Here is a 72,089-nt window from a genome sequence, read left to right on the forward strand (position 1 = left end):
TAATATCCTCACTGTTTCCACATTTGCCAGTCCTTAAGACTTCTGCTTTTTCCTTATTTAGTATGAGAAAGTTACTACTCATCCAATTTGAAAATTGCAAAGACATTGGATCAGAGAGCCAAGAGAGTCAGGGTCATCAGGCGCTATCGATAAATAAAGCCGCGTGTCATCTGCATAGCTGTGGTAACTCACCTTGTGCTTTGAGATAATCTGATCTAACGGAAGAATGGAGATTGAAAAGAGCAGTGGAACCAGAATAGATCCTTGTGGTACACCATAAACAATATCATTTACCTCTGAAATACAATCACCGCAACTAACAAAGAATTTTCTACCTGTTAAGTACAACTGAAACCATTTTAAGACTTTGCCGGAGAGGCCCTCCCATTGTCTAAGGTGATTTATAAGAATGCTGTGGTCTGTGGTGTCAAATTCTGCACTTAAGTCTAAGAGAACAAGAACAGACATACGGCCTTATATTAATAATCCACAACTCATTTACTGGTTTAACCAGAGCAGTCTCTGGACTGTGGTTTGTTCTAAAACCTGAGTGAAACTTGTCAAGAATAGAATGTCTAATCAAAGAATGATTTAGCTGCTGTAGCAGATAAGGCTTTGCTCCACCTCTTGGACCCTCAGGTACCACTCCAAACACCGGATAAAAGTGTAATTATTATTTATTAAATAATAACTAGCCATGTGCGCCCAACTACGTTGCGCGTGTTAAAGTTGTCTGTTAAGGGCTCCCTGTTTAAACGCAGCTGCCAGTCGTGAACTGGGCCCTTCGTCGCACAGCATTACGATTTTTTATAAGGGAAACAAAATTACAAAACAAAACCTTTGGACATTGATTCAATAAGAACGGCCTACTCTGAATCACTGTCCGAATAGTAATTATGTGGTGGTGGAGGAGCATTTCTGCTTCTCTCTGTTCACAGTCCGTCTCGTTTTCACGACGCTGTCGTTTCCTCTCACGATCTCTTCTCAACTTTTCTCCAATCTCGCAGGTTGCTTTGTGGCAATCCAAAGGGTAAGGAAGAAGCAATGCTTCTTTCTTGAACTCCAAACGCCGACTGATGGAAAATCACAGAAGTGTGTCCGACTTATGTACTCTGACTGCCGACTCCAAGAAGTGGGTGAACATTCGATTTGGACGAAGTGCTGCCAACGATGGTCGATAAAAACACAAAAAACCACAGTCTCGACAACGAAGCAGGTGTCGACGCCAGATCTAAACACAAAGAGTGGTATCGACAGTGTTTGTAAACAAAAGTAACAACCAAGGCAGTGTCAGGGGAACATGAATTCGCGGACAAACAAAGATCAAGATCCAAATGAAGATTATATAAAAAGATTAGTTAATTTAAAGCACAACAATTTGTTTAGTTTGAATGTCTGTGTTTTGAGGTGTGACTGGAGTACTACAGTCTTCAGTAGTATAAGCCTGGAGGAGATTCTTAATGCAATGCCTATGTTTTAGCTGTCTCTCTACTGCCATCTAGTGCTTCTTCTTCTAATTCATTCGCGGACAAACAAAGATCAAGATCCAAATGAATATTATATATAGAGATACTGTGCACCAAGCACTCTACACACCACACTACTCATATAATAATTCTCAACAATACAAAACTCTCTCCTCCTCGCCCAGACACTTCGCCACCCTACCTCCCAGCTCAGCTCTGTGTCTGAGCTTTCCCCGGAGTCCTTTATACCCCCTGACCCGGAAGTGGTTCCTGTTCAAACCCCACAAGTCCTTATTCCTTCCGGGTCAGGGTAATCAGTCCTTTTCTTCACCCCGGGAGCACGTCGTTTCTTCCCGTCATGTGACCATGACGTACTCCCGGGTTATAGGGCACATACGAGCCTCCGAGTCCCCTTATAGCGACTCCTGGTGGCCACCAAGGTATCCAGCAGGGCTGCGTATAAAAACTACATAGTCCATGAGGCCCTACTGGAACTCGGGGCACGTCCACGCTGTTGGGAGAGCTCCTCCTGGCAGTCGGGGGGTGAGGGCCGGAGTAAGAAGCCGGCAATCCACCACACTGCTTAAAAACTCCCTTTTTTTGAAATTTAAACTTAAGAAAGGCAAGTTAGAAATTGGTCTAAATTTGTCAAAGACAGAAGTTGAGATTATTTCTCTTTGGCAGGAGGCAACACAACTACAGCCTTTAGACAGTCAGAAAAGACCGCTGTATCTAATGAAGAGTTCACAATGTCAAGGACACTATCAATTAGGGGATTTCTTTGGAAAAACCTGTTGGACTGCTCAAGGACGCAGGTGGAGGGTTTCAGCTGAGAAATTTTATTCTGTGTAGTTAGAGTGGATCTCTTCCACAGAAAGAATTTAACTCATGGGTAAGAACCTCTCATATTGACAAGGTAATGTTCTGGACATTGTAAAAATCACAATTTTGTTTCAGAAGAACTTTGAACTTAAAGGAGTGGGATTGTTCAATTGTTGTAGATGGCTTGTTAGGAATGCACTTATTCTTGAATATTCTTCACTGGGAGGCATCATCCATGATGTAACCCAAGGTCAATGGGTGTTTCAGGTTGTGAGTGCCATGGAGGACAACCGGGCATCCCGACTGGACAACAACATGACCTCCTACCAAGATGGAAGGTAACAGGGGATAGACAAGCAGTGGTCGGGGGCCAGGAGCAGTTCCAACCCCCATATGTTAGATGACAGTGGAATTCTGGAGGGGTCCCAGCTTGGGCACCTGCAAGGTTTCATGGAAAGTGGTGTCCGGAAGTGCAGCCCAGTTGGGGTCCCTGGGTGCTGCAAGGATGCACTGTCAGGGGGAGACTGTCCTACTTGCCCACCAATAAGTGCTCCCCACAAGTCATGCCAGGTCACTGCAAACCTTTCTAGCTCCACCATAAACAGATCCCACTGCCTTACCTCGAGGAATCAGAGTCAGGCGGCACTCAACTGGAGGAAGAGGGAGAAGAATGAGGTTAATTGTTTCTTAGGATTATTGGCTGTGCTTTATTGTGTAAGATGCTTGGTGGATTAAAAATCCTTTATTTGAACAGATAACTGTGTCGGGTCTGGGGTTTGGGGCTCAGTGGTGCCCCCTACTGGTTACAGGGTCTTTCAAACATTATATACCTTCTTGCAGGCAACCTAACCAGGAAGTGATCAATTTCTGGCCCTACCACTAAATCCATGGATCTGGGAACTTATTTATAAAGCTTGCATACGCACAAAAGAAGGCTCCAATTGTGCCTCACAAATGTTGGAATTTATAAAAGAAAACTTAATCGGGGAACATGTGTCTATTTACAGAAACTCTGACCCATGCGTACAGAACATTCAGAGAAACTGGTCAATAACAACACCCTCGATCAAGGAGGACCAAGCCTTGGTGACAGCGTCTGTACTTCCAGGGATAATATAAAAGGAACTGCCTACCATAACTCGAGGAGCCTGTGTCAGGAGGAAGGAAGACAACGCTTGCATGGAGGAGTGGAGGCAGTGACTGAGACAGAGAGAGATAAGACAAAGCAAGGCTGTGTGCTACTGTATTGTGCTTAACTGTCCTTGTGGGAAATGCTTACAGAGAAGAGTTTCCCACAGTAAAATCTCTTTGTGCTTTGTGAGATTTGCCCGGACACTACCAGTCGGAATATAAATTTCCACCTCTTTATAAATTGCACACATTTATTAATCATAAATAAATCCAGTCCCAACACTACACACAATGCACACAGCAATAATCACCCCAATATCTCTCTGTCTCAGTCCTTGGCCTCCTCTATTCTCTTCCTGGGAGCTTCGTCCTGCTCCCACTCCCGACTCTGGCTCTCAGACTGTAGGAAGGCGGCGCCTTTTGTCCCTGCCCGGATGTGCTCCAGGTGTCTGATGACGTCCATCCAGCAGCACTTCCTGGTGTGGCGGAAGTGCTGCCCTTTGCCCCGGAAGCACTCCGGGTGTCCCTGGCAGGTTCCTCCGTCATCTTGCCGAGTGTGGCGGAAGTAACTCTTTTCGAGTCCTACGAGGCTTGAGGCGCCCCCTGGCGGTGGCCACAGGTCCCAACAGGCCAGAAGCTTTTTGTTCTTCTCCCGTGGTCCTCTCTTGCTCCAGGGCGGTTGCCCCCTCGTGGCCCGGAAGCTATTCCTGCCACCTTCCGGTCCTTTTAGGCACCCCGGCCAAGTAATGACCCCGGCAATCTGCCACAGCTTTTATACTTGTGTCTGAACCTTTGTGTCTTGCGGAGCTGGAGCGCCCAGAGTGGCCAAAATGTATTTGTTTGTTTCTTCACCACAGATGTTGTATGTGCATGGAATCAAGTGGTAGTTGCAAAAAAACGGTATCAGGACTCCTTATGGTTTGTTTGAATTTATTTGGAAGCCATTTGGTCTTCACAAGTCACCAGTCACATCTCAGCATCTAATTTTGGAAACGTGTAAAGAAAGGTTGCAAAAGTTAATTATTGATCAAGAGAAAATGTAAAATGCAGCATTTTTGGAGATGTTCTACCAGAACAGCAAATTAATACCAGACATCGGCAGAAATGCTAGTCGTGTCTTTATTTCCTTATGGTGCTGCCAATAAGGATGAGACAACACGGACACAAGTTGTTTTGGTTTTGGGGTTGGGTTTTGACTCATGCAGCATAAGAGTCATTTGTCTTAAGGTGTTATTACTGTATTTGTAATTCTTCTGTACTATGAGTTGATTTAAAGAGATTATGTACAATTAATTTGGAGTAATAGGGCAACTGTTAGCATGGTATCATTTCATTAAATAAAATAAAATAACACTGTAGAGGGTGTGGAACTGTTTTATTTTTTTATTTTTTTGGTGGAGCAGGATGTGGAGCAGAAGTTTTATGATCGTTTAGAAATTTCAAGTAAATTGTATCACGTACTGTCACATTCATCTGTCAGGTTAAATGACTTAATTAAATGTTTTTTAGTTCAACCTCCAGTAATCAAGATGCTAATAATGCTATAAATACATTATTTGTGACTTGACGTGTCAGAATCTTCTGGCTTCCTTGTAGTGGTGATTAATTGCGAGCTCAACGCTATAGGCAGAAAACATTTAATACTGTCAGCCAGAAGATGAGACACACATTCCATCATGTAATCGAGCAGATTCAGACCCTATGCAGGAACTTGTGTCCACTGACTGCTTGTGTTGGGTGTTTGCAGAGCTGGAGCAGCCCTGGTGTCCTCATCAAACCTTTCTGAAAACATGTTTTTGCTTTGTCATTGTGGGATATTAAGTGTAGACTGATGAGCAAAACTGGCAAGTTGACCCACTTAAAATTCAATGTGCAATGCAATAGCGTGGGCAGAAAGTGAAGGGGTCTGAAGATTTTCTGAAGCCACTGTGTATGCATTTGAAATCTTATCAAAGGCCTTTTGAAGATCTAAATGAATCCAATTATACCTTCCCGTACATGTTGTCGCTATTTATACTATAATCTGTCAAGCACAGTTTGTTTATTGGAGACCATACATGTTAAATCTTGTGAGATAATACCTCGTAAGACTGGTTTGAGTCTATCAGCCTTATTTTGTAATCCTGGTAGAACTGGCTTGTGGGCCCCACTTCTTCAAATCAAAGTGGAATTTTGTAGGCAGGATGGTAATTATACCCATTTTCAGTGACGCTGTCATTTCTCCTTTGCCTTCTGATTGGCTGGTCACATAGCTGCTTGCATTGTTTTCCCAGAATTCTATGAAGTTCATCACTTCTTGGAGCTTTAACAGTATCACATGTTTTAGCTGCATCTGCAAACTCTTGTGTTTCGATCTTTTGCTCAATTTTGTTTCTATTATTACTTTTTTATTGCTTCTCTCCTCTTATATTGTTCCTTGTTAAAGGCTTTGCATATCAATTATGCTTATTTTGTCCAATCTCACTTATGTTACACAATCTTACTGAGATTGCACAGGTGGTGAAATAAGGGTAGGGAAGGTTGCAAGGATCTGTGGTATCCGGGGTGAACTTCTCCAGGCTGGTGGTCAAGCTGTTCTCCTGGCATTGCAAGCAATCTTTGTTTCCATTTGGGAAAGGGGGATCATCCCAACTGACTGAAAAACGAGACTTGTCATCCCCATCTGGAAAGGGAAGGGTGATCGTGTGGATTGTGGGGATAACAATATTCTCGGTGCTGTGTAAGATCCTTGCTAGGGTAGGATTCATGATAACTTGCTTACCTACCACCACCTGGAGCAGTTTGGTTTCACGCCTAAGAAATCTACCATTGACCGCATTCCGACACTGAGGGTTCTCATGGAGCGCAAACATGAATATTGGTAGAGTTTCTTTGCAGCCTTTGTTGATTTTTGTAAAGCGTTTGACTTAGTTGATCGAGCTGCCCTGTGGGACATCCTGAGGGTTCGCGGGTTTCCCCTCGAGGTTGCTGAATATCATGGCCGGCCTGTACACTGGTACTGTGAGTGCTGTGCAGAGTGGAAGCAAAACCTCTGTGTTTTTCCCAGTTGATTCTGGGGTTTGTCAGGGGTGTGTTCTTGCTCCTACTCTGTTCAATGCTTGCATGGACTGGGTGTTGGGTGAGGTTGTGGGGTCCAGTGGCTGTGGAGCATCTGTTGGTGAAGAAAGAGTCACGGATCTTGACATTGGTGACGATGCTGTGATCTTCAAGGAGTCAACAGAGGCTCTGATTGGAGAGAGACTGAGTGAGGAGTCTGAGTGGGCTTGCAAGTGTCATGATAAAAACCAGATCTTTAATGACCTCTTGGGCACAGCCATCTGCAGTGTGTCTGTCTGTGGAGAAAGTGCCGACCTTGTTGAGAGGTTTACTTACCTTGGCAGTGACATTCATGTCTCTGGTGACTCTTCCTATGAAGTCAGTAGACAGATTGGGAGAGCACGGGGGGGTCATGAGGTCGCTGGAAATGAGTGTGTGGCGCTCCCGATATCTATGCAAAAGGACAAAGGTCCAAGTCTTTAGAGTCCTGGTGTTTCCTCTTTTGCCATATGGTTGTGAGACATGGATGCCTATCCAGTGACCTGGGATAAAGACTGGACTCCTTTGGTACTGTGTCTCTCCGGAAAATCCTTGGGTACCGTTGGTTTGAGTTTGTGTTGCTCATGGAGTCCTGAATGAGGCACATGACCTGCATTGTGAGGGAGCGCCAGTTACAGCACTACGGCCATGTGGCGAGATTACCCGAGGGTCATGCGGCTCACAGGATCCTAATTGTTGAGGACCTGAGCGGCTGGACCAGGCCAAGGGGACGCACACGTAACACCTGGCTGTGGCACGTAGATGGTCATTTCTGGAGGGTGGGACTGAACTGTGTGTCTGCCTGCCGGGTTGCCATCCAGGATCCCAAGCTGTTTTCGTTGTGTGGTGGGTGCGTCAACGTGCTGTACCCAGTGCATGCCCCCCAACCTGAGCTTACCTGACAGACTTTCAACAGACAATGATTCGAACATTGACAGAGTTTGTTCCCAATGAACAGAAGGCATTACATAAAAGAGCTGAGGCCCCTACAGGAAAGAGTCAGGAGAAAAAATAAAATCTCGGGGAAGTGACGTACCCAAACCTGGATTTGGTACTCTGACAATGTCCTGCACATGCCACGTTGTCAGTCAGTTGTCGCACTCGCCGTATTCGCCAAATCTTGTCTCCCTGTGGCTTCTTTTTGTTCCCAGAATTTAAATCGAGACTGAAGGGAAGAAGATCTGCAACCATAGAAGAAATACATAGTAGGTTCTAGCAGTGGCGGACCGTGCATTTCACACCTAGGCCTTCAGTATTGCTCTGTCTGAATCAGCCCGCCCCTCAAAAACTAATTTATGGTTATAAAAACCATCTTAATATGCAGAAATACAGTATAAAGAGCCGTTGCATTGCAGATAAATAACTCCTGTAGCCACAATAAATGCCTTTATTGAATAGACAAACCAGTCAAACAAGTTCCTTTCTACTGCAGCTACAGCCCGCGACACACATAAAAACATCAATAATAACTCATAAACTTGCAATATTATTTAGGAAAATCGTAACATTTTACTCACCAAAAATTTGGATTATTTGTAAACAAAATCCATCCTCCTCTCTTTACACAAAAACAGTTCAGTTACTCTGTTGTACAGATTATTCGTGCGCTTCAGTTCCATCACGAAGTCCCTTTCTATCGCCATCGAAGCTAATGCTGAAAGTCGAACCTGCCCTGTCGTATTTCTGGCATAAGTTTTAATTCACTTTAGGGCTGAAAATGTCCGCTCGACAGAAGCAGTGGACACGGGAATACTCACCGCCAAACATACCAATGTGTACAGCTGCCCCATGATGCTCTCATTCAGATTTTTCTATTACACCATCCTATCCAATCAACGGGTCTGAATACGGTGACGTTGCCGTACGCCTGCTAGAGGGCCCTAGTGAAACCAACTCAAAATCTGATTGGTTGAAGCAACAGTTTAATTGACATTTATTTTGTGTTAGAGGGCTTGCAGAACGGATTGTGAAGGCCTCCTGGCAGACTTCTTTGACTTTGACCCTGCCTGGCAACAAATGATGGCTGAAATGTGATTGGTTAAATGCTTTAATACGAAAATACGTGTCTGGAAGCAGCACAGCCATCGGAAAAGCTATGAAAGGAAGCAGACAGACTATTTGGAATTATTTAATAAGTATTCATGGACAAAATATAATTAACATCAGTTTGTGATTCAGATATTTTTTTAGGCCAGCAGAGAAGGCCTTTCAGGCCCTGATGGTCCGCCACTGGGTTCTAGACACACTAACCAACGATGAGTACAGATGATGTCCCCAGCAAAGTCCTCAAGGAGAGGTGACTAAAAGGGAATTGCTGTAAGGTTTATAAGAAAGACAACAACTCTTGGGAATTTTTGGCTTTTTACCCAAACCTGCAACCTCTTCCCCAAATGTATGAATGTGCTCTGTAAAAGTCGAGTGTCCCATCCAGGGTTGCTCCTCACCTTATGCAGTGGGTTGCTGGGATTGTCTGTGGTTTCCTTAACCCTGAACTGGAGTTAAGCAGAAGCGAAAATGACAAAAGGATATAAGAACGTTTCTCTGTTTTTTTTTGTTTTTTTAAATGTGAACAAAGCCGCTGCATCATTTGCAGTTCTGAGAGTTTTAATTACTTTGCTGAAAGGGTGGGGATGTTCATTTGATCTTGTTGTTTCAGGATTCGCCTCAGGGCTGTAGGGACTATTAGAGAAGTGTCTGTCTAGTAAACCTACAGAAACTTAGCTTCGCTGCTCAGACCAGAGGGACAGGATTGACCTTATTATGGCCAGCGTGGGAGAGAGAGAGTGAGGCGACTAATGTGGGAGAATTGCCTGCATTTTACAACTGGACAAGCAACTTGCTGAAGAACAATGACCTTCCATTTTTATTATTTATTTATTTTTTTTAGCATGTCCAGATATTCCACTTGACTTTGTAATCTGCAGGATTTTTCCAAGGGCTGTGCTGCACCCATCCTTGTCTTTACAAACGGGGCTTTTGTGTTGCATTCTGGTGGAGAAGGAGCCTAAACGTCTTGGCAATGGCAACTCAAAAACAATACGTGGTTGAAATTGGAAAAAAAAAAACATATCTCCAGAGAAGGGAGTGAATGTTTTATGTTTGAGAACTCTTTTGTTTGACTTAAAGTGTTTTTACAGTGATCCTCGGCCTTTCACTCTATTTGTGTTTCTCAAAAAAGGTTTAACCTGACTCTGTCAGTAAATGCCTGGAAACCACGGAGAATGAAAAATTTGCGATAAGAGAAGTCAACTCACCCTGCAAGGCACTCCTGGTTGCACAGAGCGTGAAAATACATCAGTAAAGAAGTTTGATTCAACTGAGATTGACAATTACGAAAAGGAGAAGGTGCCAGCGTTGACCCAAATGGCATGTCTTATAGACCTGACTTGTTCCAGGTCACTGAGATTGTGAACAATCTCATATTCTATATTCACAAGGGGGGCTCCGCCCCCTGCTCGTTTTGCTCGCCTACCCCCGGCGGTGGGTATCCTGAAATACATTAGTTGAGCTCGTTCGTCTTGGAGCCGTGCCCGCTCTGCTTGCGGCATTTCAGACGCGCGTTGTAGGTGCCTGCATTCATTGATTTTATCCAGCCGGGCTCGTGTTTGTATATCCGTCAGTCGAGCTCGTTTGTTTTGAACCCGTGCCTGCTTTGCTTTCCCAGTTTCAGATGCGCGTTGTAGGCGCCTGCGTTCATTGATCTTATCTAGGTGGGCTCGTGTTTGTATCGTTGAGCTGTATTGTGTTTGAATTCGGTGTAAAGCGTTCAGCGGTTTGTACAATCCCAAGCAGCACATTACTCCTAATTTCACCCTGCAGTAGTGCCACTCACAATATGGCGTTGATGCCTGCGCCCTTCGTACTATCTTTGTGGACCTGCCGTAGCCTCTTCCGTTTGAATCCGGGCTGCAGCGCAGAATCCTCTTTTTGGCGTGGCTGTGTCGGTAGTCGTTAGCTATGGGCGCCTTGTTGCTTCATTTCTCATTCACGTCAGGTGAGCTGTTTCGTTTTTGGGCCGTGAGTCCTTCGTTCGCGGTGGATACGACTTCGATTGCGGTTTATGAGACGTGCGCTGTATGCGCCTGCGCAGTACGTCTCATGGTCCTATCGCCGTGTACCTGCGTCCATGCCATCCGGTTTAGTTAGTAAACCTGCGTCCATGCCATCCGGTTTACCATTCTCGGTTAGTAATATGGATATTAATGTTAATGTTCTATCAGACGGTTGTGGCGAGCGCCCTCTTCTACGCAGTGGTGTGCTGGGGAGGCAGCATTAAGAAGAAAGACGCCTCACGCCTGGACAAACTGGTGAGGAAGGCAGGCTCTATTGTTGGCATGGAGCTGGACAGTTTAACATCTGTGGCAGAGCGACAGGTGCTCAGCAGACTCCTTTCAATCATGGAGAATCCACTGCATCCACTGAACAGTATCATCTCCAGACAGAGGAGCAGCTTCAGCGACAGACTGCTGTCACCATCCTGCTCCACTGACAGATTGAGGAGATCGTTCCTCCCCCAAACTATGCGACTCTTCAGTTCCACCCGGGGGGGTAAATGTTAACATTTAACATTATACAAAGTTATTGTTTGTTATTTACCTGCATTATTATCAATCTTTAATTTAATATTGTTTATTGTATCAGTATGCTGCTGCTGGAGAATGTGAATTCCCCCTTGGGATTAATAAAGTATCTATCTATCTATCTATCTATCTATCTATCTATCTATCTATCTATCTATCTATCTATCTATCTATCTATCTATCTATATTCATATTCAAATTCATAGCCATATTCTACTTCATATGTGGTGATGACCTACATGGGTGCAACTGGGCCTACTCTGCCAAATTCAGATTCAAGTTATGCTGTCAGCTTCAGGACAGAGTTTATTTTAATCCTTTGTTAATTATTTATTCAGCTATTTTTACTCCATTCTCTTAGTCAAATTAACATTATTAGTTTTCATTACATTATCATTTTTTCACGTAAGGATTCCATTTCTGTAGTTTATTTCTTTTAATTCGACTGTTTTTCTTTCCACTCATGCCTTCTGTTCTTTAAATACAGGATTCTGTTTGATGGTGTCATGTGAATGTTATTGTCACACAGGTGTCATCACTGAAATGAAGAAATTTCAACATGACAATCCTTAGGGGGGTACACAACTTTCTCCGATGTTTAATGATCGCACTTTGTTTCTGATTCAAGTACGCCGTAGTGCTAGTGTCATGAATGGAGCGTCCTCCTCGGTGAATGGGTGAGGCCTCCAAATCAAGCTATGAAGCAGGCCAGAGTGGTACCGAGTGGACAGATGGTGGGACAATTAAAAAAAAAATCTCACAGCATCTACCAAAGGCCCCACAAGAGGAAGGATAACCATAAACCTTTGGCTTGCAAGAATCTTTATAAAGTAAGGATTTATTTACACAAAACTTATAAGGCTCACAAGGCTTCAAAGGGCAAACAGTGGTACAAAAGAGTATCCAAACAGGCAATTCTAAGCAAACAAAGCCTCAAAATGCATAGTAGTAACCAGAATCCTTGAAATGACAGGAACAATTACAGTCATATGAAAAAGTATGGGAACCCCTCTTAATTCTTTGGATTTTTGTTTATCATTGGCTGAGGTTTCAAAGTAGCAACTTCCTTTTAATATACTGTATGACACGCCTTATGGAAACAGTAATATTTCAGCAGTGACATTAAGTTTATTGGATTAACAGAAAATATGCATCATAACAAAATTAGACAGGTGCATACATTTGGGCACCCAACAGAGATATGACATCAATACTTAGTTGAGCCTCCTTTTGCAAATATAACAGCCTCTAGACGCTGTCCTCCTATAGCCTTTGATAAGTGTCTGGATTCTGGATGAAGGTATTTCTGACCATACTTCCATACAAAATCACTCCAGTTCAGTTCACTTTGATGGACAGCCTGCTTCAAATCATCCCATAGATTTTCGATGATATTCAAGTCAGGGGACTGTGACGGCCATTCCAGAACTTTGTACTTCTCCCTCTGCATGAATGCCTTTGTAGATTTCCAACTGTGTTTTGGGTCATTGTCTTGTTGGAATATCCAACCCCTGCATAACTTCAACTTTGTGACTGATGCTTGAACATTATCCTGAAGAATTTGTTGATATTGAGTTGAATTCATCCGACCCTCAACTTTAACAAGGGCCCCAGTCCCTGAACTAGCCACACAGCCCCACAGCATGATGGAACCTCCACCAAATTTGACAGTAGGTAGCAGGTGTTTTTCTTGGAATGCAGTGTTCTTCTTCTGCCACGCAAAGTGCTTTTTGTTGTGACCAAATAACTCCATTTTTGTCTCATCAGTCCAAAGCACTTTGTTCCAAAATGACTCTGGCTTGTCTAAATGAGCATTGGCATACAACAAGCGACTCTGTTTGTGGCATGAGTGCAGAAAGGGCTTCTTTCTCATCACCCTGCCATACAGATGTTCTTTGTGTAAATTGCGCTGAATTGTAGAACGATGTACAGATACACCATCTGCAGCAAGATGTTCTTGCAGGTCTTTGGAGGTGATCTGTGGGTTGTCTGTCACCATTCTCACAATCCTGCTCATATGCCGCTCTTGTATTTTTCTTGGCCTGCCAGACCTGGGTTTAACAGGAACTGTGCCTGTGGCCTTCCATTTCCTGATTCCATTCCTTACAGTTGAAACTGACAGTTTAAACCTCTGAGATACCTTTTTGTAGCCTTCCCCTAAACCAGGAGACTCAACAATCTTTGTTTTCAGATCTTTGGAGAGTTGCTTTGAGGATCCCATGCTGTCACTCTTCAGAGGAGAGTCAAAGGGAAGGAAGCACAACTTGTAATTGACCACCTTAAATACCTTTATATCTCATGATTGGACACCCCTGTCTAAGAAGGCTTAACCAGCTAATCCAACCAATTTGGTGTTGCAAGTAATCAGCATTGAGCAGTGACAGGCATTCAAATCAGCACAATGACAAGGAGACCCACATTTTTGCACAGCCAGTTTTTCACATTTGATTTAATTTCATACAACTAAATTCTGCTTCACTAAAAATCAGATGTTCTTAGGAAATGAAAGGCATACCACTGTTATCTTTTTTGTTGAAATAAAAGTAAATTATTATGCAGGCTAAGAGGGGTTCCCAAACATTTTCATATGACTTTACGTATAATAATTAAAATAAACGAGAAAATCTAACAATCATAATTACTGGCACAACAAATGACTCCCACTTGTGAGCTTTCTTGGCCAAGTTTAAATAGCCTGAGGAAGGACTCAGGAGTGGTAACATCAGGGTGGTCCCACCTCCTTGGGCTTCACCCACAGGGAACACAGAACATAAGTAAACATAAAGACACAAAAATAATAATACAATAATAACACAAAGACAACAAAAACAACAATAAAACATCTAAACATTCTGTCACGCATGCGCGTCAGAGGGTCACCTTCCAGGCTCATCCAAGGTAAGCAATACCACCCCTGGACTTGAGGGGGCACTGTTGCTAATGGTGTCATCGCTTTCTCTACCCACAGCTCCAAGAAGACACCTGGTGAGGGCAAATGACTCCGCCCCTTTGGTCAGAACACTAAAATCCGAGGTGAAGTTGACATCTCATTTGGACGGAGCTTTACGCTAGAGAAGAAGGCACTGCTGCCTGCTAGTTATGGCTTGTTTGCACCATTGAGTGCTCCTTCTTTTGTTATTAATATAACCCGGCAGTCACCCCAACATTCATTCTTTTGACTTGTGTCACATCTCACTTGGCCACAATATGTTAATACATGGCAGCCAGGCTTTTGGATTTTTGGTTTCGACTTCGTTTTGCTCCTGCCTTCTGACTTATGTCACTGCTTTTTGAATTTTTCCTCCCACGGTTTTTTGAGCCATCTCATGGCTACTTTATATAATCACAGCAATGCTCGGTCACATCACGAGTCTCAACACACTGTATTACATGAGCAGGGCCGGAGTAAGACCTTTAGAGGCCCTGGGCACTTAAAAGATTTTGGTGCCCCTGAACCTCTATTATTACTACCCCTGAACCTCTATTATTACTATTTTATTATTTTTTTATTATTGTATATATATATATACAGTATATGAAATTTTTTCATCTAATGTGGAAGCCCCTTTTTTATGGATCCTGGCTCAACTCCACCATTGGCAGTTTTGCACCATATGGTCCACGGTGAATCCGGCGACAGAACATTTCTGTGGTGCCCCCCTTCCCTTGATGCCCTAAGCACTTCCTTATTTTGCTTAACGGTTAATCCATCCCTGTAAACGGAACATTTTGCTCTTTTAATTGCATTTTGCTTTCTTGCGATTGTTATGAACATGTTCATTTTTGGGTGGGCTTTTTTGTATCATTTATACAGATTTCTGGTCCCTAATTAGGATTTTCACTTGTTGAAATGTTCCATTTTTTGGTGTTACTTTTCCATGAATTCAAGTATTCGGAGCTTTACTATTTTTTTTGTTTCCAGCGTCATTTTGTTTTGCTATTGGGTGCCACCATTTTGTGTACTCACTTTTAGAACATGGCTCCAAGCATAGTTGGGGGAAAAAAGGGTAATGATTACCCAGGGCTCATTTCCCCCAAGCCTGGATGTGTGACAGACATGAATTGAGAAGAAGGGGCCCACAGAGACAGCTTATGTAATGGGCCCAGATTTCTGTGCTACACCCCTGCTCCCAGTTTATGGGGATCGGAGGGTCCTCAGTGGTTGTGACCTCCAATCCCATTATTGACACTCTGTGATCATCACCAAGTCACTTCACCTGCCTGTGCTGCAACTGGGGAAACAAAAGAAATGGAACCAATTGTATCTCAAATTATTGGAAAGGGGACGGCACGGTGACACAGTGGTAACTCTGCTGCCTCGCAGTTAGGAGATCCGGGTTCGCTTCCAGGGTCCTCCCTGCGTGGAGTTTGCATGTTCTCCCCGTGTCTGCATGGGTTTTCTCCCACAGTCCAAAGACATGCAGGTTAGGTGCATTGGTGATCCTAGTGTGTGTTTGTGCCCTGCGGTGGGCTGGCGCCCTGCCCGAGGTTTGTTCCTGCCTTGCGCCCTGTGTTGGCTGGGATTGGCTCCAGCAGACCCCCGTGACCCTTTGTTAGGATATAATGGGTTTGATGATGACTGACTGACTGACCTGGGATAAGAGCACCACCCAAATAATCCATTTTATATATAATTTGCCAGTCTCCTCACTCACTCACTCACTCACTCACGTCCGTCCGAAGCAGAATGCGCTGTCGCCTTCTGCGCATGTCGCCTTCTGCGTATGTCCGAATGCACAATCGCTTTCTGCGCAGCTGGCCGAAAAACCTTACGAGACCGACATCGCGGCAGGCAGCGGATTTACGGCTGCGAAAATTCAAAGAGAAAGGCGACTTTCGACCAACATCGCAGCAGGGTCCGTCTGAAGCCGAATGCGCAGTCGCCTTCTGCGCATGTCCGAAGCCGAATGCGCAGTCGCCTTCTGAGCAGCTGCCCGAAAAACCTTACGAGACCGACATCGCGGCAGGCGGCAGATTTACGGCCGCAAAAATTCAAAGAGAAAGGCGACTTCGATTAAAGCTGTAGAGGCCTGAAAGGCGATTTCGACTACAGCTCCAGGCCTAATTACGCATTCATTCAGTACACCTATATCAGGTTTGTGGCGCTTATACTTATTACTTACTATTCCACTCATGCCCGTTTCATCTTACGTTGTCGAAATTGGCTCTTTGTCTAGTAAGTAATAATAACAGAATGGTGGGCTACAGAGAGCCCTGCCAACACTACAAAAACAACATCATCATCATGATAGAAATAACTAGGGGGCTTCGCTCGCCAACCCCCATGTTTGGTTAATTGGATATACAATTTCACATGTTTTTTTTGTAATTGTTTCAATTTCATTATTTTCACTTTTACTTTAAAGCTTCATTAAAAACAATATTGTTTGGAGACACATTGTGACAACGCAACGTATAAGTGCCCGTGAGTGAATATATTCTCATAGCGTATGGTCCATTATTGTGTAAATCCACGTTTTGTCCATTGAATGATGCGAATGCGAAAAGACTTTGTTGTCTACTCTTTTTTTCAGACCTCAATTTGTCCCGGTATTTTTTTCAATTACACCTGGTTCTGATGATTAATAACCTTTTATTTGCGGAAATGCAATCGTTTCTATCTTTTCTTTGATACTGTAGTGACTGACATGATAAAGTGTCACAAAAGGTTTACCTGAAAAATCGCTGACTTCCTAACCCCAAACACAACTTTCTAGCACCCTCTCCAACGCCCCCCCTATTACCGCATGAAATCAACACCCCGCTATCAGTCCTCTGTGCTGTACTCCGCCTTCCCTCAATCGGACCTAACAGTCACTTAAAACCAAAAAGCCCTCAACCTGGCTGGGACGCTACAATACTGTCGAATTTTACTGCTGTCATATTCTGTACCTTTGTCTGCATGTGTATCGTGCCATTGTTTGTTTGAGCCTTTCAAATTCCACTGCTTTCATAATCTCTTAATTGCCTTTTTTTCTCTCCAATGCCTTTGGGTATCTATTCTCCGTATTGTCCTTATACGCTTTCTAAGCGCTGAGAGCACATGATTTGTGTGTACTATGTGCTTTTACACGATTGATTTTTACGTGTATTTTTTGGAATTGTTTCAGTTTCATTATTTTCACTTTTACTATAAAGCGTCATTAAAAACAATATTTTTTGGAGACACATTGTGACAACGCAACGTATAACTGCTCGTGAGTGAATATTGTTTGTTTCTGTAATAAATAATCCGAGTTTTTCTGTTTGTCCCTGTGATTTATTGATTGTCATAGCAAAAGCTATTCTCACGGTAAACTGTAAACATTTTACTACGAATGGCATATCACGATCTCCTTTGGTGTGTAATGGTACTCGCGGAATATATACCTCACGTTTCTTTTTGCTTGTTACAATTTGCATCGCTTCTCCGAGATCATCAATATACACCCGACCGAATTGTGTACTCTTTGAAATTTAACTTGTCGTTCCTTTTACTGTTGTGGGACCACATATTCTCATAGCATATGGTCCATTATTGTGTAAATCCACGTTTTGTCCATTGAATGATGCGAATGCGAAAAGACTTTGTTGTCTACTCTTTTTTTCAGACCTCAATTTGTCCTGGTATTTTTTCAATTACACCTGGTTCTGATGATTAATCACCTTTTGTTTGCGGTAATGCAATCGTTTCTATCTTTTCTTTGATACTGTAGTGACTGACATAATAAAGTGTCACAAAAGGTTTACCTGAAAAATCGCCGATTTCCTAATCCCAAACACAACTTCCTAGCACCCTCTCCAACGCCCCCCCCTTACCGCATGAAATCAATACCCCGCTATCAGTCCTCTGTGCTGTACTCCGCCTTCCCTCAATCGGACCTAACAGTCACTTAAAACCAAAAAGCCCTCAACCTGGTTGGGACGCTACAATGCTGTCGAATTTTACTGCTGTCATATTCTGTACCTTTGTCTGCATGTGTATCGCGCCATCGTTTGTTTGAGCCTTTCGAATTCCACTGCTTTCATAATCTCTTATATGCCTTTTTTCTCTCCAATGCCTTTGGGTGTCTATTCTCCGTATTGTCCTTATACACTTTCTATGCGCTGAGAGTACATGATTTGTGTGTACTATGTGCTTTTAAACGATTGATTTTTTTTGATCTGTGTGCTCTTATATATTCCGTACTATCTTTGTGGACCTTTGCGGACCCCGTAGTGTCTTACGTTTGACTCTGGGGTGCAGTGCAGAATCCTCTTTTCTGTGTGGCTGTGTCGTTAATCGTTAGCCATGGGCGCGTTGTTTATCCAGGCGGGCTCGTGTTTGTATATCCGTCAGTCGAGCTCGTTCGTTTTGAACCCGTGCCTGCTTTCCTTCCGCTGTTTCAGACGCGTGTCGTAGGCGCCTGCGTTCATTGATCTTATCCAGGTGGGCTCGTGTGTGTATCGTTGAGCTGTATTGTGTTTGAATTTGGTGTAAAGCGTTCAGCGGTTTGTATAATCCCAAGCAGGACATTATTCCTAACTTCACTCCGCAGTAGTGCCACTCACAATATGGGGTTTTTTTATTTGCTATTTCCGTTAGTTGAGCTGTACGCGCCTGCGCAGTACGTCTCATGGTCCCATCGCCATGTCCCTGCGTCCATGCCATCCAGTTTACCATTCTCGGTTAGTAATATGGATAATAGTTGACCTGTTTTATAAGTCATTGTGGATAAAAGCATCTAAAAAGCAAATCTATGTAAATGTAATGGTAAAAATAATAGCAATAATAATAATAATTATGTGCCACCATTTTGCCAATAAGGGGACTGCATTTTTGTTTTCATTCTGGGTGCTCCCTGTCCAGAGTTTGCATGTTCTCCCCGTGTCCACATGGGTTTCCTCCCAAAGTCCAAAGACATGAACATTAGGTGGAATGGTGATGTTCAGGTGGCCCCTGAAAGATGTGTATATTCACCGTGCAATGGACCACCGTAATATCCAGGGACCATTCCTGCCTTGTGCCCAATGCTCACCTGGATAGGCTGTAGCTGCCCTCCTCTGGATAAGCACGCTTAGAAAGTGGATGGATAATAATATGGAAGTCATGGTGGCACAGTGGCTAGTGCAGTTCCAGAACTCCCAGTTTAGATTGAGCCCTGGGCATTGTCTGGGTGCATTGATTAGAAACTTTAAAGTAGCATATTAGGAGTGGATGAGTGTGTCCAGTCATGGAGGGGCATCTCCATCCACAGCTTGTCTGTAACTTGGAAAAGTTTGTTTAGCACTGAATGAATGCAATGTGGTGTAGTAGTTAAGGGTTGGAACTTCAAACGCTGAGGTTGTGGGTTCAGATCCTGCTACTGACACCGTGTCACCCTGAAGCAAGTCACCTCACCTGCCTGGGCTCCAATTAGGTGGAAATGTTGTTGGAAGTTGCCTTGAATAAAGGCATCCACCAAGTAATAATGTGATTGATTTGTGTCACTTCTTTCAAGAAATGAGTGTGCATGTTTGTCTGAGTTTGTATATTTGTGTATATATATAAATATTGTGAGGTGCAAAAGATGGAGAGGCGAAGCAAAGAAAAGTTTGGATGCCAGCCCTGGTCATCTTGTTTACTGAAAGTGTCCAAAACAAAGAACAAAAATGGCCCAGCAGAAATCAGGCGTAACAGATGGCTATTAAGCCTCTGTGGTTTCTCAAAACTATCGTCTCTGTTGAGCAAGTCTTGGTCTGTGAGAACTCCGCCATACGGTACTGTGCTCCTCCGATTAAGGCACCACCTTCTAGGGGAGCCTGACAGGAAGAGGCGGGGTTTGGTTGAGCAAGGGGCGTGGCTGGGCAGAGGAGGAAACACATGGACTTGCTAACACTGGCACCGCACTCTTGTCTGAGCCTGGGTGGTGATCCTCAGGTGCTCATGTGTGACTTTATGAATAAATTTTAATTAAATATATTAATGAAATAATGATGGATCTGATCCCAACTGGCAGTCAACTTATCAGTGAATTGTCCAAATACTTTTGAGCCACTGGGAAAGGGGGGGAGTTCCATGCAAACAAATGGCTGTCATTTCTTAATAGATAGATAGATAGATAGATAGATAGATAGATAGATAGATAGCAGTGTTGTTAATTATGGCACTCAATTTTGCCTTCATTCTCTCCACCACCTCCAGCAGGTCCAGAGGGCATCCCATAACTGAGTCTGACCTTATAATTAGTTTGTTGATTTGGTGGGCCTTTCTTGAAGTAACGTTACTGACTCAGCACACCATACTGGCCATCACAGACCCCCCACCATGTATTTTGAACATATAGACATTGCCTCAGGCATTGCCTGAGACGAAGCCTGGACCTCTTTGGCACTGTTTCTCTTCAGAGAATCCTTGGGGACCACTGGTTTGACTTTGTGTCGAATGAGCGGTTGCTCATGGAGTCTTGAATGAGACACTTAACCTGCATTGTGAGAAAGCGTCAGTTACGGCACTATGGCCATGGTGCGATTCCCCAAGGGTGATCTGGCTCACAAGATCCTCACTTTTGAGGACCCGAGTGGCTGGACCAGGCCAAGGGGACACCCACATAACACCTGGCTGCAGCAAAGACAGTCGTTTCTGAAGGATGGGACTGGACCACATGTCTGCCCCAAAAGGTTTTCAGCTCTTCTAATCTTCTAGTTAGACATATTGTCTTCAGTAAAAAAATTCTCACTTTCTCATTACAAGATAGATAGATAGATAGATAGATTTTAATTTTAGCATAGTAGGTAGGATAAAATAGATAGATAGATTTTAATTTTAGCATAGTAGGTGGGATAAAATAGATAGATAGATAGATAGATAGATAGATAGATAGATAGATAGATAGATAGATTTTAATTTTAGCATAGTAGGTAGGATAAGATAGATAGATAGATAGATAGATAGATAGATAGATAGATAGATAGATAGATTTTAATTTTAGCATAGTAGGTAGGATAAAATAGATAGATAGATTTTAATTTTAGCATAGTAGGTAGGATAAAATAGATAGATAGATAGATAGATAGATAGATAGATAGATAGATAGATAGATTTTAATTTTAGCATAGTAGGTAGGATAAGATAGATAGATAGATAGATAGATAGATAGATAGATAGATAGATAGATAGATAGATAGATAGATAGATAGATAGATAGATTTTAATTTTATCATAGTAGGTAGGATAAAATAGATAGATAGATAGATAGATAGATAGATAGATAGATAGATAGATTTTAATTTTAGCATAGTAGGTAGGATAAAATAGATAGATAGATAGATTTTAATTTTAGCATAGTAGGTGGGATAAAATAGATAGATAGATAGATAGATAGATAGATTTTAATTTTAGCATAGTAGGTAGGATAAAATAGATAGATAGATAGATAGATTTTAATTTTAGCATAGTAGGTAGGATAAAATAGATAGATAGGTAGATTTTAATTTTAGCACAGTAGGTAGGATAAAATAGATAGATAGATAGATAGATAGATAGATAGATAGATAGATAGATAGATAGATAGATAGATAGATAGATAGATAGATAGATAGATAGATAATTTATTAATCCCCAAGGGGAAATTCACATACTCCAGCAGCAGCCTACACTGAAAAAAGTATAACCTCCATTCAACTTAAAATAATTAAGGTAATGATTCACACTCAATATTTTCAATCTGAACCAATATAATTCTTTTTATCTTATTGAACCCACAATTTTTAAGATGAGGCAAATGATTTAGAGTGATTGGGTAAAATTCACTTTTTTTATACTGAAGTAAATCTATTTTTTAAGTTGTTACAATTTAAAATGGTTTATTGGTCATAACCTGTTTTTATGCTATTAGAAATATTATGAACATAACACATTCCAATGCTGTACTTTTTATATTTATTTAAAAATCTAGTGCAAATACACAAGCATTTTGCAGTGTAAATCTTAAATATTCAAAAAATAATTATTAAACGTTTCTACAGCTATCTTGAAAGTATGTTTTATTACGAGTTCTTATACTTAAAATGAACAGTTGAGAAACAGGGTTACTTACCAGAAATCCTCCGTTATAAAAGTCTGCTGCTGAAAATGACCAGACCTGCATAGCCATGTCCACTCCACTCGGGAAAGTGTTCTTCTTTTTTGGCAGTTGGAAAGCCAGTGCGCTGGAAAGTTCGACCAGAAGAATATACAAACGGCCGCTCCCACAAAGCACGCGAACAACCTAAAATATTAGATTAACTGAAATAGGATTTTTATGTTTATTCCCTCCACCATAACTTACTTTGGTACCAACATTTTTTTTTTACTCTGATTGAGATCTGAAACCAAATAGGATCTGAAACCAAATATTTCAAGCTACATCACTAAATATCTAATCTTAAGTTGCTTGAAAGAGAAAATTTACGTTGAATGAACAACATCAGTGTTATACTTTATTTCAGTGTACAGTACTGATAAAAACAATATTAATTAAAGAGTGATAAAAACGCAGTGCAAGTTAAAAAGTGCAAGGTGAAGAGTGCGATGCAGGAATAACAGACAATAACTTTATATAATGTTAACGTTTACCCCCCCGGGTGGAATTGAAGAGTACGCATAGTGTGGGGGAGGAACGATCTCCTCAGTCTGTCAGTGGAGCAGGACAGTGACAGCAGTCTGTCGCTGAAGCTGCTCCTCTGTCTGGAGATGATCCTGTTCAGTGGATGCAGTGGGTTCTCCATGATTGACAGGAGTCTGCTCAGTGCCCGTCGCTCTGCCATGGATGTCAAACTGTCCAGCTAAGTGCCTACAATAGAGCCTGCCTTCTTCACCAGTTTGTCCAGGTGTGAGGTGTCCCTCTTCTTTATGCTGCCTCCCCAGCACACCACGCATAGAAGAGGGCGCTCGCCACAACCGTCTGATACCCTGAAAAAAGTATAACATTGATGTTGTTCATTCAACGTACATTTTCTCTTTCAAGTAACTTAAGATTAGTCATTTAGTGTTGTAGGTTGAAATATTTGGTTTCAGATCTCAATCAGAGTAAAAAAATTTGTTTATACCAAAGTAAGTTATGGTGGAGGGAATGAAAGTGAAAGAAAGAAAGAAATCCTATTTCAGTTAACTTAATATTTTAGTTTGTTCGTGTGCTGTGTTTGAGGGGCCGTTTGTTTATTCTTCCAGTCAAACTTTCTAGTGTGCTGGCTTTCCAACTGCCAAAAAAGAAGAACAACTTAAAAAATAGATTTAGTATAAAACAAGTGAATTGCACCCAATCACTGTAAAGGATTTGCCTCAACTTAAAAATTGTGGCATCAATAAGCTAAAAAGAATTATATTGGTTCAGATTGAAAATATTAAGTGTGAATCATCACCTTTTTTTTTCAGTGTAGAACATCTGCAGCGCCTTATTATTAATGGCTCATACGATATTTTTGGTAAACCCCTTAAAGTAAAGCTGAAAGTCTACTATTCAATCACCTAACGACTGCTTCATTTCAGATCTAATGTGGGGGTGTACAGAGCCAAAAAATCATGTCACCCTTTATAAATCCAGAAAAGAGCAGCAACTGGACATGAAAAGAATATTCAGCATGGACGTGTAAAAGCCAGGGTGTATTTGGAATATTAAGTTCTACAGAATGACTGCAAATGTGAATTCTTTTGATGAAAAATGCTATGTGCATGAGGCAATGTGGAAACCGACAATGAATTGATTTTTCTTGTTTGAAATGCGAATCAGGTATTGTTTTCTTTGGGGGAGTTGGGGTTTTCTTTGTTTGCTTCACTTTCGATATTGTAAATGGTTTGTTGAGTATTGATGAATGAAGTTCGATTCAAAACTTTCTTTCTTTCTTTCTTTCTTTCTTTCTTTCTTTCTTTCTTTCTTTCTTTCTTTCTTTCACGCACTAAGCTGAGCCGCCTTCTTCTTGTCAATTCGCGTTAATTTCCAGGCACTATGGAGTCTAACTCGGCTCTGCTCTATTTCGCTCTCTGAGAATGCTAGGCACGTTGTCTCCCATAACTTGCCTGCTCGTCGTTTCCACGTCGCCTCACACACTCCACGAGATGAAGGAGTTAACCTGCGCCTCCTAACCTGTTCTGCCTGCCCGATGCACCTGACGCAGGTGTAGAGTGGCTACGGCCTCCCACCCACTGTATAAAACAAAGGGTTGCGTGAAAATCAAAAGGCAGTTCCGTCAGCGCAGCAAATCACCCAAATGGTCACACCTGTAGGATTTCCAGTATGAAGCTTAAAAGCAAATTCTTTCTTGTGTCAGTCGCAGTCACAGTGGCATGTTGTATGGGCTATTTCTACTGGACGGGCACGATTCGAATATGCCAACAGAATTTAAGGTGAGTTGCAGAAAATAAAAAAAGAAATACCTGACCCTTTACCACTCAGCTGATCACGGCTCTTTGCATGACTTTAATCCGACCGTTGACTTTAAAGCTGCATAGTGTTAAAAAAGAGGAAGCGAAAGAAAGATAACACACACACCCACACACACACACACACACACACACACACACACACACACACAGTTTCGCCTCTAAAGAAGAAAACGTCTAACGGGAAGTTAGAACGCCGGTATGACGGGTGTTTATGAGTTCAGTCACCGCACAGCTCAACAATTCACAGTAGACTTATTATTAGAACATATTAAAATCAAACTAGTTTTAGTTTCGAGAACAATCACCGTATCCTTTTAACTATACATTATAAAATTGTGTTTTATGTTTCCAGGACTTCGTTCTACCTTTATTGTGCGTTTACAGCCCACTTATGTGGTCAGCAGCCCCCGTTCCTTTAACGTCTTGATGTCTCTGAAGCTCTGGTGTTGCATTGCTGCGGCTGTCCCAATGCTTTTAGTGTCGCCATGTGTCACAGGTCCGACTTAACGCATGGGCCTGCTGGGCAGTTGCTCGGGGACCCCAGGAGCATATATGGGCCCCCATGCTAATCTATGTATGTTGTGACTTGCTAAGTGGGTGTGTAGGCCCCAGTGCCTTGCTTTTCCCGGGGGTCTATAATGCTGTTAAGACGACCCTGCCGGTGCGGTGTCATCTTCGGTATCGGCGCGTGTGTAAACGGATCGCGACATTCTTACTTTTTCTGGTTTTTTAATGGCACTTGAAGGAGTTGTGCGGATCTATTGCTTGATAAAGAAACATTCCATTAAGGGAAGCGTTCTTTGCACGTAAAATTTAAAAAACAATCATTAAATAGAAATCTTTAATTTATATAGCCGGATACTGACAAATCAAGAAACCCCCAACTCGACCTGTGAGTCCCTCCAAATGCAGAAACGCGCTGAGGTGTTTCACAAATCTGTTATCATCTGTTCGCAGTTGTTTATGGAGTCTGGTTCAAATCTAAACCTTCTGAAACCTTATTTAAGATGACTCCTGGTTTGCCTGTGACTTCTTTCAGTAGAACCACATTGGCACTTCGAGAGTGTAGAAGAAGAAGCCCGATGTCGCCTAACCTGTTCTCAAGACAAGCGGGAGCGGCTGATGAGTTCGCCGCAGGCGCCGAAATAAATAAAGGTCTTAATTCCACGCGTAATGCTGTATTATTTATCATTTTTAAAAAATTAATGACGATATATTTTGGATATTACCTTAATCAAAACTCGAGGGAAAGCGCTGCCTAACTGGAGCCGGCGGCGCTGTGCTGTAGTGGAGGTGTAAACCCGCCGGCGCCCGGAGTTTTCAAACCGCCCGATCGATTTGAAAAATGACACCGCCTCGAAGATGAAGACGTTGTTTTCATTGCGAATTGTTATTTTTATTTGCATTCATGAATACAATAAAAACAAAACTACAAAGTTTCCATCATGTCATATTAAATTGTAAAACTGAAAAGAAATTTAATTTAAATTGAACAAATTGCACAATTTATTCGACTTCACAATACTGTTCTAAATCCATCCATCCATCCATTTTCCAACCCGCTGAATCCGAACACAGGGTCACGGGGGTCTGCTGGAGCCAATCCCAGCCAACACAGGGCACAAGGTAGGAACCAATCCCGGGCAGGGTGCCAACCCACCGCAGCTGTTCTAAATCAATTTACCAAATATGTATTCTGGGATGCCACTTCTCTATAGTTTTTTTTTACGTTTAGTGACTACTATATGTCATTGTCCACTTTTTTCTGGTCCGGCACGATTCATCCATGTCATCCATGACACCTTCTCTCCGTGTTCTCCTGATGGAATCTTCCATCCAGCGCATCATTCACCTCTGCAAGATTTTCAAAGGGGAAAAAAATCCAAACGCGATTTCAAGAAAAAAAAAGAGATTTTGAGATTGAGAATAAAAAGTACATCAGTTTTTTTAATCAAAAATTATTTAAATGTGTTTGTTAAACTTAATCAAGCTATGCTGAAACAACATAATACATTTATGTAAAATGAATGAAAATGTTCCACGTTCTGTTCAATTAATTATATTGCGTTAAAGCAACAGGACTCATGTCAGTAAAGCAACATCTGAACAACAACATTTATTTATATAGCACATTTTCATACAAATAATGTAGCTCAAAGTGCTTTACATGATGAAAAGACAAAGTAAGAATTAAAATAAGAGAACACTAATTAACATAGAGTAAAAGTAAGGTCCGATGGCCAGGGAGGACAGACAAAACAAAAAAACTCCAAATGGCTGGAGAAAAAATAAAATCTGCAGGGGTTCTTAGACCACGAGACCACCCGGCCCCCTCTTGGCATTCTACCTAACATAAATGACCTCAATCAGTCCTCCTGGTATTCAGGGTTCTTATGGAAGGACTTGATGATGACGGTCACATGGACTTCTGGCCTTTAATCTATCTATGTAGGGACATCATGGTGCTTTGATCAGGTGGTGGTGGTAGCGCAGATCACCACCACAGAGAACTGGAAAAAGAACAGAAGAAAGAGTAGGGGTTAGTATGGATTTTGGAGCCACCATGAATAGTAATGATAATTAATTGAATATGCAGAGCATCAGGATTAAACTAAAATGAAGTTATGAGAAAGCCATGTTAAAGTAATGTGTTTTTAGCAGTTTTTTGAAGTGTTCCACTGTATTAGCCTGGCAAATTTCTATTGGCAGGCTATTCCAGATTTTAGGTGTATAACAGCAGAAGGCCACCTACCTCACCACTTCTTTTTAGTTTAGCTCTTGGAATTCTAAGCGGACACTCATTTGAAGATCGAAAGTTACAATTTGGAATATAAGGTGTCAGAAATTCCAATATATAAGATGGGGCGAGATTATTTAAGGCTTTGTAGACCATGAGCAGTATTTTAAAGTCAATTCTGAATGACACAAGTAACCAGTGTAGTGACATCACAACTGGAGAGATGTGCTCGGATTTTCTTTTCCGAGTTAAGATTCTAGCACCTGCATTCTGCACTACAGGGTAGTTGCAATTGATTGATGTCTTTTTTGGGTAGTCTTGAGAGGAGTGCATTACAGTAATCTAGTGGACTGAAAACAAAAGCGTGAACTAATTTCTCAGCATCTTTCAATGTTATAAGAGCTCTAACTTTTGATATATTTCTTAAGTGAAAAAATGCTGTCCTAGTGAATGATTGTTTAGATAAACTTTTCTTTTTTAAATTCACTCCACCCAGTTATTTAGCTACACCGTGTTTAGTCGGTGTGTTCTACTAAAGTTTTTCTAAACTTTTTCTATGATTCACGTGGAAATGGTTTGCTTACGTAGGCACATACAACTGGAGTTCAAACAATAGCTAATTAAGAAAAACCCTTAGGTGACTTTAACAAGAACGTTGAGTTCCCAAACTTGGTCCTCACTGTGGCTGTAGGTTTTTGTTCCATCAAGCTTCCGTTTCTCATTGGACTCTTAGCCTAATTAAGTGAGTCGTTACTTCCCAGTTTCTGTGTTTTGGAGTCAATGTAGAAAGTACAAATTAAGTTTGCTAGATTTTTATTAAAATGTAATATAAGGGGAATATGTAGTTTAAGTCGTTAACAGTATTTTCAACCTAATTTTCAATGTGCTTTTCTAGGTGTTCTGGTTATTTAATTGATTATTTATTAATTAGCGGGACTGACACTGAAGTCGCTGCTGCATTCATCTATCTATCTATCTATCTATCTATCTATCTATCTATCTATCTATCTATCTATCTATCTATCTATCTATCTATTGTGATATGGACGCTATATAGCACCCCAACCAGACACAGACTCACACTGAGGCACGTGTAAAACACTAAGAACTTTTATTTGTCTTCACCTGTGGGACACATCTTCCCCGTGAACCCCACAGGCAACACACAGTCCCAAAAGCACTTTAAGGCAACACAAAACACTTTTCTGGGACCACCACTCCTCCTTCTCCTTCTCCTTCTCCTATCTAGTTTCATCCTCCACCTACCGACTCTGGCCCTTGAGTAGTGGCTGCAGGCTCTTTTTGTAGCACTCCCGGAAGTGCTCCAGGTGGTAATTGGCCTAATTAGGCTGCACTTCCTGGTGTGGCTGCATTCCAGTCCACAGAGGTTCGTTAAGCCATGTAGCTCCTCCGGGTGGTGGCCACGGAGCCCAACAGGTCTGAGTCCTGAAGTCCCACACCTGTGGCCCCGATGTTATCTATCTATCTATCTATCTATCTATCTATCTATCTATCTATCTATCTATCTATCTATCTATCTATCTATCTATCTATCTATCTATCTATCTATCTTGCCTACTACGCTAAAATTAAAATCTATCTATCTATCTATCTTGCCTACTACGCTAAAATTAAAATCAATCTATCCATCTATCTTGCCTACTACGCTAAAATTAAAATCTATCTATCTATCTATCTATCTATCTATCTATCTATCTATCTATCTATCTATCTATCTATCTATCTATCTATCTATCTATCTATCTATCTATCTATCTATCTATCATGTAGTGTCTCTCTCTGTGGCAGTTGCGTGTTCTCCACTGTCTGGGTGGGTTTCCTCACACAGTCCACAGACATGCAGGTCAGGTGGCTTGGTGAGGCTGAATTGACCCCTAATGTGTGTTCGCCTGGCGCCCTGTCCAGTGACACCCTTATGCCCAGTTCTTGCTGGGATGAGCTGTAGCTTCCTTCTAACCTTCCCCTTGGTAAGCGGGTTTACAACATGGATGGACTGATAATAATGATAATTGGTAACCGCAATGCATTTCATTTTCCAGATGCCACCTACAGCTCTATTGGACTCTTTAAGCCATTGAATGTCAATAGACGATATGTGGTCGTTGATTTAAATAAGTGTAGTACATGTGCGTGTATTAATGGAATGAGTGTTTGTACTTTTCTGTCGTGGTTTACATGAATATATTTGTACGAGAGCTCTGAGTCACTGTTCAATGAAGAGCGCTATGTATGAGTAAACTTCTTGACTTTAATTAAGATGGGAGGGAGAGCCTCGGGTGAATTTCTAAACAGACCCTATGAGAAACGCAAACAGAAGTTGACTTAAAGTTTATCTGAAGGTGTTGCTTTTATATGTTTGTTCTTCAAATGTTCAACAGTAAGGTGTTGTGCTATGGATGTATTGTCATGCATATCTTTTGAACAAATCATTCAGAAAATGAATATCTGATTTTGCATTTTTTGGAAAACATCCAAGCTGGATTATGAAGAGCAATTTCCCAGTTAGTTCATTTTTAGATGAACCGCCTGAGCCTCTTTATCCACATTGAGGTCCCCCATGTGACGGTTCTGAAAGTGGTTGTCCTGAAGCAGCAGCAGGTGGTTGGGCTTCACTTGTCCTCCCCAGCGTCTTCACGTGTGCTTCTCTAAATAAGAAAAACATTGAGACCACCTTATTTATGGAGACCTTTATTCCATGCAGTATGTCTTTCAAGTATGACTTTGTATGTACAGGATGAGTGAGCGAGTCAAATCAGGAAGGTTCAAAAAGTTTATCTGTTGCTTGCTCCATGCAGTTTGCAATGACGACTAGGAATATTTTTTAGTCTCATGCTTTTATGAAGAAAAAAGATAAGAAAGTTTCTGATAGAATGGCTGTCTGTGGTGAGCGACACCAGGCCACAGCAAACAATATGAAAATGTCCATGAAAAAAATCTCACATTACTCTCATCACCTAATCCTGTCGTGTGCTCACAATGAGGAAAACGCACACACTTTTTTGCTAAAATATTGTTAAAGAAATGCTTCCAGAAAATCAGAGCAGCGCATGAAGGGAAACCATGTTCACCTGGACAGTGAAGGTGTGCCATAAGCATCTTCATGCCCATCATTTAAATGTGAAAACTCAATTTATTTTCCTGTGGAACATTCAACTATTAAATCATTTTGATAGCAATTTATAGCACAGCATTTTTTATGAAACTCGTGAAGTAAAGCTGAGCACTCAATAAGCAGGGCATTAGATCTGAAAATACTGGCAGGGCAACTCAGACCTGGGAGAGCGAGAGAAAGAGAGAGGAGGGAAAGAGAGAGGGGAGGGAGAGAGAAAGGAGGAGAGGGAGAAGGAGAGAGAGAGAAAGAGAGATAGAAGGAGGGAAATGGAGAGAGAGAGATGAGAGAGAAAGGGGAGAGAGAAAGGGGGAGATGGAGAGAGAGAGAGAAAGGGGGAGAGAAAAAGGGGGAGGGAGAGAGAGAGGAGAAGAGAGAATGAGAGAGAGAGAGAGAGAGAAAGGGGGAGGAAGAGAGAGGAGTAGAGAGAATGAGAGAGAGAGAGAAAGGGGAAGAGAAAAAGGGGGAGAGAAAAAAGGGGAGGGAGAGAGAGAAAGGAGGAGAGGGAGAGAAAAAGAGGGGAAATGGAGAGAGAGAGAAAGAGAGATAGAAGGAGGGAGATGGGGAGAGAGAGAGAGAGAGAGAGAAAGAAAGGGGAGAGAGAGAGAAATGGGGAGATGGAGAGAGAGAAAGAGAGAGGGGAGAGAGAGACAGAGAGAGAAAGGGGGAGATGGAGAGAGAGAGAGGGAGAGAGAGAAAGGGGAGAAAGAGAGAGAGAGAAAGGGGGGAGAAAGAGAGGGGAGAGAGAGAAAGACAGAGAGAGAGAGAAAGGGGGAGATGGAGAGAGAGAGAGAGAGAGAGAGAGAGAGAGGGGATGGAGAGAGAGAGAGAGAGAGAGAGAGGGGATGGAGAGAGACAGAGAGAGAGGGGGGGAAGGAGAGAGAGAGGGAGAGAGAGAGAGATAGGGGAGAGAGAGAGGGGAGAAAGAGAGACAGAGAGAGAGAAAGGGGAGATGGAGAGAGAGAGAAAGGGGAGAGAGAGAGAGAAAGGGAGATAGAAGGAGGGAGATGGAGAGAGAGAGAGAGCGACTGTCAGAATGGGCGGAGCCGTCCCGTGTGAGTGGCTGATGACTGAGCTCTTTAACAGCACCACCTGTGTAAATCCACTGGTGTTTGGCCACCGGCAGTTTTGGGAAGCTGTAGTGTTTACACAGATCTTTGTATGTAATCTTGTGGTATTTGGGGTTTCATTGTGTAGAATTGTGTAGCGGAGTGGTGCTTCTGAGGCAAGGGATCTGCACTGGCAATCGGAAGGTTGCCGGTTCGAATCCCGTAAACGCCAATAGGGACTCTGGTCTGCTGGGCCCTTCAGCAAGGTCCTTAACCTGCAAATGCTGAGCGCTTTGAGTAGTGAGAAAAGCACTATATAAATGCAAAGAATTATTATTAAAAGAATTAATCCTATTCTGAGGTTTATTTTGCATTTGAGTTTGAAACCCAAATGCTGTTTTTTTATTGCCATCTTTATTTCTTTATTTATTTGACAGCTTGCTGGTTGCATGATTGCAATCATTGCATAGAAGATGTCACAGGAAACATATCTATAAGTATGGTGGTGTTTACATTCTCTATGGAATAAAAATTCTTCTTGTTTTGCTTTAGTGTCAGTTAGTTTCTGCTACAAGCAGGCCCTAGCATTAGGTTTGTTTCTTTGGTTTTGATCTTCGCCTTTGTCTTAGCTGGTTGCTCGATTTCTGCCTGACTCGGGTATTTTCACCCTCTCTTTGTCCTTTGACTATGATTTCTTGCCTTCTGTTTATCTCCTGGTCAGTTTCCACTCACAGTAATTCTCTGGTACCTTGCGTGCCCATAACAGGAAGATCCTGGCTTGGATCAGCTCGGCTCACAGAGTTGGGGAAATATGAGTGCAGGTGGTGTTGAGTGTAATCACAAACAAGCAGTGTGAGGTGTAAGATGGCAACAAGGATATGTTAGCAGGAAAATTAGAGTGTCATGGGAACTCAGTCATTTTGCTACCAGTGCCAGTGATAACAAAATGCCAGCCAAATAAATAACACAAAAGGAAGATCAATCAACATACAGGACTGTCATACAGTAGTGCCATCAGAAGAAAGAATGAAAAGATTTTAAGAGAAAGGAGAAAACAACGATAAAGAGATGGAGTGCCAGCCTGGTCACCCCATATAATTGATTTGCAAAATAAAGAAAAAAAAAACATTTAATAATTGTGGCAGACACAAGTTCAGGATAAGACTGACAAAAATGGTGGATCTTCCAGTTTTCAGTCCAGGTGGACAGACACCAGAATTGACATCAGAGGTGTTATAGCCATCAATCATCCGGTCTATTGAGGGAGGAAGAGAAAAAGTCATTATTGTACAGTGCCAACCCCTGAAGCGGTGGTATGAATTACATTCACTACAGCCGTTCAGCTGTCCCCTATGCACACGTGTATGACAAGCTATCTCAATATACAATATTCAATATCGAAAGCAGAAATACAAATTAACAGTCATTCATTTCAATTTTCATTCATTGGACAAAAGTGATAAATTGCATTGTATATAAGGAGCTGGCGTGATTTATGATAATGATGATGACTACTCCAAACCAGAGATGTACAAATTCATGTATGCTTTACGTTGCATCACAAAAAAAAATAAAACCAATGGGTCATTTTAAGGGAGCTCTAACATTTAAGCTGAACAGTTCCAATTGCACGTTCACAAAGGTATGGAGAGAACACTAAGGGTCCGAGCAACCTAAAATTAGACCAGTGGCAGCAAAGAAAAATTCACATACTGCCAAATGAAACGGCACTGAGCATCCCATGGAACGTTGAGAAGCACCAATTAAGTTGAGTTTGTTACAAACATTTTAACAATACATGAAATCATCGAGGTGAGATCTTTAGTTTTGCACAACTGCACCATGGCAGAGATGCCTGTGCTCCACAGTAGGGTGACCGAGTTTGAGGTGTCATTCACTCTAACCCAAAGGACGTTACTCGATGTGATGAGTGCAGGGGTCTGCCAAACTGTATGTCTCCCTTCCGAATGGTCGTAGCCTCCTTCAGTGTAAACTGTCAGCATTTCATCTATCAACAGGTGCAATGAAATACAAAAAAAGATGTCCTTTGGTGCCAAGGATGTCAACGTTCATAGTCCAGACAGCAAATTGGAGGTCAGCAGGACCCAGAGGAGCCCTCAGATGGCAACAACAAAAAATGTCAAGAGGACCAAAAAGAAGCCATTAATGCCTGAAAACTTTAAATATTACCCAACATGGGAGGGCGAAGAAGATTATCATCGAGATCCGGATACCTGGAAAACGGTAAGCATTATTGGGGGCAATTTCACAGTGGGCAGTGGGCAGGCTGTAAAATAAAGGTGGGGAACTGGGCAGAGAAAAAACAGTTTGATATGTCACCAATATTTACTGACTGTACAAGGTTTATGATGCAACTGAAGGGAAGGCGCTACATCATCAGAACACCAAGGGGGGTCCTGTGAGCTTTGCTTTGAGGCCTGATACTGCACACTGAGAGTACACGTTACGTTGGGTTCACACATCAAACACTTGAATCGGAGTTTACGTCTTATTTCTTGACAGTTAAACGTTCCAATTGAGCCCTGAACTTTAAGTTGCCCAGTGTGATTAGGAATCCAAAAAAGAGCAGAGCAGTGGTAGGCAGAAAAGGTGTAATCCTGTAATATGAGTCGGCCCCATATCTCCACGCCATTATCCTCACCGCAAGTTCACATTACAGGGAGTTAGGCAGAGGTGAAATCCGCAGGTGTTATGTCAGACATAATTTGCATAATGAGTCCCATCAGTCAGTTTCTGAAATGCCCAAAGCTATGTGTCACTTTCTTACAGGGACACACAGCCTGCATGTCACAATGCCAATGGAACTAACTCTGATTTTCATGCCATGCTGTCTTCTCCAAGCATCGCAAATTGCATATTGAGGGGTTTGCTTTCCTAAACGGGGATCTAAAAGGTCCGAGACCTACGTCATGTGCACATTCTACCAAGTGTCTTGGCTAGGAGAGATGCTACAGATGTGTGCCAGGCAAGCACAGTGGTGCCCCAAGGATCAGTGCTGGGTCCTCTCCTCATCTCTCTGCACCACCCTCATTAGGCCCTATCATCCGGTCTCTTGGCTTCTCATATCAGTGCTATGCCAATGATACGCAGCTGTACCTGTCATTCCATCCAGGTTAAAATCTTGCCATGTCTCACTGATATCTCAACATGGATGAAGGATTACCATCTCCACCTCAAACTGGCAAAAACGGACCTCCTTGTTATCCCATCTCATTCTTCTACTGCATTCAACACCCAATCTTTGTCCAGTTCGGCTCATTATTACAAACACCTACCAAGTCAGTACGCAACCTTGGGGTGGTGATCAGTGACCAACTGTCTTTCACTGACCACATTGCAACTGTTACTTGGTCTTGGAGAATCCCTCTCTATAGCATCCACTAGACAATGCCATATCTGGTGGAGGAGGCAGCACAAGTCCTGCTCCAGGGTTTGGTCTTAGTCATGTCTGGACTACTGGCAGGAGTAACAGCATCTGTCACCCAAGCTGCTTCAGATGGTTCAAAATGCAGCAGCACGTCTGCTATTCAGCCAGCTGAGGTGGGCACATGTGCCTCCTCTTTTCAGGTTGCCAGATTGGCTCCCTGTAGTAGCACTTGTTAAGTTCCGGTCCTTGATGCTTGCCTACAGAGTAGTCAGTGGGTTGGCACCATTTAATATGGAGACACTTGTGTGGTCCTATGCTCCTCCTCAAACACTCAGGTCTGGTGATGCCAGGCTCTGTGTGCCATGAAATCTCAATCCACGCTCTTTTCGTGTGTAGCTCTTAGCTGGTAGAAGGAGCTGTCCATCTCTTGCTGAACTGCTGACTCCATCTGTGTGTTTAAGAAGTGTTTGAGGACTGTCTTGTTCTGTGAATGTCTGTCTAATTCATGACGGCTTTGATAGGGTTTTGTAACTAAGGAAATGATGATGATGATATACTTATTTTCAATCTCCAAGGGGAAAATGTCTTTTTGCTTGACCTTTGCGAGTCAGAGTGCAGGGTCAGTCATTGTACAGTGCCCCTCGACCAATTTTCAGGTTAAGGGCCTTGCTCAAGGGACCCAACAGAGTTGGATCCCTTTTGGCAATAACAGGATCCAAATGTAGCCAGCTTGGTAACTTGTGACGGTCAATGTTGTGTCACACTTATTCCAGAACAGTCCCCCAGACTGATATTTACTCGATTATGTTGACCTCTTCCATTAGCCTCTGCTAAGTGAATAAATGCAAATGTGTGGATGTGACCTTCTGCTGGGCCTCCTTTCCTCACTCTTTACTTTTTGACGTGTTAGTCCCACCAGATCCCACCCGATCCCCTTCTCCATCTTTTTAGGCTCTCTTATTATATTATTACCCCTTTGTTGAACAAAGTACCAGAGGGCTGATGTGTACTAGGGCGGTACGGTGGTGCGGTGGTAGCACTGTTGCCTTGCAGTAAGGAGACCTGGGTTCACTTCCCGGGTCCTCCCTGCGTGGAGTTTGCATGTTCTCCCCGTGTCTGTGTGGGTTTCCTCCCTCAGCCCAAAGACATGCAGGTTAGGTGCATTGGTGATCCTAAATTGTTCTTGGTGTGTGTGTGCCCTGCAGTGGGCTGGCACCCTGCCCAGGGATTTGTTACTGCCTTACGCCCTGTGTTAGCTGAGATTGGCTCCAGCAGACCCCCGTTACCCTGTGTTAGGATACATAGGATAATGACTGACTGACTTAAATGCTTACATATTCATCTGACATTTACTCTTTGTGGTTGACAAGACATGAGGTGGCACACTTGTTCTTAATTATCTCTTATGGTCAGCTCTCATTCTTTTATGGAAAACTGTATCAAGTGTTACTGTGTACGTGATAGTCAGCCAACTTCTTGAACCATCACCCAGTAACGTCTTCTCTGTTGTTCACTTTCCTGAAATGCTTGAACACATTCCTGACATTTAATGACACTTTTATACTACAGTACTTCTAAGGTAGATGCTGTACTTTAATGTGGAAATCCCATTTTATGAGCAAATGACGATGTGACCCCTAAGTCTACTTTTTCTTCCACAATAGATAAAACGTACTGTGTGGCCAAGGCAGCGGGAAATTCAGCTTGTCCATCCCATGTCCTCTTTGATTGTCGGCTCTCCTCACCTGCCAGCACCCTTAGACTGCTCTCGTTTATTGGTTCCCCTCGAGGTACCATGTGCAATATGCATCTGCCTATCAGAGGTGCTGTATACCACCTGGCCTGGTGTCTGGCAAGCGCAGTGCCCAGCAGTGTCAGCGTTCCTGCATGAATTTGCTCTCATCTGATTGGCCGGTTTTAGAAGGGCCTATTGTTGTGGTCTGTCTTTCTAAAAATGTTGCTCTGCTGCTTTTGATTTGTGTGTCTACTGTTACAGAGGTCATTAGGTAGAGGGTGCTATCAAGGGGAAATGAGGTATTCTCTGTACAGTCCAAAGAATTTTCATTGGTGCAGCACGAATCATTCTTCAAAATCTATTGCTTTCAGTAAACAGTTCCAGGTATTGCTGCCAACCGGGAAGTGAAGCTGCATGAACTTGTAGTGTCTCACAGCCTCAGGAGTAGTTTGCACCTCACTGGCTAAGCTCAACACGTGACATACCAGAGATCACAGATTTTAAATAAACTCAAATTGCCTGCCACTTGATCTTCAGAAAGGAGCTGGAGGTGTGGGGGACCTGCTTCCAGATGACACATTTAATGGAGGGCATTGTATGTGCCTGCATTAGAGCCAGTGTGTCACTCCTGTGAGTGTGTGTTAGTGCACATATTTTAGTCTGTGCATATCTTTTTGCCTCTGCCTTTGTCTGTGTGTGTGTGTATGTATGTGTTTGTGAATATGTGTGGGGAACGGATCCTTCTTTTGTATATCTACGTCTGGGTTCCCCAACTCGGGTCCTGGAGGACCACCGTGGCTGCAGGTTTTCATTCTAACCCTTTTCTTAATTAGTGATCTGTTTTTGCTCCTAATTAACTTCTCTTGAATTCATTTTAATTGTTTTGCTCTTGAAGACTCAGACCCCCTAATTGTTTCATTTTCCTTAATTAGCAGCCAAACAATAATGAGATACAAAATGAGCCAAAACAACTGGTGTCCATCATACAATATCTGAAAATAAAGAAAGACGAAGGTCTCAGGAATGCTGATCTGCTCAGGTCCACAGAATATTTGAACAGTGTGCTGTTAGAAAGAGCAAATTAACAATTTCAGAAATGGCTGCTATTGCACAATGAGAGCAGCAACAAGCCCTGGAATTAAAGAATGGGTTTAAATTAACGACAAGACTCTGCACCTAATTAAGCATCTGGTTGGAGTGAAATTGGTTGGAGTTTGATGCCCTGACTTAGCTGGTTTTCTGTTGGCTCACGCACTTCATAGTTCATTTCTGTCTGGGTGCCATTTAAGGAAAGAAATGAAGAAATTCAGGGGAACAAACCTTAAAAAACAAGTCAATTAAAATAAATCTCTCTGTTATATTAAAAAAATCTTTTAACGCGGTGAGACTTTTTAGAAGACAAGACTTTTTGGTTCAGATTTTTTCAAGTCCTGTGAGACGAGAATATTGCCACGAGATTCTTTCAAGTCACGCCCTTCTATCAATCATTTTCAAACAAGACCACGGTCCTCTCACCTCTCACCCTGAATGCTTTTGTCAGACACACTTCCTGAGCTCTCAGCGTTTTCCTCACTTTAAGTTCCCAATTAAAGAAGATGTATTCTGTCCAAATCTTATTGAAGAAGTTCATCACGAAGGGTTATCAACAGAAGAACTGAGTACATGGGCAATCATAGCATCGAGAAACAAGGAAGTCAAACGAATTTACGCCGAAAATGTCGATTGGTAACATGGCAGATTGGTTAAATGTGTATCAATAGACTATGCTGAAACAGTTGGTGGTGATGTAATACATCTTCAGGGGATAACATTAGACAACAAAGGAGATCTTGATATGCCATTCGTATTAAAACATTAAGAGTTTCCCGTTAGAATAGCTTTTGCAAAGACAATTAACAAATCTCAGAGCCTAACATTTGGAAAAGTTGTTTTATTTAATAGAGAGAAAGAAAAGAAATGCAATCACGGGCAGCTATATGTCTTGTTAATGCAAATGCAACACTTCAAATGAAAATAAAATCTGTTTAAATTGTACAACTGCATCCCCATACATAAGCAACAGAACTGCAAAGAGGCTAGTGTGTAGCACTGGCACAGGGGGTTGGCGAGCGAAGTGAGCAGGGGATGAAGCCCCCTAATTCAAAAGAAGTTAATTAGCATGCAAAAACAGGTCACTAATTAAGAAAAGGGTTAGTATGAAAACTGCGGTGGGTTGGCACCCTGCCCGGGATTGGTTCCTGCCTTGTGCCCTGTGTTGGCTGGGATTGGCTCCAGCAGACCCCCATGACCCTGTGTTCGGATTCAGCGGGTTGGAAAATGGATGGATGGATGGTTAGAATGAAAACCTGCAGCCACTGGTGCCCTCCAGCACCAGAGTTGGGGACCCCTGATCTAAGTGATGTTTCTTGAAGTTTGCCAGAGTCTTTAAGTGTGCATCAAAGTGCCTGAACTTATATGTGATTGTGTCTCGCTGAATGGGATGCCCCAGGTGTTCACACAATCCATGTTCAAAAATTGCTGTGCAGATCTCCACTACATAATATTCTATAAAAACACTGGATTTGTGGAAGTTAAAAACCAATCAATAGATCCCTCTATACTTCATATGTTTAAATCAAGAATGAAAGAATAATCAGAAACGGCTTAATGTCTTCTTGTGCACCAGTGCTCTCTACAACATCTCCCCTCGTCATCTTCTGAATCTTGCAGCAGGCTGAGACACACGGTTCATCCCCTTTTGGCTCTCTCCTCAACCACCTTAGCCGGTAGTTGTTGGGACACTTGGAGACCGACTCCATTGTTCCACCACCACAGGGCGATCCTTGGAGTCCTCGGCCACCTTCTAATGCTCAACATAAGCAAACTCCCCCTGGAAAGCCATTCCTCTCGCTCCCTCAGGGGTCTCCCCAGCCACCACACCTCCTCTCCACCACTTCTGCCTCTCTCTCTTTTCTGAATTGATTTTTTCCATTCCCATCACTCCCCTTGTTTTTGATCTCAAAACCTTCTTGTCCTTGTGAGTGTAGGTGCTTTCTATAATGATCCATGGAGTGTCAATGAGGAATGGCTGTATTGATACCACTCGCACCTGAACGGGCAAGCAGCCAATTCCCCCGTGAAACACTCTGGGGCCGCACAGCTCTCCGACTAGCACACACCTACACCCGCAGAGCCCGAGCCACATTCTTTTTTCAAAAACCCTGCACCATCATGGACCCCAGACACGCCGCATCACGCCAAAGGCATCCGAGCATACGTGTGTCTTTGTGCACCGCTCACATCTGTGTGTGTGTGTGAGTGTCTGGGTGATTGTGTTTCTATAGATGTGCCTATGTTTAGCTGCACAAACAAATCTAAATGCACAAGCCTAGAGATGGGAGTCTCTCTCCATATACAGTACGTGTTTGTATGTATGGAGGAGTTCATTGTTTCTCTTGGCCTGCTGCTCAGTCTCTGGCATTCATCTCCTGCTTCTCTGTTTGCTCTTCCGGTTAAGTGCGTGACTCCAATTTCTCATTAATTTGCATCGGCCAGTTTATCTTTCATGCCATCTTCTTTTCACCTCAGGGTTTCCGTGATGAGCCAAGCATCACAACACTTCAACAAAGAAGTAGTAAGAGGGAGGGGCGGCATAACTTGACGTTATGTGGCTTTGCGCACATGGCCCACAATGCCCTGCTCTGGCCTGAGCAGGCTGAGAGTGAGGGAATCTCAGGCCAGTCCATCGTGTCAGCCTCAGCTTATTGCCCCATCAGAAACTCATTCGGACCCTTTTTCCGTTGGTGGCCAGATATTGTCAGGTCTCTCCAGAAATTGGGGTCAAGTAGTAATAATATTTAAAGAAGGGAAACATAATAAGGTAGGATACTGTGCTAAGCTGCCTGTAACATCAATAATAATAATAATACATTTTATTTATATAGCGCCTTTCCCATGCTCAAGGCACTTCACAGAGTTTAAGATAGAACGGCAGGGTATACAGTATATAGCATTGTACAAGCCAGATAAATAAATAAAGAAGATAAATTCAGAGAAAAAAGCCGAACAGACAACATGACTAATGGCACAGCACACACACACACATACAGGTTACATGAGCATCTTGACATAAAGGTAAACTGAGAGAAGGGTAGTAAAGTCAAGTAGAGCTAAAAGCCAAACTGAACAGATGAGTTTTGAGTTGCTTTTTAAAAGAATTCATGGAGTCAGCTGACCTGATTAATTTCGGTAGGTCATTCCAGAGTCTGGGCGCTATACAGCTGAAGGCCCTGTCACCCATGGAGTGTAGATTAGTGTGGGGCACAACAAGATTTCCAGAATCAGAGGACCTTAGTGGGTGGACAGGCACATAGTGATGGAGAAGGTCACTGATGTAGTTTGGTGCGAGGTCGTTTATGGCTTTGTAGGTTATTAGTAGGATTTTATATTCGATTCTGTAAGACACAGGGAGCCAGTGAAGGCGGAGCAGGATGGGTGTGATGTGCTCGCTGCTGCTGGTCCTTGTAAGGACTCTTGCAGTCGAGTTTTGAATAAGCTGGAGCTGAGATATAAGATTAGAAGGGGCACCTGCCAACAGCGAGTTTACAATAATCGATGTGGGATGTGATAAAAGCATGGACAAGTTTCTCAGCATTAGAAAAGGAGAGGAAGGAGAGAACACGGGATATGTGATGGAGGTGAAAGTAAGAAAGTTTCTTAATGTGATTTATGTGAGCGGAATAAGAAAGGGAGGAAAGGTTATCAAGGATAACCGTGTAGTGAGCACCAAGATGGAACGACCGAGACGAGACGCACTACTAACCTGAATGAAAATAAAGTCCAATAACGGGCGCGTTTACTTAACAATGAATGATCTACAGTCAAACTTTCAGAAGAATCACCTTCTCTCTTTTATGGCCGCGGGAAGCACCTCGTAAAGTTCAGCTATACTGAAACAGGCCACAGCTCTGAGTCATGTTCACTCTTCCTTTGTACCGTGGCATGCTGTGTTCCTCTACATCATCTCCCTTATCTTCTTCTTCTTCTTTTTTTTTAAACCTTTTATTGAATTTATTAAAATCAAATCACATACCATACAAACAAGTCAAGTTTTAAAAAAGTGGGTCTGAATCAAATCAACCCGAGAAAGAGAACTAGGCCAACAGAGTAAAACTTTAATAGTGGGAAAAATAAATAAATAAATAAAGGGAAGAGAATCTGCTTCCTCAATGTAAATGCTTATTCTAAAATGTTATTGATGAGATCCTGCCAGGTTTTGAAAAAGTTTTGTACAAATCCTCTAAGTGAGAATTAATTTTTTTCCAATTTCAGATAATATATACCGTTTATGCTAACGAATAAGTTGGGTCTTGAAACCCTAAAAATCGATCATAAAATCAGATTCCGTCTCATGCACCCGTTCAAAAATGTGTCACCTAATTTTTTTTTAACATCTTCTTGCCTCCTCCAATCTCTCATCAGTTTCTCAGACGCATTGAATTTTGTTGCAGCAGCACAGTTACCAATTTCTTTTGCTACTTCAATGACTTTTAATTTAAAACCAGCTTCATATTTTTCTTCTGCTCGAACGCTCCATCGTAGATAAGGGATGCTCTTACGATAAAGGTGTATGACGGTGTGAGATACAAAACACACAAAACACTACAAACATCGCTTCAGAATAGTTTGGGTATTACCATGTGGTCACGTTATAACAAGCGAGGCAAATGTGTCAAAGTCTTTCTTCTTTTCAGGGCAAATGTGTTCTGCTATTTTCATGCCACAGTCTTTAACAAACTCATCTTGCTGTAAAAGGTTTTCCATGTTTAGCAATTAACATAGCCACTTCATAGCTAGCTTTGGTGTTGTTTTCATTTGAATCCTGGGCCCGTGTAAAGAACCGCTGCTGGGTGGCTAAGCTCTCCTTGACTTGCTTCACTTTTTCACCACGGTCAATCTCTGATAGCTTGTCATATGTACTAGCATGTACTAGCAAGACCCCCCGAAAATCAAAGTGAAACAATGATGTGGCAGGCAGGCAAGTCTATTCTGCCGAAATTTCATTGCAGCAACTCTAAATCGTCCTCAGTAGTTTGTGTGGCCCCCTTGGGCTTGTATGCATGTCTGACAACGTCCTAATGAGACGACGGATGGTGTCCTGGGGGATCTCCTCCTAGATCTGGACCAGGGCATCACTGAGCTCCTGGACAGGCGGAGGCGTCAGATGGACCGAATCATAATGTCCCACCCAGAGGTGTTCTATTGGATTGAGGTCAGGCGAGGGAGTGTGGGGGCCAGTCAATGGTATCAATTCCTTCATCCTCTCGCCACATGATTGTCATGCACCAGGAGGAACCCAGGGGCCACTGCATCAGCATAGGGTCTGACAATGGCTCCAAGGATTTCATCCCGATACCTAATGGCAGTCAAGGTTCCGTTGTCTAGCCTGTAGATGTCTGCGCGTCCCTCCCAGATCATCACTGACCCACCACCAAAATGGTCATGCTGAACAGTGTTACAGGCAGCATAACGTTTTCCATGGCTTCTCCAGACCCTTTCACGTCTGTCACATGTGCTCAAGGTGAACCTGCTCTCATCTGTGAAAAGCACAGGGTGCCAGTGGTGGACCTTCCAATTCTGGTATTTTATGGCAAATGCCAATCGAGTTCCATGGGACCCACTAGAGGGCGTCGGGCCCTCAGGCCACCCTCATGAAGTTTGTTTCTGATTGTTTGGTCAGAGACATTCACACCAGTGGCCTGCCTGCTGGAGGCCTTTTTGTGGGCTCCGGCAGTGCTCATCCTGTTCCCCCTTGCCCAAAGGAGCAGATACCAGTGGTTCCTGCTGATGGGTTAAGGACCTTCTACAAGGGGCCCTGTCCAGCTCTCCCAGAGTAACTGCCTGTCTTCTGGAATCTCCTCCATGCCCTTGAGACTGTGCTGGGAGACACAGCAAACCTTCTGGCAATGGCACATATTGATGTGCCATCCTGGAGAAGTTGGACTACCTGTGCCACCTCTGTAGGGTCCAGGTATGGCCTCCTGCTACCAGTAGTGACACTGACAGTGGCCAAATGCAAAACGAGTGACAAAACAGATGAGGAGGGAAAAATGTCAGTGGCCCCCACCTGTTAAACCATTCCTGTTTTGGGGGTCATCTCATTGTTGTCCCTCTAGTGCCCCAAAGCAGCTGAAACTGATTAACAAGCCCCTCTGCTACTTAACTGTGGAAGATTGTGGGTTCGCTTCCTGGTTCCTCCCTGTGTGGATAGCGCTTTGAGTACTGAGAAAAGCGCTATATAAATGTAATGAATTATTATTATTATTAACTGAGCAGATCGATAGCCTAGAAGTTTCATTGACTTGATGCTGTACTCTGATTCAAAAGTGTTCCTTTAATTTGTTGAGCAGTATATATACTGTATATATATATATATATATATATATATATATATATTCACGGCATTCGTAGTCTGAATCGCAATCTGATTGTATGGGTGGTTACCTACCAGGTAACGCTTGTGGTTGGTCAGCAAGTCAGCTAACATCCGCCATGGTGCCCTCTTTCAGTTGCGAGAAGCAGATCATAGAATGGTTGAAATAGTTTACTGTCAAATAATGCAAAGAGTACACATACAGTGATCCCTCGCTATATCGCGCTTCGCCTTTCGCGGCTTCACTCTATCGCGGATTTTATATGTAAGCATATTTAAATATATATCGCGGATTTTTTGCTGGTTCGCGGATTTCTGAGGACAATGGGTCTTTTAATTTCTGGTACATGCTTCCTCAGTTGGTTTGCCCAGTTGATTTCATACAAGGGACGCTATTGGCAGATGGCTGAGAAGCTACCCAACTTACTTTTCTTTCTCTCTCTCTTGCGCTGACTATCTGTGATCCTGACGTAGGGGGGTGTGAGCAGGGGGGCTGTTCGCACACCTAGACGATACGGACGCTCGTCTAAAAATGCTGAAAGATTATCTTCACGTTGTTACCTTCTGTGTGCAGCTTTTAAATATGCTGCACGGTGCTTCGCATACTTAAAAGCTCAAAGGGCACGTATTAATTTTTGACTTTGTTTCTCTCTCTCTCTCTCTCTCTCTCTCTCTCTGCTCCTGACGGAGGGGGTGTGAGCTGCCGCCTTCAACAGCTTTGTGCCGCGGTGCTTCGCATACTTAAGAGCCAAACAGCCCTATTGATTTGTTTGTTTTCTCTGTCTTTATGACAGTCTCTGCTCCTGACGCACACTCCTTTGAAGAGGAAGATATGTTTGCATTCTTTTAATTGTGAGACAGAACTGTCATCTCTGTCTTGTCATGGAGCACAGTTTAAACTTTTGAAAAAGAGACAAATGTTTGTTTGCAGTGTTTGAATAACGTTCCTGTCTCTCTACAACCTCCTGTGTTTCTGCGCAAATCTGTGACCCAAGCATGACAATATAAAAATAACCATATAAACATATGGTTTCTACTTCGCGGATTTTCTTATTTCGCGGGTGGCTCTGGAACGCAACCCCCGCGATGGAGGAGGGATTACTGTATATATATATATATATATATATATATATATATATATATATATATATATATATATATAGAAAGAAAAAATGTTCAGAGTCTGGTATCCGTGCCCCAGGCATCATGTCCAGAATCCACAAGAGGGATGTGATATCTGATGATCAAAGGGAACAAGAAGCACAAAGAAAGAGGGACGTAAGAACTAGCATAGCCAATGGACAGAGGTTCCTAAATGTGTGATATGATCTAAACAGACAGACATGTCATTGTACCATTGTACCGTGGATATTTTGCTTTGCTAGAAAATACTTAAAGTGTGAAAGGATGAGTTCTGTAATTTTTACATTAAAGTTATTTCTTCACAATTGTGGTATACATTCATTTGCCACACAAAACTGTGTTCTAAAATCAACTGTTTTTTTGTAAATCTTAAAAGTACCTTTTGTCTGTTCCTGCAGGATACAGTGGGTCTAAAGGGAAGGGTACACGGGTCCATCGGTGAATGAAAAAAAAAACTTAACACATACTGAATACGTCCATTTTTCAGGCCAAAAGTGTTTTTAGGTACTGAGCCGTGTCTTCAGATTGCATGCATACTGTAATACAGCGTACCCATGTTGATTTAAGAGGGTGAAAAGGGAAACCATTGTTGGGAGATTTGAAAGGAGAGAAACCACCATGTTTGTCTTTCTCTGCAGTGACAATTCAGCTGTGGGTGGGGGGGTGATTCTCCTCGGAAAGCCATCTCACCAGGTGCCCGTTATTGACATTATTGAGTGTTGATGCACAGATGTGAATTGCTTTCTCTGTTCTGCAGACAATTAAACAATAAGAGCTGAAGAAGGCACACTTAACGATCGCCTTTATTCTTTCACTATAATGAAGCTTATTTCTTTATATTGCAAAGGCTGCCTACTGATTGGTAATATGCGAGTGTGCTAAAGTGAGAACGAATACTGAGTGGGCAGGTTGTGTGTAATCAAGTGATTAGAATGTAAAAATAGGCATCCATCCATCCGTCCGTCCATCCATCCCCCCATCTATCCATCTTCCTAACCTGCTTATCTAGAGCAGGGTAGTGGGCCAGCTGGAGCCTATGCTAGACAGCATTGGGCACATGGCAGGAACAACACCTGGACAGGGTGCCAGTCCATTGCAGGGCAAACACACACACACACTCACACACACACACACACACACACGGACACTTTAGCAGTGCCAGTTTACAATTTTAGTATTTGAGCACACATCAGTCTGTTGTTACAGGCCTTGGCAGAACATAACTTCAAAAGTAGGATCATAAGCAGAATAATGTTTGGTGCTGGGGGCTTGTCAGGTTGTCATAGCTTCACCCACAATGGCGGCTGTGAGCAGAACAGGCTATCCTTCTCTGTCTATAACGAAAGAGCACCCTCTCTTTGCCCAATACTATTTAACTGGGAAAACACTACAGTCTGGCAAGTATTGGGGAATAAACCCCACAAAGAGAAACTGATATCATACAGGGGATCAAACTGGGTGGCTAGAGAATCCATGACACCTTCTAAACTTCTGAAGGTGCATCTCATCATTGTAACGCTTGCCACTTTTTCAGACCTGTCCTGTATCGCTGAGGAATTCGCAGGTGGACTGGTTCAAGCGTGCTTTCATTCCTGATATTGCCCTCCTGTTGCATAAAGAACATTTCAATGATGAGGAGTGGAAACGCTTAGAGCACTTCCAGCCACCGTTTGGCTGGATGGCGGCTAATTATTCCGGTGAGTCTTCCGTTGGCGTTATGGGTTTGAAGGTGGGTGGGTGGCGGGGGGGGGTTGGGGGTTGGGGGAGGAGGCCTTCTTCAGCTGATGTCCACTTATCTGGGAGAGCACCAGCACTGCTGTGGTCTTCAGAAACACTTTCCGTAGGTTCCTTTCATAATGGGTTTGCAGCCAAAAGCCATTGGATAACAAGTCAGTGCTTACGCTTAAAGGCGTAGCTGAGGTTGCCATGTTGTTCCTAAGGATCTCTGAGGTTAAGCTGCCGGTCCTCAGATTAAAGCAGTGAGTAAGCTACAGTGCCTATAAAAGGTGTTTAGAGACTGGAGGCTAGTAAATATGGCACAAGTGGGCTGATCCAAGCAACTATAGGCCAGTAAGCTAAATTAATGGAAGAAATTATTAAGGAGAAGATCGAGCACCACATGTGTAAGACATGAATATTAGCAAATGTTCAACAAGGGCTTAGACGAGGAAGGTCTTGTTTCACTAATATGCTGGAATTCTATGAAGAAGCAACAAAAGAATACGATCAGAAAGGTGCATGGGAGATAATTGATCTTGATTTTCAGGGGACCTTTGATAAGGTCCCATTTGAGAGGTTAGTGATCAAACCAAAACAAGTGGAAACTCAGGCTACATGGTCTGTAGATGGGCACAAAGCTGGCTCAGACGCAGAAAGCAAAGGGTTATGGTGAGGGGAGCCTCTTCAGAATTAGGTAATGTTAAAAGTGGTGTCCAGCAGGGGTCAGTGCTCTTTTTAATAGTCATAAACCATCTGGACAAGAATATAATCAATAAGCCGGCTAAGTCTGTAGATGACACCACACTAAATGGAAGGGCAGGTGATGGGTTGCAGCAGTGACACAGGTCATCATGGGAACTGGAGTTCTTGGATTCAGCCCCATTGGGTTCTGTGGGTGCCGCTAGGGGGGTACTATTGGGACTGAGGATCCCTAATTCGTGGGGCTCCAGCCTTACCCAGAAGTACTCAAAGACCAAGCCTTCAGATCACCGGAAGTACTTTCAGGGACAAAATAAAAGGAGCTGCCTGTCCCTGCTCAGGGAGCCTGAGTCAGGGGGAAAGAAGGAACAAAGCATGCTGGGAAGAGCAGAGGAGACAGTGACAGAAAAAGAAGAGAGAAAGACAAAGAGGACACGACAAGCATTTCTGTGTGCTTGATTTGTGTTGGTGACTGTTACTTGGGGAAGAGTTTCTCAGCAATATTTATTTATTTATTTATTATACTTTTGTCCAAGCCTGTCTATGTTTCCATAAGCATTGACCTGTGGTAAAATAGAGAATGATGAGTTGAATAGGATGACATGTTCTTTCATCCATGTGCGCACATGATACTTAACCTTTTCAGCGTTGGCCCTCACTGGGATAAGGAGACAACAACCTGCTAGCATTCTTTTTCTCTAAATGAACATTCGTGGTGAAGGGTCACCATTACATTCCTGGACATCGGGGCATGCAGATCTTAGTGAGATGATGCAGAACATTTAGGTGTGACTACAACAGACTCACCACCTTCCTCCAGGGCCAAATTAGCAGGATGGGCTCTGAGAATGGCACTTTATTGTGCTCTCCATGCAGAGAACCTTTAATCGGAGGTCACAGAGGAGAACTGGCCGGACTTTAAAAACTATTGTGCCGATCAAATAGGACATACGTCCACTGAATAAATTATTAGGAACACCTATACACCTTCTTAATTATGTAATTATCTAATCAGCCAATCATGTGGCAACAGCGAAATGAATCAAATCATGCAGACACAGGACAGGACCTTCACAAGAATGGGGAACAAATGTCATCCCTTTGATTTCTACCATGGCATGATTGTTGGTGCCAGACGAGTCAGTTTGAGTATTTCCATAAATGCTGATCTACTGGGATTCACATACCACAGTCTCTGAAGTTTACACAGAAAGGTGAGGAAAACAAAAAACATTCAGTGAGCAGTCGCTCTGTGGAAGGAAAAAGCTTTTCGATGAGAGAAGTCAGAGGAGAATGGCCAGACTAGTTTGAGCTGACAGGAAGGCTACAGTAACTCTGATGAACACTCTGTATATGGGAATTGCAGTTCTTCTACTCAGCTCTGTTGGGTTCCATGGGTACTGCCAAGGGGTGCTGTGCCTTCCCCAGAAGTGCTGAATGTCGGCCAGGCCTTCAGAACACCAGAAGTATTTCTGGGGACAATATAAAAGGAACTGACTGCCTCAACTCAGGGAGCAAGAGTCGGGAGGAAGAAGATGAAGCTTGCTGAGAGGAGCGGAGGAGGGAATGACTGAGAGAGAGAGAACAAAGAAAGACAAAGAGGAAAAGAAAAGCATTGCTGTGTGCTTGATTTGTGTTGGCGACTGGGTTGTGGGAAACTCTTACTTGGGGAAGAGCTTCTCACCAATATAAAATACTCCTTTTTATTTTATACTTGTTGTCCGAGCCTGTCTGTGTTGGGAATCGTGTTGATCTCATGCGTATTCAGCCCCTTCAAGTCAGTATTTAGTGGATTTCAGCCATGACAGCCTTTGAATCTGTATGTTCAGGTGTCTCTCTGTCTCTGTCTCTCTCAGCTCTGCCATTTTTCTTCTTCTTTGTCAAACTGCTCCAGCTCTGTCAGGTGTCATGCTGATTGCGAGTGAACAGTCTTTGTCAAGTCCAGCCACAAATTCTTAATTGGACTGAGGTGCGGACTCTATCTTGAGCATTCCAGGACTTTCACATTGTTGTTTAGAAGCCATCCCTCTGTTGCTTTAGCTTTATGCTTGGCTGTGTTGTCTTGCCGAAAAGCAAATCTTCACCTAATGCCCAAGTTCCTTGCAGACTCCATTAGGTTTAATTCCATTATTTCCCAGTATTTTGCTGCATTCATTTTACCCTCACAAGCCTTCCAGGGCATACTACAAATGAGCTTCCCCACAGCCTGATGTTGCCACCTCCGTGCTTCACTGTGGGTCTGGTGTATTTTTGATAATGTTCAATGTTCAAGCATGGTGTTTAGTCTGATGGCCACAAAACTCAGTTTTGGTTTCATCAGACCACAGAACCTTCTTCCAGCTGACTTTGGTGTCCCCCGTGTGCCTTCTGACAAACCCTAGCTGAGATGTCATGTACAATTTTGCTCTATGTCACTCTCCCATTAATCTGTAACTGGTGAAGCCCCCTGGGCACTGCTGTGGTCTGAACAGTCTCTCCAGTATTAAGTTCCGTAACTTGTGACTCCTTCAGAGGTCCCAAAGGTCTCAAGGTGGACTTCCTCACTTGTTTTCTTCTTACGCAATAGCTCAGTTTTCTTGTGGACAGCCTGCCATAGCAGATTTCCAGCTCTGTCATACTCTCTACATTTCTTCATGTTTGACTGAACTGGATATTCAGTGACATGGAGATTGTCTTGTCTCTATCCTCTGACTTGAGCTTTTCATGGAGTTGGCTTGCTGTGTTCATTTGTCTTCTTTGTGTAGCTTAGCCCACCATCCTGACTCACACAAGTTGGATCTTCCACATTCCGGTGCATTTCTACTGCAATCAACTGAAACTCTAGACAGGTGGACCAATTCTGGGACTTCTAATGAACAAGGGGCTGCACCAGTGATGATTTAGGTTGTCATGTTCAAGGGGGTGTATACTTAAGAGAGCTATTATTTTATGTTTCATATTTGTAATTAATTTAGGCCACTTTGTAGAGATTTGTATTCACTTTTATATATTGTTGCTAAGTGTCAAAGAAGCGAAATGTAATTCATTGGGATTCAATGTAATATAACAATAAAATGTGACAATATTTATTGACAATACATTTGGGAATGGGATGGCAGATTTCTTATGTGACATTTCTGCAGGGACCAAACTTGTCTGTCCTCTTCTTCTCCCTTCTAGTCGTGAAGCAGGCGGTCAACCTGCTGCCTGGAATCGATAAGCAGCGTCTTCTCCTCGCCAAGAAGGATGGTCAAGGCTGTATCCGCTGCGCCGTAGTTGGCAACGGGGGAATCCTCAATGGGTCCCGGAAGGGCGCTGAGATTGACTCTCATGATTACGTTTTCCGGTAACTCCCTCTTTTGTGTCTGACAGAATGAAAGGCTTACTTTTATAGTCACAGCAGGTTTAGGGCCAATCTGACACCCAAAGTAATCACTGATGATGCCCATGCAAAGCTTTATTTATAAAGGCTGGCACCCTAATGGAACACTTGAATTTGTCTCAAAATTCCTTTGGGTGAACGTCTTCATTGCCTGAATGGAGATTGAATCTGATGTTGCTTGAGTGTTAAAAATAGAGAATGCAGAGAAGGAAGGCATTGGTAGAAAGCTGGTCAGTTTCCTGTTCTCATTCTCTTTTCTCTCACTGCCATAGGGTCAATGGTGCAGTCATCAAAGGCTTTGAACAAGATGTTGGCACCAGAACATCATTTTATGTCCACACATCTTACAGCATCACCACGTCATTGTACCTGTATAAACACCTGGGCTTCAAAGCCATACCTCAGGACAAGGTAGAGTGTCTTAGTTGTTTTCCTCTGCTCTTCATATGTGTGAAAGATTGAATGTTGGGATTAATGACCAAGCCATGAACAGCCATGAAAGCAGACTAAATATTCCACTGTACTGGCAGGAGGTGGCCTTTAAAATACATCCTGAGGTTACTTCATGAATCACTTTTGGTGCCAGCGGTGTGGTCACTGTTCTACAGTGACCTCTAGTGGCTCTTGGATGAAATACGTGCTGACGCAAGTCTATGAGCTTTGACGACCATCTATGATCCCCAAGTAACCAGTCCATAGCTCTGTTCACCACTGAATATTTACTTACTAGGCAGAGGAGAAAGGCATCAGTAGAAAGCGTATCAGTTTCCATTGGCAATGACTAAAGGTGTTCTTCATTGCTTGTGTGCGTTTTCTCTCTCTTTCTCAATGTCATATGCTACCCAGGTTCTCCCATATTGCCCTGAACACCAGAGACAGCAGTAGTTTTAGAAAAGGAGCAGGAGGTAAGATGTGAAACAAGGGACAACCAAGGTTTGTAATCAGAATGTCTGCGATCACCACTGGTCTGCTGAAATGGACAGGTGATTTATTCACTGAGCTAACCAGAAGAAGCATATAAAGAAACAAAACCAAAACAAATAAAAATAAAAGTAGCTACCAAATCAATTTTTTTCTTCCACAAAAAAACAGGCAAAGAGGGCAAACTAAACAAAACTCCTGAAAAGCACCATAATGAAAGGTTTCCTATATTAAAAATATTATTTTTAATTTATTTAAGATGTTTGCATCTGCAAATTGAATAACAAAAGACACCCCTAGTCGACCTTTTATCCTGTCATCGTGATTACTCATGGGGCATAACCCTAGGAGCCACACACCTAGCAATATGGAAAGCGGTAATGGCGATGGCTTTCAAAATGTGACGATAGAAGGATCTAGAAAAAAATAGCTTTCGGGATGTAGTAAGTACCAAGTGGTAGCACTCGAAACCTCATCATAACAACCACCTTCTGTGATATCAGTACCTCTTCTGGTACAAATATGGCAGTGATCATCCAGCTTGGTATCCCTCAGTATATTATACTTTGTTGGAGAAAAGAATTGTTGTGCAGTTAGTGTGATAGATAGATAGATAGATAGATAGATAGATAGATAGATAGATAGATAGATAGATAGATAGATAGATAGATAGCAGCGTTGTTAATAATGGCACTCAATTTTGCCTTCATTCTCTCCACCACCTCCAGCAGATCCAGAGGGCATAACATAACTGAGTCTGACCTTATAATTATTTTGTTGATTTGGTGGGCCTTTCTTGAAGTAATGTTACTGACCCAGCACACCATACTGGCCATCACAGACCCCCCCACCATGTATTTTGAACATATAGACATTGCTATATAATTGAGAGACATGGTTGCATCCAATGACCTGAGACACAGCCTGGACCTCTTTGGCACTGTGTCTCTTCGGAGAATCCTTGGGGACCACTGGTTTGACTTTGTGTCGAATTAGCGGTTGCTCATGGAGTCCTGAATGAGACACATGATAGATAGATAGATAGATAGATAGATAGATAGATAGATAGATAGATACTTTATTAATCCCAAGGGGAAATTCACATTACCTGCATTGTGAGAGAGCGTCAGTTACGGCACTATGGCCATGGTGTGATTCCCCAAGGGTGATATGGCTCACAAGATCCTCACTTTTGAGGACCCGAGTGGCTGGACCAGGCCAAGGGGACACCCACATAACACCTGGCTGCAGCAGAGACAGTTGTTTCTGAAGGATGGGACTGGACCACATGTCTGCCCCAAAAGGTTTTCAGCTCTTCTAATCTTCTAGTTAGACATATTGTCTTCAGTAAAAAAATTCTCACTTTCTCATTACAAGTCCGTACTTTAACAAAAGTCCCTATTTGTGTTCCAATTGTCATTTTTGGGTGTTCAGGGACAACACAAGGTCACCCCATGCTCTTCATAGTGGTTCATTAACACTGTTTAAGAGTGAGTGAAAGACTTCTGAGAAAAAGGGGGTGGAGCATGACTGGATGAAAGAGTCAGAGGTGGGGCTAAATGGTGAGGTCCAATAAGATGGGGCTTAGGATGAAACAATGAGTTCTTGTCTATTCAAATGGCTTTTGTTCTCTTGTCTTTCCCTCTCTCCATGTTAAAGGAAACACAATACATTCTGCTTCCGGAAGGCATACGTGATTACGAATGGATGACAGGGTTGCTGTTGAACACAGCTGTGACCAGTGGATACTATAAGGGTGAGAAGTAAGTAGGTTTTACCTTAGCAGAACAAATAATCTAAATTATGCTGTCAGGATCACTCCACAAGCAGAGATCTGAGTAGCAATGAGTGTCATCTCAGTATCAATGATTTGACAGCAGCCTAGTTCATAATGCAACTCAATTTTGCTTTAATTCTCTCCTTTGCTTCAACGTCCAGAGGGTCCAGAGTGAGCCTGCCCCATTAATTAACTTGTTGATTTGGTGGGCCTCTCTCGATGTTAAAAGCCCAACACATCTTCACAGAGTTGTAGAAGATGTGAAGAGTGTCCCTTCCCACAATAAGGGAACGTAGCCTTCTAAGACATAAAGAGCCTGCTCTGCCCTTTCTTATACTGTATAGTTCCAACCTGTCATTGATGTGGACCCCCAAGTACCTGTAGCAGGGCACCACCTCTATGTCCATGCCCTGAACACTGACCAGACATAGAGGCTCTTTGGTGCTGTGAAAAGTCCATAACCAGTTCTTTGGATTTGCTGATGTTTAGTTGCAGATAGTTCACCAAATATGTGAGGTAAAAAGCAAACAGACACAATAACTTAATAAAGGAAAATTTAATTAGAAAAAATAAATGTAAAAATTAAAAAAATGTTATAGATAGAAGTAATCCCATTAGCTCCCATTTTGCCCAGTCTCAATATTCAACTTGTTCAAATGTGAATCACTTGCTGAGTTATCTCATGACGCACGGTTTACTTGAGCTCTAAGACTGTTCTTTGTTGCCTCTTCATTCCGCTGGTGCCGTGTCTAAAATGTCTTGTATTTTTTCTCACATTTTAGTCCCCGCAAGTACTTTACACCTAATTTCACGGCAGAGAGGTACTTTGTTCTCCATCCGGACTTTAACAGATATGTTAGAAACAGGTAACACTGCTCACTATTCATTTTCCTTTCCTATTTCAGTGAAGCTCTGCATTTGTTTTTCTCAAACGTCTTGCATCCCTGTCCTCTAAACTACCATTGCAGTAGTATGACATATTCAACAGAGGATAGTGCAGTACACGACATCCTCACTGTGACTGCTCTATGATCGTGAGCCCAGAAGTATTCTTCATTTCTGCAATTCTTATCTATCTATCTATCTATCTATCTATCTATCTATCTATCTATCTATCTATCTATCTATCTATCTATCTATCTATCTATCTATCTATCTATCTATCTATCTATCTATCTATCTTATCCTGCCTACTACACTAAAACTAAAATCTATCTATCTATCTATCTATCTATCTATCTATCTATCTATCTATCTATCTATCTATCTATCTATCTATCTATCTATCTATCTATCTATCTATCTATCTATCTATCTATCTTGCCTATATAATGTTTTGAATATTTATGAATCTGCGAAGGAAGGTGGATGCTCAAGAAAATCAAAGATACCACCTTGTTGTATTTTGTTTCATCTGAAAATATGAATACAATAATGAACAACCAGTTATATCAACAATCTGACTGATGTTATGATGCAGATTTTTAGTAGTGAATATTTGCTGTTACTTAATTGATCATTGGGAATTGAAAGTGAAAAGAAAGCATCACTTTTGTAGCTGTAATGGTGCCAAGTGATCCAAAATATCACAGACCCCTCTGAATATTATATCCCCTTACTGATATTTCCAGGGACTTCAGCTGAATCACCTCGTCTAGCTGATAGAGTGTGCTTACGTTCAGGGAGGTGGCAGTGAGTATGAAAGACACAATATAAAGTGGTACCTACTAGCTTTTTGTTTTCTTCTTTTTGTAGATATCTGAAATCTCAAACTATGGATGGAACAGACTGGGCAATCTATCGACCGACTACAGGCTCCTACAGCCTTATACTGGCACTTCATGTCTGCGACATCGTAAGTGTTTCTGCATGCAACCCAGCCCACCGAGGTTGAATCCTTTTCTACTGTCTGTTTAGCCCTGTACAGTAGTATTTCTCAAACCTTTATGGTCTTCCAAGCCAGTATCCCTTCTTAAATTCATTTGCGACCCAGAAGCAAAGGGGGGGTCCCCAGCGGTGAAACATGTGTGACTGTCAAAGAGACGGAGTGTGCGCAGAAACATAAACATAAACATTGTGTGATGCTGCCAATCACTTAGATGACCCAACATGATCAACCATAACCCCTAACCCTGTGCTCCTCTCAGCAAGCTTCATCTCCTTCCTCTCGACTCTTGCTCCCTGAGTTTAGGCAAGCGGTTCCTATTATATTGTCCCCGGAAAAAACTTCCGGTGTTCTGAAGGCCTGGCCCAGGAGCACTTCTGGGGAAGGCTGGAGCCTGACAAAGAAGGGCTTCCCAGTAAGCGCAGCACCCCATGGTAGTACCCATGGAACCCAACAGTTCTGAGTAGAAGAACTGCAATTCCCATATACAGAGTGTTCATCAGAGTTACTGTAGCCTTCCTGTCAGCTCAGACCAGTCTGGCCATTCTCCTCTGACTTCTCTCATCGACAGGGTCTTTTTTGTTTCTCGCACCTTTCTGCGTAAACTCCAGAGACTGTGGTATGTGAAAATCCCAGTAGATCAGCAGTTACGGAAATATTCAAACCAGCTCGTCTGGCACCAACAATCATGCCACAGTAGAAATCAATGAGATGACATTTGTTACCCATTCTTGTGAAGGTCCTGACCTGTGTCTGCATAATTTGATACATTGGGCTGCTGCCACATGATTGACTGATTAGATAATTACATAATTAAGACGGTGTATAGGTGTTCCTAATAATTTGTTCAGTGGGCGTATATCCTATTTGATTGGCACAATAGTCCTTAAAGTCGGGCCAGGTCTCCTCTGTGACCTCCGATCAAAGGCTCTCTACATGGCATAACAAGGTGCCTTTCTAAGAGCCCATCCTGCTAATTTGACCCTGGAGGGAGGCGGTGAGTCTGTTGTAGTCACACCTAATTGTTCTGTGCCATCTCACTAGGATCTGCAGGCCCCGATGTCCAGGAATGTAATGGTGACCCTTCACCATGAAGGTTCATTTAGAGAAATAGAATGCTAGCAGGTTGTTGTCTCCTTATCCCAGTGAGGGCCAACGCTGAAAACGTGAAGTATCATGTATGCACATGGATGAAAGAACATGTCATCCTACTCATCTCATCATTCTCTATTTTTCTGCAGGTCAATGCTTATGGATATATCACTGAAGACTATAACAAATATTCTGATCACTATTATGACATAAATAAAACAGAGACCATATTTTACCTGAATCATGATTATGATGTGGAGATTAAAATATGGAAGAAATTCCATGAAGCCAAACTCTTCAATCTGTACCAGAAGACTTCAGCAGATCAAACCATCAGAAAACACTAAGCTTTGTTGTCCTTGCAAGGCTGAGTGGCCGTGAAGTTGCTCCTCTGTGAGGACGTCAAACAGTGTTGGTATAAATGTGTGTGTGAATGTACAGTATATTTAGATCTTCTGTGTCTCTCAGGCCTAAAAAATGTCCGTCAGTATTCGTCTGTCTCAAAGACTGTGAATGTCCCCTTGGAGGACACGCCTGTCCCAGGTGCCAAGTAAAATGCTACAACAGTGTCTAGAAAATGGTCCAGTGGCTGCCAACTACCTCTCTACCCAGCCTGAGGAATGAGCAGAGAGACCAAAGGAGGACAGACAATTGAATGAAATCCATGACATGAAATTGCTTTCCCATCTTTTTGTTTGCCCTCAGCCAACATTAGCATGAGGATTTCTATCTCCCAGGTTCTTTTGACTCTTTTGGGGATCCTCATAGGATACAGAATCAATTTTACTTTGTTGTTATGTTAAATATTATTTATATCACAAATTAAAAAAGACTTAAATCTGCTTTGTCCGGCTTCATCTGACACAGTCGCTCACAGAAACCTTATGCCCCCAGGTCTTTTCTTCAAAAACTGCTGGATTACCTCTCTCATCTCCAACACTTTGTCCTGGACTTCCATTGCTCTAGGATGTTGTTCATATCCGTGTTTCTAGTCATGACATACGGCGTCATCAAACTGCTGCTATGAAACACAGAGATGCCAACATGAAAGTTTCAGAATTTTGACCTAGAAAACCAGAGGCTTCCGTAGCAAACATTTTTAGCATATGAAGTTGGGTTTCACCTGCTTTATTTTTCTGTTTTGCACTTTGGAGTTGGTTTGGGTTGACATTACTGAGACGTGAGCAAAACAATTCACATGCAACTGAATTTGTGAAATGCGACGTTTACCTTCGCAGAAATATCACCAAACTCAATTTCCTTTTTCCTTTCAGCCAACCACACAAGAAGAACAGCATTTAGTTCTTGTCTGGAAACGTTTTTCCGCATGAATCTGCCTGACACTTAGCACTTAAATAAAGATCTCCTGCGCTTGGGACAATCGCTGTGCACTGGCGATGTTTGTTCTTGAAGTCTGTCGACTCACACGCGCCTCTTACAAGAGCTCTTACAAATCCCATGGTGCACTTCACTTAACTTCTCAGAGGTTAATTTTTAAAGAAAACTAGGGGGCTTTGCCCCCTGCTCGCTTTGCTCACCAACCCCCCTGCCTGTGCTACGCGCCAGCAACTTCTCATCTCTGCCGCTCAAGTATGTGGATTTCACTTTCACCAAACAACAAAACTTTGAATTCTCACAGATAGGCCTCTTCATTGGGAGAAACACTACTTTTCCCTGATAGTAACACAAATTAGATGAGCTACAAATCTCCGACTTAAAGTTTTAATCCAAACAATATCTGCATACTTCTGTCATATCACCTATGTCCATATATTCAATCTCTTTTCGCTTTTACCTTTTCATCAATATCGCATTGAATTTTGATTCCGTGTTTGGAATTGCATCGTGACAACGTAACATATAACTGCCCGTGAGTGAATATCGTTTCTTTCTCTCTACACGAACTGTGTCTGACAATAGCATTCACACAAATAAGAAATGACTGAACTGTGTGCGTGACTGTAAATGTTTTAGATGTGGGCAGGACTTTTCCAAATCTCTTTGCATAAAGTCTTGTCTCACGGGGCTTGAAATTTTCTCTCGCAGGATTGCAGAATACCAAACAACAAATTTTTTAATTCTCGTGGATACGCCTCTTCATTGGGAAGAAACACTACTTTTCCCTGATGGCAACATGAATTAGACGATCTACAAGTCTCCGACTTAAAGTTTAAATCCGAACAATATATTCAATCTTTTTTCATTGTTTTTCCATTATTTCACCGAGTTATAATTTCCATTTGTTTGCGCTCATGAGATCTTTACTATCGTTTTTTTGAGACTTTCGAATTTTCGTACTCCCGTTATTTCTACCCTGCTCTGCATGTGTATCACGGCAACGTTTTTGAATTCTGTACGACATTCTACTTTGTGATCTACTCTTTGTCTTTTATTTCCTGCCCTGGACGTGGTTAAATTTCTTGGCATAAAGTCTTGTCTCGCAGGACATGAAAGTGTCTCTCTAAGAAAGTCACCTCTCGTCTCTCATCCCAAGATTTTTTTATTATAATAGAGTGACTTGATATCAAATGTCAAAAGCTTGATATCAGGTTTTAAAAGCACAATGTCAAATTTCATAAACATGATATCAAAATGACAAAATATGACATGAGAGTTTCAAATCAGCGTATACAGTATATTAGCATTTAAGCTTTGTTTATATCAAATTTCAAAACGCTGATATCAAAATTTTAAACACCAATATCATACTTTTAATGAGTGATAATCAAATTTCAAAAGCTTGATATCAAATTTCCAAGTGTTGATGTCAAATTTTTTTAAAATTGATATCAAATACCTAACTCTTGATTTAAAACCGATGATATCTCATTTAAAAAACTGTTATCAGTGCTTGACATGAAATTTTAAAAGGGTGATATCAGATTTCATAAACGTGATATCAAAATGACACAACATGACATGAGAGTTTAAAATCAGCAAATAGCATTTAAGGCCTCTTTTTGGTAACAAATTTCAAAACGCTGACATCAAAATTGGAAAAGCCAATATCATATTTTAAACGAGTGATTTCAAATTTCAAAAGCTCGATATCAAATTCCCAAATCAAATCCGATTTTTAAAGCTTGGTATCAAATATCTTAGTGTTGCTATCATATTTAAAACCGATGATATCTTATTTAAAAACTTGATATCAAGTGCCATAAGCATGATATCTAAGTTAAAAACATTGATATCAAAGGTACAGCGTTTTAAATCAAAATCTAAACATCATATACGCGGAAAGCCATTTTAGCATTTAATCACTCTCTTTTGATTTCAAATTTCCCAAAACAGATATCAAAGATGTAACAGTCGATATCAGATTTCAAAAGCCGATATCACATTTCTAAGTATCGATATCAAATTTAGAACTCATTATATTAACGTTTGGAAAGCAGATATTAAATTAAAGGAATTAAATGTTAAATTGGTTTGACATACTCCACAGTATCTGAACTTGCAGTGACTCGCCTCATGTAAAAGTTCATCTAAAATTTTGTAAAAACGATCGCACATTCACATTTATGGAGTCAGGCCAGTTCTGAGTCCTATCAACTTCACTTTCAGCCTCGCTGCGTGTTCATTCCCTTTTCGCTCGTACTGCTTCTGTGAAAAGGTCAACAGGCAGAGGTGATCGCAGTGATAGCTGCTCAGTACGGGAACCCTTACAATTTTCCCTGAGATGCTTCACCATGGGGAGGAAACAGTAGTAACATTCTCTCAACAATCAACGAAACCTGCAAGACAACAACGCGTTACACGAACTCTTTTCTTTACACTTCAAAACTGCAAAACAAGAAATGCATATTGCGAAACTGCATAATCCACTCAGACAGCTGTAAAGCTAAGTGTTAGTGCGCTGTTTTGCTCAGCTTGTATGTCTTTTGAATTTTTGAAGCTCAGAAGCAACTGAGAAAAACTGTAATACTATATCCCTCTTTACAGCCTCGGAGTCTCTTAGATTCTCTGGTGTTACAGAAGCCATCAGATTCTTCACAACATTCAAGTTCGTTGCTCGTCCAAAAGGCAGTTTATATGCACCAACCGCTCGGGTCTGCATCTGCGGTGACAGCGGCGTATTCAAACAGTCAGCTACCACTATGGACTGTGTCGGAGCGCAGACCTCTAAAGATCGTTGAAGATAACTGAGAGATGTCATGCTGATAGTGAGTTTCGACGATTCTGACTCATTACCTTCGTGAGGGACAATTGTGTCACGTATTGATGATAATTGAATGAAATGTTACAATTACTCATGTTTAAAAAATGTTCAACAGCCAATTTAAACACACACACGCACATATATATATACAGGGGGGCCTCGGGTTACAAAACAGTTCCTTTCCTAGAACAGTGATATAACCCGAATTTTGGTGTAAGTCAAAACACACCCTAGTCTAAGTCACTTACCTATCCTAACACATTTGCAAAATAATAATCTAGAACATAAAAACACAACTAAGCCACAGAAAAAGGAAAAGGACATACAGTAAATATACTGTACTGTACACTGTACCGTAGTAACAGAAAAAATGAGTGTAAAAAAAAACCCTTACCTTTATTCCTTCTCTCATCTCAAGTTTTTATGGGAGGGAGTGTTGTAAACTCGAAACGTTGTATGTCAAGATGTTGTAACCCGAGGACCCCCTTTATGAGGGACGTTCAAAAAATTTCCCTTGGAAATGGTGAAGGCGGTAGGAATACTAATTGTGCATTAAAAGGTTGATATGACGCTCAACAGAGTCTAATTGTGGACCCAGTACCTATCAGGTTAGTCGTATAATGCTCCAACATCACAAAACACCCATCATATTAGACTGTGATTAACATTAGGGCCCCGTTACACTATGGTTAAGATTAGGGTTATGGGGGTTTGGGGTTATCTAACTCAAAGGGCGTTTCGTGACTGACGTTGCGGCCATTACCAGACCTACGTCTTAGGTATTGCAGGCTGCAATTAGACGCAGGGAAACTTGCATCAAAAACAAAGATGACTATGTAGAAAGGTGATGTAATTTGTTTTTAAAATCCTTAATAAATAAAGTAAAAAAAAAAGTGTGGAAACGTTTTGAACTTCCCTCTTATACATATACACACACACACATATATAGATATATATATATATTGTGGTGGATGGCTGGGACCTTTGCCCTGTCAGGACACCTTGATCATAGAAGGACCAGGGAAGAGGACATACCCACAACAATACCTCCCCCGGGACACAAGAGGGCAGCCTCCCTGGACTGCATCAGGGCCACGGGCTTGGAGGCTCAACCCTGTTGGGGCTTATGGTCACCGCCAGAGGGCACCTGGACAGTCCCCCAAGCCGTGGACTGCAGCACTTCTGCCACACCCGGAAGTGCTGCCGGAATTGGATACGGGAACATGTGGAGTACTTCCAGGGACCCTTACAGCACTTCCACCACACTCGGGAAGATTAGAGTGCACCTGGAGCACTTCTGGGTGCACTATAAAAGAGGCCTCCTCACTCCATTCCAAAAGCCGGAGTCGGGAGGTGGAGGAAAGAGCTTTGTGTGGAGGAGTGTAGGCGGGAAAGAAAGAAAGAAAGAAAGAAAGAAACAAACAAACAAACAAACAAACAAACAAACAGGTTATTGGTGGTGATTTGTGCACTGTGTGCTTAGAAAAAGAAAATAAAAGGGTGTATTTTGCACTTGTGTCTTTGTGCCTGTGTGTGTCTGGGGCAGATACTCCACAATATACTCACACACACACACAAACACACACACACACACATATATATATATATACATATATATATATATATATATATATATATCTTATATATAAGCATCTATGCATGGAAGTGTGTGTGTCTGTCCGGCCCGCAAGTGACAGGTGGAGTGGAGGTAAGGGCTCCGCCTCCGAGGATATGCAAATGATGCCAGTACGTCGGCAAAACGAAACCTCCCAAGAAAGACAGACGCTTAGCTGCTAATACACAAGCGAGGCGAGCACATCAGCAAAACGAATCCTCCTAGGAGAGAGACGGCCAGAGGAGTTCCTTTCAATTACCTGACATCTCTGCATTTCAATTTTTTTTCTGACGATTTCAATAATTCATAGGACCCTGGGCTTTTTACAGCACAGGCTTACACTGCTAGTATTTATATACAGTATATATATATATTGTGGTGCCTGGTGGGCGTCCATGCCCGGCCGGGACACCCAGGAGGAGTGGAGGAGGGCTTGTGCCTCCTCCAGGACACGAGAGGGCGTCCTCCCTGGTGGCTTTGGGGACCACGGGCACGGAGCTTGGAAGCTCAACCCTGTAGGGGCCCGTGGTCACCGCCAGGGGGTGCCCCAATGCCTTGGGAGTGTTGGCCCTCAGTACTTCCGCCACACCTGGAAGTACTGGGGGGAAGAGATTTGAAGACACCCGGTGGACTTCCGGCTTCACCATGGGAGCTTCCACCACACAGGGGTTGTGGCTATGAGCCCTCAGGATCCACCTGGAGTCCTTCCGGGGGGAATAAAAGGGGCCGCCTCCCTCCAGTCAAGAACAAGAGTCGGGTGGAAGGGGACGAAGCTTGGTGGAGAGGAGTGGAGGCGGACCAAAGACTGAGAAAGGCATTGTGCCTGTGGCCAGGACTTAAGGGGTGATTGGTGCTGAGGTACTGGGTATGTGCACTGTATATAATATGAATAAACGTTTTTTGGGTGAAAATATGACGTCTACCTGTCTGTGTCCGGGCTGTTCCCCACAATATATATATATATATATATATATATATATATATATATACAGTATATATATATATATATATATATACACACACACACACACACACTCTCATTTATATACATATGCACACATCTTATATATAAACGTCTACGCGTGGAAGTGTGTCTGTCTGTCTGTCCAGCCTGGAAGTGCGAGGCTACAGAAATGAAGCTCTGAGAGCCGGCAAGGCAGCCCCAAGTTAGCGAGTCGGAGACAAAGTCACTTAGCCGCTGATAGACAAGGGTGTCGAGCACGTCCGCAAAACGAAACCACCGACTCCGCATTTCATTTTCTTTTTCTGACGATTTCAATAGTTTCTAGGAGCCCGGACTTTTTACAGCACAGACTTATACTGTGAGTATATACTGTATATTGTGGGATATGACCATCCATTCATCCTAGCCAATACCCCTAGGCCGCCAGGTGGAGCCCTGCCTGTAGCATGGAAGTGCCCTGAATGCCAGCAGGGAATTATGGACAATGGAGTGTTTATTCACAGCCCTGCTGGATACCATGGGGGCCACCAGAGGACGCTGCAGGGAGGAGTAAGGACTATTTTCCCTACACTCCAGAAGTACGTCCCAGTCACATGGACAGAAGAAATGAGGTGCTTCTGGGATGAAAAAGAAGAGTTTTTACCTGACCCGGAAGTGATAAAAAGTCACATGGACTGAGGGACAGAAACACTTCCGGGTCAAGAACTATAAAGGACTCTGGGAAATCCCAGACAAATGAGCTGAGCTGGGTGGAAGGGTGGCAACGCGTCTGGGAGTGGAGGATTGTTTATTGGGTATTGTTTATTAGAGTATTGTGGAGGGGTGGTGCTTTGTGCACTGTATTATTCAAATAAATTCATAATTTGGACTTTTATCTGGTGTCTGATGTATTGCCTTCAAGGGAGCGAGAGTGCCCCTATCTGTCACAATATAAATATACACACACACATACAGTACATACACTTGCCAGCACCTTTAGGTACACCTTGCCAGTACCAGGTTGGACCCCCTTTTGTCTTCAGAACTGCCATAATTCTCCATGGCGTAGGTTCAACAAAGTGCTGGAAACATTCCTCAGGGATTCCGGCACATATTGACATGATAGCATCACGCAGTTGCCACACATTTGTCAGCTGCACATCCGTGATGCATATCTCCCATTCCACCACATCCCAAAGCTGCTCTATTGGATTGAGATCTGGTGACTATGGAGGCCATTTGAGTGCAAAGAACTCATTGTCAAGTTCATGAAACCAGTTTGAGATATTTTGAGCTTTGTGACTGACAGACAATGCATAGCAAATCACAAGCACACCCCCTGAAGTACATAAATCAGATGAATGAGGGCAGGGAAGGGAAGTCACCTTCCCGGGCATCCCCCATTACTTCTGGAAGTCCCAGGCTGGACTGCCTGCTCCAACTATACACCCACACAGACCTGCTAGAGCTCACCCCAGAACAAGAGCAGCACTTATACTGCATATTGGGGAACGTATTTTCCTGGAGACCAGTTCTCCACAGACCTCCTACTAGCTTCTCATCCAGGAAATGTACCACCAACCAACCAAGGGGTGGTTTCCCAGCTCACCCATTCCGTCCTTTACAGCACAAAAACAGATAGTGGGGGACAGTCAAGTGGCATGAAGTCCAGATAAACAAAATATGACAATAAAAAAAGTTAAAACAATTATCAAAGATGAATAAGTGAATTTGTGAAGTAAGATAAGTCAAGAGCCGAGAAGATCAGAGCAAGGCACACGGCTTCAGGGGCAGATTATTAACAAGTACGTGCTCTGTAAATATTTCTGGCTCACCTGTTCACAGGGCTTTCTAGAAATGAACTTTAAGTAATCACTTAGAAAAAACAAATGTGACAGCCAGCAGATCTCTGGAAAAAGCAAAGTTTGTGGGCAGGTCAGAGTGTGGTAACGGTGATTGATGTTCATAGCTGTTTGATAACTTGATTATATAAGAGGGAGTGCTGATGTGTGCATTCACTGTAGTCTGTACAAAGATATGAGGAGCAGGAGATCAAACATGAACAAAGCATACCTTCATATATTAAATGTACAGCTGAGCTCAAATGATTGGGCACACCTCGTCAAGGTAAGGAGTTGCTTTATTCTTAGTATTTTAGACATTTTACAATAATAGATAGATAGATAGATAGATTTTAGTTTTAGTGTAGTAGGTAGGATAAGATAGATAGATAGATAGATAGATAGATAGATAGATAGATAGATAGATAGATAGATAGATAGATTTTAGTTTTAGTGTAGTAGGTAGGATAAGATAGATAGATAGACAGATAGATAGATAGATAGATAGATAGATAGATAGATAGATAGATAGATAGATAGATAGATAGATAGATAGATAGATAGATTTTAGTTTTAGTGTAGTAGGAGGATAAGATAGATAGATAGATAGATAGATAGATAGATAGATAGATAGATAGATAGATAGATTTTAGTTTTAGTGTAGTAGGCAGGATAAGATAGATGGATAGATAGATAGATAGATAGATAGATAGATAGATAGATAGATAGATAGATAGATAGATAGATAGATAGATAGATAGATAGATAGATAGATAGATAGATAGATGAATGCAGCAGCGACTTCAGTGTCAGTCCCGCTAATTAATAAATAATCAATTAAATAACCAGAACACCTAGAAAAGCACATTGAAAATTAGGTTGAAAATACTGTTAACGACTTAAACTACATATTCCCCATATATTACATTTTAATAAAACTCTAGCAAACTTAATTTGTAATTTCTACATTGACTCCAAAACACAGAAACTGTGAAGTAACGACTCACTTAATTAGGCTAAGAGTCCAATGAGAAACGGAAGCTTGATGGAACAAAAACCTACAGCCACAGTGAGGACCAAGTTTGGGAACTCAATGTTCTTGTTAAAGTCACCTAAGGGTTTTTCTTAATTAGCTATTGTTTGAACTCCAGTTGTATGTAAGCAAATCATTTCCACGTGAATCATAGAAAAAGTTTAGAAAAACTTTAGTAGAACACACCAACTAAACACGTTGTAGCTAAATAACTGGGTGGAGTGCATTTAAAAAAGAAAAGTTTACCTGAACAATCATTCACTAGGACAGCATTTTTTCACTTAAGAAATACATCAAAAGTTAGAGCTCTTATAACATTGAAAGATGCTGAGAAATTAGTTCACGCTTTTGTTTTCAGTCGACTAGATTACTGTAATGCACTCCTCTCAGGACTACCCAAAAAAGACATCAATCAATTGCAACTACCCTGTAGTGCAGAATGCAGGTGCTAGAATCTTAACTCGGAAATGAAAATCCGAGCACATCTCTCCAGTTGTGATGTCACTACATTGGTTACCTGTGCCATTCAGAATTGACTTTAAAATACTGCTTATGGTCTACAAAGCCTTAAATAATCTCGCCCCATCTTATATACTGGAATGTCTGACACCTTATATTCCAAATCGTAACCTTCGATCTTCAAATGAGTGTCTGCTTAGAATTCCAAGAGCTAAACTTAAAAGAAGTGGTGAGGCGGCCTTCTGCTGTTATGCACATAAAATCTGGAATTTATTATATTATAGTCTGAGGTGCACAGAGTGAAGTGTAAAGCAGACAGGGCTGGTCCTGGTGGTCCTCCAGTGTTGCTCACACAATCCTTGAGTCTCACAAACTGCGGTCTGCCTGACAGATAGTCCATCATCCAACACACCATAGGCTCATCCATCTTCATCTCTCTGAGGCTACCCCTTAACAGGGCTGAATGGTATTGTACAGATCTTGTTGTTTTTGATTTTTGTTAATTAGTTTCTACTTTGTTTTTGATGTATTTGATCAAATCTGTATCCTCATGTGTGATAGTTCTACATGTAGTGAGTGATGTCATCTATTCTTGCATTTTGCCATGTAGTTTGTACTCTTGTGTTGTATTTCCGAGGTGCCCATGATAGATTACACAATGTTTTTAAAAATTCTGAAAGGAATTATTCTAGTAGATCCAGGCTGTCACTTTAAAATTAATTCGAGAAGAGCACGCGGGCACAGGTGGAAATTCATTAAGAGTAAATTTTGACCAATGTTAGGAAGTTCTTCTTTACTCAAAGAACCAAAGACATATGGAATAAACTACCAAGTAGTGTGGTAGGCAGTAGGAACTTTCAAAACTTGACTTGATGTTATTCTGGACGAATTAGTTGGGTAGGATTAGCAGGCTTTGTTGGAATGCATGGCCTGTTCTAATGTTGGCTGACCTTGCATGGACCTGCAAGCATCTGGCCTAACCAAAGTTAGCGTTGCTACCAGTGCGCAGTTCGACTTAAGCCATATGTGTAGTTTGTGTCTTCTTTCCATGTTTATTGTAGCTTTTCCTTTTGAACCTCAAGGCCATTGTTTTGTTATGGTAGGGTCCTAGGTTGACCCTGTTCTCCTCCTCGTTGTACTCTTTTTTTAGGTAGACCTAACCAAAATGCCCCAAATGCCTGCTCCATCCCACATATGTCACACTTCATTTTATATCTAAGTCCTAGGACCTCTCAGATCTGAAATGGGACATTTGGACAGCAGACTGTAAAATGAAGACGCATGGGTGAGGCTTCTTGTTGGACTTCATTCTTGACGGCATACTTTGGAAAAAGGTGAACAATTATAAAAGGTGAAAATGGTGCTTTAACAAATACCAGATTACTATCCCTGTTTTTATTGCACTTTGTTTCTTCGATTTAAAAATGAAAATAGATGTGGTTTTAAGCTAATTGATGAGATGTGACTTTCGAGAAAGCAGCTGGTGTGAATTTCCCATCATGCAAGTTGAGCAGATGGTGTGCAGATGTGATGATTTTATGTGGTGTCAACACCTGCCCCAACCCACCTATCACATTTCTTCAGATGTCTTTTCTGACCAAAATTTTTTAAGTGACATATTGAAGAGTGCAAATGCATATTAGATCTTGAGCTTTTGAAGCCAAACCTAAAGGCACCAGGCTATAATGAATAACAGACTGCTGTCCATTTAGTAAAACAACACGCTGACACAACATGGGCAACCATTAGGGAAAGAGCTGGAGTGCCAGGAGTGGCGATATTATAGACAGAGGAGATACAGTAAGTCACTGCCGTCCCCTTCTTCACCAAGCCCCATTTTACACTGAGTAAGTATTGTAGCATAGCACCTCATCGACAGACTCTCGCTCTTTACATCACTCATTTAAGGCAGAGTCCTATTTGATGACTTTCCATTGATTTTCAGTCACAGCCATTGTGACCGCAGGTGAGACAACACAACAATTTAGGGTACCACCCTGGCAACCCATTTACATTTTAGCTCAAAAATAAAAAAATGCTAACAGAAACGGTCCCAGAAAAACAAACACACAGACTTTAAAGACCTGAAACAGTTTGCAAGCTCAACAGCTTATGCAGCAGGTAATTGTTCGTCCGGGCCCCCCCTATCAATCCGAGGTCCTCTCAAAGCGACGCCACCTTCTCGGGACCGGAAGGGGTGGGACTTTCTTCTCATCTTACAGTCAGGCCTTCACTGGGCGTGTTTTCCGGGGCTGTGAAAAAAAATAGAGGCAACCATTAGAGGCAGCGCCCCCTCTTGCCCGGAAGTGGAACTGCTTACCTCTGCTGAGTTGAACTAGGAGCCCTCTGGCACACTCCCTTAACTGCTAATCATGTAGTGTCACATGGCCAGCGACTCACTCCGACAAATTCATGAGTCACTCCGACAAAATCAAACCTATTTGATCGTCATCGTGGTGATGATTGTATATTAATGAATAGCCGACAACCAATAAATGCTGGCCAAATGACCTCAGTTCAACGTATCTCTCTATTATAAAAAAAAAATCCAGGAAAGCAAAAGCAAGGCTACGATACGTGATCTTCTCGGAAGTTCTCGGAAGACATTTAAAAGACCCGCGAGACAAAAGAGACTTACCACGGAGCCCTCGCGGGGACCGTAAACATGAGATTTGGTGCCAAGAGATTGTCCCAGGGCCGTCTTGCGGGGACGTGGAACATGAGATTCTTGCAAGACACGACGTACTTACAAAAGATATCATATAAGAGCACACCCCTCAAAAAACACTCAGTCGTGTAGTACAGTAATCCCTCCTCCATCGCGGGGGTTGCGTTCCAGACCCCCCCGCGCGAAAGGTGAAAATCTGCGAAGTAGAAACCATATGTTTATATGGTTATTTTTATATTGTTATGCTTGGGTCACAGATTTGCACAGAAACACAGGAGGTTGTAGAGAGACAGGAACGTTATTCAAACACTGCAAACAAACATTTTGTCTCTTTGTCAAAAGTTTAAACTGTGCTCCATGACAAGACAGAGATGACAGTTCTGTCATCTCTCTGAGAGAGAGAGAAAAAAAAGCAAACAGTCAAAAATCAATAGGGCTGTTTGGCTTTTAAGTATGCGAAGCACCGCCGGACAAAGTACTGTAGCTGCAAGGAAGGGAGCAAGCATTTTTCAGCATTTTTTTTGAGGAGCGTCCGTATCTTCTAGGCCAGTGTGCGAACAGCCCCTCTGTTCACACCCCATCCCGTCAGGAGCAAAGAATGTCAGAGCGAGCGAGCGAGCGAGAGAGAGAGAGAGAGAGAAAGCAAACAATCAAAAATCAATATGTGCTGTTTGATCTTTTAAGTATGCGAAGCACAGTGCGGGAAGCATATCGCTTGCAAAGCAGCCACATGTAAGCCCAGCAAAGAAGGGAGCAATGTGAAGGTAATCTTTCAGCGTTTTTTGAGGAGCGGCCGTGTCCTCTAGGGGTGCGAACAGCCCCCTTGCTCACAATATATTTGAGAAGTTTTATTTAATACATAATACGCACTGTGGTTGGGTAGCTTCTCAGCCATCTGCCAATAGCGTCCCTTATATGAAATCAACTGGGCAAACCAAGTGAGGAAGCGTGTACCAGAAATTAAAAGACCCATTGTCCGCAGAAATCCGCGAACCAGCAAAAAATCCGCGATATATATTTAAATATGCTTACATATAAAATCCGCGATGGAGTGAAGCCGCGAAAGTCGAAGCGTGATATAGCAAGGGATTACGGTACACACAGATCATGTGCTCTCAGCACATATAAAGCGTATCAGGACAATACAGAGAATAGAGACCCAAAGGCGTTGGAGAGAAAAAAAGGCAGATAAGAGATTATGAAAGCAGTGGAATTCGAAAGGCTCAAACAAACAATGGCGCGATACACATGCAGAGAAAGGTACAGAATATAAAAGCAGTAAAATTCTAAAGTATTGTAGTGTCCCACCCAGGTTGAGGGCTTTTTGGTTTTAAGTGACTGTTAGGTCCGATTGAGGGAGGACAGAGTACAGCATGGAAGACTGATAGCGGGGTATTGATTCATGTGGTAAGGGGTAGGTAAGGGGTGGGGGGGGCGTTGGAGAGGGTGCTAGAAAGTTGTGTTTGGGGTTAGGAAGTCGGCGATTGTTCAAGTAAAACTTTTGTGACACTTTATCATGTCAGTCGCTACAGTATCAAAGAAAAGATAGAAAAGATCACATTACCGCAGACAAAAGGTGATTAATCATCAGAACCAGGTGTAATTGAAAAAATAGCAGGACAAATCGAGGTCAGAAATAAAAGGCAAAGAGTAAACAACAAAGTCTTTTCGCAATCGCATCATTCAATGCACAAAACGTGGATTTACACAATAATGGACCATACGCTATGAGAATCTGCGGTCCCGGAACAGTTAAAGCAAAGACAAGTTAAATTTCAAAGAATACACAATTCGGTCAGGTGTATATTGATGATCATGGAGAAGCGATGCAAATTTTAACAGGCAAAAAGTAAGGTAATGTATATATTCCGCGAATAACGTTACACACCAAAGGAGATCGTGAAATGCCATTCGTATTAAAATGTTTACAGTTTACCGTGAGAATAGCGTTTGCTATGACAATTAATACATCACAGGGACAAACATTAGAAAAAGTTGGATTATTTATTAGAGAAACAGAAACAATATTCACTCATGGGAAGTTATACGTTGCGTTGTCACAATGTGTCTCCAAAAAATATTGTTTTTAATGAAGCTTTAAAGTAAAAGTACAAATAATGTAATTGAAACAATTCCAAAGAAAAAAAACATTTTAATTTGTATATCCGATTAACCAAACACAGGGGTTGGCGAGCGAAGCGAGCAGGGGGCGAAGCCCCCTAGTTTCCAAAAATGTTTTAACGGTTTGGTGACAGCGTATATTTGATGTCCCGGTTACAAATCATTGCTTGACACTTTTGGTACTCATTACTTCTTCTGGTCCCTTATTTAAAAATTTTCTGTCAGCTCTTCCATAGAAGAATACAATTTACAGACAGGGTAATTGGGAGAGATGCTAGGTCACTTTCCATTGGCTCGTCAATCTGAACCAAATGTAATTACGATTAAATTCTAATTTTTTTTTTTCGTGACTGTCCATCCATCCATCCTCTTCCGCTTATCCGAGGTCGGGTCGCTGGGGCAGCAGCTTGAGCAGAGATGCCCAGATTTCCCTCTCCCCGGCCACTTCTTCTAGCTCTTCCGGGGGAATCCCAAGGCGTTCCCAGGCCAACCGGGAGACATAGTCCCTCCAGCGTGTCCTGGGTCTTCCCCGGGGCCCTCCTCCCGGTTGGACTTGCCCAGAACACCTCACCAGGGAGGCGTCCAGGAGGCATCCTGATCAGATGCCCGAGCCACCTCATCTGACTCCTCTCGATGCGGAGGAGCATCGGCTCTACTCTCAGCCCCTCCCGGATGACTGAGCTTCTCACCCTATCTTTAAGGGAGAGCCCAGACACCCTGCGGAAAAAACTCATTTCAGCCGCTTGTATTCGCGATCTCGTTTTTT

At 42.4% G+C, this 72,089-nt stretch overlaps 1 protein-coding gene across 1 annotated transcript; it reads left to right on the plus strand.

Moving 5' to 3' along the window:
- Nucleotides 1–24,218: 24,218 nt before the first annotated feature.
- Nucleotides 24,219–57,323, plus strand: LOC114664542 (alpha-N-acetylgalactosaminide alpha-2,6-sialyltransferase 1-like). Its single transcript, XM_028818703.2, has 9 exons — nucleotides 24,219–24,395; nucleotides 33,369–33,594; nucleotides 46,562–46,724; nucleotides 50,605–50,770; nucleotides 51,079–51,217; nucleotides 53,387–53,490; nucleotides 54,287–54,370; nucleotides 55,260–55,359; nucleotides 56,631–57,323. Exons 1-9 carry the CDS (start codon nucleotides 24,286–24,288, stop codon nucleotides 56,826–56,828), a joined length of 1,290 nt encoding a protein of 429 aa, XP_028674536.1. The 5' UTR covers nucleotides 24,219–24,285; the 3' UTR covers nucleotides 56,829–57,323.
- Nucleotides 57,324–72,089: the final 14,766 nt, after the last annotated feature.

This window comes from Erpetoichthys calabaricus, chromosome 14 (assembly GCF_900747795.2).
Source record: "Erpetoichthys calabaricus chromosome 14, fErpCal1.3, whole genome shotgun sequence".
Lineage (NCBI taxonomy): Eukaryota > Metazoa > Chordata > Cladistia > Polypteriformes > Polypteridae > Erpetoichthys > Erpetoichthys calabaricus.

Excerpts from the sequence above, each read along its gene's own strand:
- LOC114664542 (XM_028818703.2), top strand. The coding sequence starts at position 24,286 with ATGAAGCTTAAAAGCAAATTCTTTCTTGTGTCAGTCGCAGTCACAGTG. Across the intron at positions 46,725-50,604 it reads GATGGCGGCTAATTATTCCG|TCGTGAAGCAGGCGGTCAAC; the intron begins GTGAGTCTTCCG and ends TCTCCCTTCTAG. Across the intron at positions 54,371-55,259 it reads AACAGATATGTTAGAAACAG|ATATCTGAAATCTCAAACTA; the intron begins GTAACACTGCTC and ends TTCTTTTTGTAG.